Source organism: Lucilia sericata, unplaced genomic scaffold, assembly GCF_015586225.1.
Source record: "Lucilia sericata isolate MDLA Ls3-8-SP2 unplaced genomic scaffold, ASM1558622v1 Contig001568F_arrow, whole genome shotgun sequence".
NCBI classification, from domain to species: domain Eukaryota; kingdom Metazoa; phylum Arthropoda; class Insecta; order Diptera; family Calliphoridae; genus Lucilia; species Lucilia sericata.
The window spans coordinates 55,150-109,712 of record NW_023995490.1 but is presented as its reverse complement, the minus strand read 5'-3'; the positions used below and the strand labels follow the sequence as shown (position 1 = coordinate 109,712).

Genomic DNA, 54,563 nt, shown 5'->3' with positions numbered 1-54,563 from the left:
CAGGATCATGTATTTGTGAGAAAAAAAAACTGACTTCAACTATCAAAGACTTTTAATAAATGACTGTGCAAAAAATTAGTTATAATTGCTATTAAGCTTAAATATTGTTTCGATACATAATTATGCAATGTATTTCCTAAAATTTCGATATTTTTCAAATTTTTGTCCGTGAAAATTTAAATTGTAACAACATTGTCTTAAGCCAGCTGTTAGCCGCCAACGAATTATTTTTGCTCAGTCACCGCCGTCGAGAATTTTGCAACGACTTGGATTTCTGCTGAAAGCTTTCCGGCTTTTTGATATTTATAAATTCACTGCAAATTTACCGAAAAGGTAAATAATTTATTAATTATTGAAACATTCTTAAGATAATTTAAAATTTTTTATTTCCTTATAGATGCGCAAACGTGAATTACAATCGATTCCTTTAAAATTAGCTGAACTCAAGGAATATGACGCTATGAAAGCTGAGCGCGCCTTAAATAAAAGTAAAAATACTTCGGGTGAAGAGAATACCTCAAAAGAACCTTCACCTATAGCTAATGTGGGTCCTAAGACTAAAAAGGAAATACAGGATCGTTTAAATACTACAATGTGAATATAATAATAACAATTGTTTATTGCTGGGATATGTTTTATAAACAAACTCTAAAGTGAGGTTAGTATATGTTTTGTTTTAAATAGACTGAAACAAAATTTTGTTTGATTTTCTGGTTTTAATTACAGTTAAAAAATATATAACTTGGAAAGGATAGATAATAGCTTTTGTGGAATTTTTTTACAATTTATATTTGGAAAATTTAAATATATTGAAGTTAAAAGAATTAAGAGTGTCAAAAGGTATGTTTTGTTAACATTTTTAAAGAAATAACTAATGTTATAACAAGTAAGTTCTATTTTCGGATTCACCATATTGTGTTTAACAGTCAGTACGTATTTTATTACAATAAATTCAAAAAATACCAGTTGAAAGACGATAAAGTACCATAAAGTCCCCTTTTCTAGATTTGGATCAGGATGCTGCGTATTTAGTTCTATGTTTCTACGTTTAATTAATGAAGATTCAAAAGAAAAAGTTGTAAAACGAAAAAGCATTACAAAATGAATTTACTCTATATGTTCAATATTATAATCGATTCAAAAATATCAGTTAAAGAACGATAAAGTACCAACGAGTTCACTCCTATAGTGTTTTTTTAACATTTTAGCCCTTTAAAAATTTTAACTTCCAAAAAGTGTCATATACTTTATTTCTAAAAGTTGTAATTTGCGAAAATTTCTTCTTAGTAGATCTATATAGCCAAAAAAACGTCAAAATGTCATGATTCTAGGTCGTGCCCTTTAGACTGTTCGATGATGAATCGATCTTTAAAGCGACTCTTGTTATAGACAAATGATGCATTTTTCATGAAAAATTAGAAAATCTGAATCAGCATTACATTTTTTGCATATTTTTATTATTTTAATAACAATACTATTACTCGTTTATATTAGTTTATATAATATTATACAATACAACATCTTTTTGCATTAGTTAAACTCGTTGCTCACAAAATTATTTGTATGGGGATTAAATTTATAAGTTTTTCATAATTATTTATTTAAATAAAATAATCTTGCTTTTAGGTACACATTTTTTGTCTTTGATTTCTCTAATATATTATATACAGTATTTGTTCCATTGCCAAGTTGAGTAGAATTTCAATTGTACATATTCCATTTCCTTAAAAACCTATCATATCAACAGCCGCACGTAGTTTTTGGGGTAATTGGTTTCTGCAAAAATAAATGAAATATCAGTAATTGTTAAATAAGCAATTAATTTCATTAAATTGTACTTACTTTAAATTATCTTTGTCATTAAGAGTTTTCATAATTACAAATGCCAAGATCATACCTTGACCCAAGAACAAGTAGCTATTTTTGAGGAAAACAGTTGGTTTCACAGCATAGTCATCTTCGATATAGCGGTAATTACGTTGATTGTTATTATCATTATTTGGTTTGAGTATAAATGTACGCTCGGTATTAGGTTCTAAAACATTGTTTCGTCTATTTTCAAATTCCATTTGGAAAACACTAGAATTTTGTTCTTGCCGTAACACACGTTCTCCTCTATGTTCTTGCTCTTCGTTTTGACGTCCCATTTCTCGTTCTCTTTGGGAAAGTCGTTCCTGTAAACGTAGATTTACTTTTCGTTCAGTTTCATGGTCATCAAATCGTTTCAAAGTTTCATAACTTTCAACTCGTTCTCGTTCGTTTAGAGAAAGACGTTTATCAGTGCGCGGAGAATCACGGGTGTCATCCTCTGAATGCCTAATAACTTCACGTTGAGCTTCTTGTCTAAATTGACGATCTTCGCTGATGTCTTTTGAACGTCTGGTAACTTCACGCTCGGATTGACGATCATCAAATCGGTTTAAGGTTTCGCGGGTTTCTATTTCTTCTCGTTCCTTTTGTGAGACACGTTCAGATTTAAGAATAGCATTTAAACGCATGCTTACAGCTCGTTCGGTTTGACGATCATCAAATCGTGTTAAAGTTTCATGACGTTCTTCACGATTGTCTTTCGAAATTCTGTTGATATCACGTTGATCTTCGCGTTTGTCATCCAAACGTCTACTGCTTTCAGGTCTTCTATCATCCGTACGTTGTTCATCCAATTGTTTTAAAGATTCTCGACGGTCTTCGCGTTTGTCTTCTGATATTCTGCGGAAGTCACGATAAGCTTCACGATCATCAATTCGTCTTAAAGTTTCTCCACGTTCTTGTCGTTCACGTCTAGTTTCAATTAAGCCTTCAAATTCAGGAGTACTATCAGAATGCCTAATATCAACACGTACATCTAATTGTTTTAAATCTTCTTGACGTTCCTTGCGATTATCTACTAAACGTCTGTTTTCTTGTCGTAGTGATTCACGCTTCAAAGATTCGTTTTCATTTTGGCGACGATTCTGTCTTACTTCCCGTTCTTCTCGAGAATCATGGGTATTATCAATATGTCTGCTAATATCACTTTGTTCCCTCTGTTCATGTACCTTACTATTACGTCGAGATTCACGAGAGTCTTCTAAACGTCTGGTGGTACTACGTTCATCTTCACGCTCATCAAGTCGCCTCAAAGTTTCGTAACGTTCTACTCGTTCTCTTTTATTTACATCACGACGTTGGCTTGATTCCCGTTCTCTTTGTGAAGGTTTCTGAATATCTTTACGTCGAGACTGGTGAATATCATCTGAACGTCGGTTAACATCACGTTGTACTTCACGGCTATTTTGTTCTAATTGACGATCATTAAATCTTATAGTTTCTTGCCGTTCATGTCGTTCTACACGTTCATCACGTTCTCGTTTATTTTCATCACGACGTTGTGTTGCTTCACGTTCCCTTTCAGAGAGTCCTTCATCAATTCTAAGAGATTCACGAGTATCATCTGCACGCCTTCTAGCATCACGCTGAGCTTTTCGTTCCTCATTGTTGTCTTCTAAATGTCTGTTAAACTCTCGTTGGATTTCACGCTCACTAAGCCGTCTTGATATTTCATGGCGTTCTTTCCGTTCCAGTTTATTATCATCACGACGTTGTGTTAACTCACGTTTCCTTTGGGAGAGACGTTCATCTATACGTCGAGACTGAAAAGTATTATCTGCTCGTCTTTCAACATTACGATGGGTTTCACGATTGTCAATTTGACGTTGTCCATGGTTCTCTTCTGTACGTCTGCTAATATCAAGCTGAACTTGTCTGCGGTCATCAATTCGTCTTAAAGATTCAACTCGATCTACTCGTTCATGGTTTTCTTCTGAAAGCCTATTACTTTCTCGTTGAGCTTCACGATCATTTAGTCGTCTTAAAAGTTCATGACGTTCTTCACGCTCCCGTTTATTTCATCACGACGTTGTGTGAACTCACGTTCCCTTTTGGAGAGACGCTGATGTATACGCCGAGACTGTCGAGTATCTTCGCGTTTATTATTATCTAAACGTTCTATTGATTTCCATTTTCTTTGGGAAAGACGTTCATCTGAAAAAACGAGTGTCGCCTAAATTGCTGTTAACATCACGTTGAGATTCACGGTCATCAAGTCCGCCTTTGGGAATCTTGACGTTCATTCAACACGGCTTCTAATGTCACGTTCAGCATAAAGTACTTTATGATTGTCCTCTGAATGTCTGCTAATTCTTGAGATATTCATGGCGTTCTATACGTTCTCGTTATTTTCATCACGACGTTGACTTGGTTCATGTTTCCTTTGGGAATCGCGAGAAACTACTGAACGTCTGTTGAGGTCACGTTGATCTTCACGTTCAAGACGCTTTTCACGGTTGTTTTCTGACCGTTTGTTTGCATCATATTGAGCTTCAAGTTCGTTCAAATCGTCGTAATTTGTTTCGATTTTCCATATTATTCTGTTTGCTTTCACGAGTTTCTTCACGGTTATTTTCAGAACGACTTAAATTTTCATAACGTTCTGTTCGTTCACGTTTAGTTTCATCGTGGTTCATTAAATTTTCGTAAAGTCTGAGGACGATCGCGGTTCTCATTTGAGTGTCTGATCAGATCTCGGTCATCTAATCGCCTTAAAGTTTCACGACGTACACCACATTTGCTCTGGCGTTGACGGAGTTCATTTAGAGTTAGATCTTCTCGACGATTATCCACATTTAGACCTTCTTTGCGGCTCTCGACAGAACGTTCAAAACAATAATCACGATCACCAGCACGAAATAGTTCCTGACCTACACACCGAAGCCAAAAATAGAACATAGATAGTTGTTTTCAACTGCCAAGACCAAATAACATTGTGACTCGACTTATTTTTCTTTTCAATTGATTACAGAGTTTTTGTTGGAAATTTAAGATTTATCTTCTGTACAGTAGTCTTGCTTAAAACTCTTTTTTATTTATATTGCGGTTATACCACTTTGGTAATCCTTTCGTTCGAAGTCTTTGTATTGACTGTGGTTCTTAGTCATTTTTCTTGCGGCTTTTATACCCAATTTTTCTCTGCTTTGCAAAAGAAAGTTTTAATATTTCCTTTTCATTGAACTTTAAATTAATAAATGATTGATTTAATTGTCTTATCGCACATGTGCACCACCGCATATGTACTAAAAAGTTGTAGGAGTATTAGAAGCAAATTATTTTCTATTTATCAATGAAATTTTATGAATGAAATTGCAGTATTATAAAACGTTTATGACGTCATTCTGTAAAATTTTATAGTAAAAAGAAAATCTTTGTTCATCTAGCAAAAATAACATAAGTTAAATTCATATTTTATGAAACATTATTAGGCATTACAATAAAGTGAAAATTTTTTCTAAAGTCATCTTAGAGGGATATCTATTTTAATATCCATATTGTAACTATTTCATGTATGTTTATTTTAGAACAATTACATAACAATTTTTAATTCCGAGATCGAACTATGTTATGCTAGAGGTTACCCAAAACACGGATTTCAAATCAGGAAATAGAAATTCTCCATCTCATCAAGTTTTCGAGATATGTATCTTGTCACAAAGCTTGAGAAATTTTCGTTTTTGAGACACATAGTATGTAATAGCGCTACGATAGCTTTATTTATAGATTTTGTTATGCCATATGAAAGTCCAAGATTTAACCTCTACTATATCTTATTCCTTCTTTTAGATATATTATCAAGATATCTTAACGTAAAGCTTGATATCCAGATCTGATGGAGAAATTCTCTCCGAACATTTCAGGAATGTAATGTTTGAACTCTTAAGTATTTGATCGATTTTAGTTGTGAGCCGCTGTTGCGAATTATGGAAAAGAATTAAGCTTAAGAGGCTCATAAGGTTTAACTAAAGCACGAATAAAAGCCACTCGTCATTTGATAACATTTTGTCTTTAATACAATTTTATCAATCTTATAAGATTATATTGCAATTACAATAACAGTAAACGATACTTTAAATTTGCGGCTGAAATTTTATAGAAGTGTCCCACTTTTTATACCCACCATCAAAAAAGATTTGTTTTTGTCACTCCGTTTGTAATAAATTGAAATATTCGTCGAAAACCCATAAAAGTATATATATTCTGGGTCTGTCTGCGTTTGTCGGTCTGTCTGTTGAAAACACGATAGAGTCCGAACGGAAGTAGATAGACAGCTGAAATTTTGCATACTTGATGCAGTTTGTTTGGTATTGAAAATGGGCAATATCGGTCCACGATTTCGCCTAGCCCCCATATAAGGCCCCCTTCAGAAAATGACTTTATCGCTCATAACTGGCTAAAAGAAGCATCTATAGCGGTGAAATTTGGTATAAACATGTTTAAATCTCTTCGTAAAATTTTTTGCAAGGATCGGTCCATAATTGTCCCTACACTCCATATAAGGTTCCCTTCAAAAAAAATTACTTTAACGCTTATAGCTGTCTAAAAGAAACATCTAAAGCGGTGGAAATTCGCCATAAACATGTTTTAGGGGAACCTAAATCTCTTCGTAAAATTTTATAAGGATCGGTCCATAATTGACCCTACCCTCCTTATAAGATCCCCTTCAGAAAATGACTTTAATGTTCATATCTGACCTTAAGTAGCATACATAGCAATGAAATTCGACATAAAAAAGTTTTATATGAACTAAAATTATTTTTTTAAATATAAGGTCCCCTTCAGAAAATTACTTTAACGCTCATTACCGACTCAAAAATGCGAGTACAGCGGTGAAATTTTACATTAACAAGTTTTGTGTGAGTAAAAAGCTCTCTATCAAATTTTACAAGGATCGGTCCTTAATTGACCCTACCCCCCATATGAGGTCCCCTTCAGAAAATGACTTTAACGCTAATTACTAGCATAAAACTGCGAGTACAGCGATAAAACTTCGTATGAGCCAAAACCTCCCTACTAAATTTTATGAGGATCTGTCTATAATTGACCATACCCCCTTATAAGGTCCCCTTCAGAATATGATTTTAACTTTAAGTACTGAGTCAAAAATGCAATTACAGCTGTGAAATTCTACATAAACAAGTTTTGTGCTAGTCAAAAATCCTTTATCAAATTTTATGGGGATCGGTCTAAAATTGACCCAACCCACCTTCAGAAAAATACTGTAACGCTCATTACTGTCTGTAACGCTGAAATACGACTACAACGATAAAATTTCACATAAATAAGTTTTATATGAGCAAAAATGTCCTCTTTATATATATATATGAGTATCGGTCTATAATTGACTCTACCCCCCATTTAAGGTCCTCTTTAGAAACGCTCATTACTGGCTCAAAAATGCGATATAAACAATATTTGTATGAACAAAAATCATTCTAAATTTTAGGAGGATCGGTCCATAATTGACCCCACTCCCGTGCAAGGGCACCTTTAACGCTCATTACTGACATTAAAATACGACTAGATATATGAATTTCAACATAAACCATTTTTATGGGAACTGAAATCTTCCTTATGCAAATTTCTGATTTATAACAAATACTTTTCTAATGTTAACTGACGGTGTGGTCACTGGTAGGTTAGTGTTCTAGTTTGGTAAACCGGATGTCGGATAGAGGATTATGTGTATTCCTGCGGATTTGATATATGTGCAAACTAACTTACTCTCTCTCTCTTATTTCAAAACATTTGTTTTCCACCCAAAAAAATAATTTTTCTCGGTAACTAAAGATTCAAAAGATTGTTCTTTGTGTGAAAACCTATAATTACATTTTTTTCATAAACTGAAGACGCTTTTCCTCAGATCAACTCGATGAGATTTGTTTAAGCATAAGTACATTTAAATTCTTTATATTATTATGTATATTTGATCGGGAAAGTATATTTATTTTCAATCACCCCTAGTTTCCATGGAAATTTTTCCGTTTTGAAGTTATAAAAAATTTAAAAATTACAAAAAAAAGTAACGAATCAAACTCAGCTTTATATTTCTTGCATATTTTTAATTATTTTAATATAACAATATTTTTACATATTTATTAGTATACATTTATATATAAATATTTCGATAATAATATTTTACACTATTTTTGCATTAGTTAAACTCGTTGCTCACAAAATTATTTGTATGTGGATTAAATTTATAAGTTTTTCATAATAAATAAATAAAATAATCTTGCTTTTAGGTACACGTTTTATATCTTTGATTTCTCTAATATATATTATATACAGTATTTGTTCCATTGCCAAGTTGAGTAAAATTTCAATTGTACATTTTCCAATAATTTCCTTAGAAACTTATCATATCAACAGCCGTACGTAGTTTTTGGGGTAATTGGTTTCTGTAAAAATAAATTAAATATTTGTAATTGTTAAATAAGCAATTGATTTCAATAAATTATACTTACTTTAAATCATCTTTGCCATTAAGAGTTTTCATAATTACAAATGCCAAGATCATACCTTGACCCAAGAACAAGTAAACCTTTTTGAGCAAAACAGTTGGTTTCACAGTATAGTCATCTTCGATATAGCGGTAATTACGTAGATTGTTATTATCATTATTTGGTTTGAGTATAAATGTACTCTCGGTATTAGGTTCTACAACATCATTTCGTCTATTTTCAAATTCCATTTGGAAAACACGAAATTTTTGTTCTTGCCGTTCCACACGTTCTCTTCTATGCTCTCGCTCTTCGCTTTGACGTTCAGCTTCTCGTTCTCTTTGGGAAAGTCGTTCCTGTAAGCGTCGATTTACTTCTCGTTGAGCTTCAACTCGTTCTCGATTGTTGTCTTCACGACGAAATACTGAATCACGTTCGTTTAGAGAAAGTCGTTTATCTGTGCGTGGAGAATCACGGGTATCATTATCTGAATGCCTAATATCACGTTGAGCTTCTCGTCTAAATTGACGATCTTCACCGATGTCTTTTGAACGTCTGGTAACTTCACGCTCGGTTTGACGATTATCAAATCTGTTGAAGGTTTCGCGGGTTTCGATTTGTTCTCGTTCCTTTTGTGAGACACGTTCAGATTTACGAATAACATTTAAACGCATGCTTACAGCTCGTTCGGTTGGACGATCATCAAATCGTGATAAAGTTTCATGACGTTCTTCACGATTGTCTTTCGAAATTCTGTTGATATAACGTTGATCTTCGCGGTTGGCTTCCAAGCGTCTACTGCTTTCACGTCTTTTATCATCTATACATTGTTCATCCAATTGTCTTAAAGATTCTTGACGGTCTTCGCGGTTAGCTTCCGAGCTCCTGCTGATGTCACGATAAGCTTGACGCTCATCAAGTCGTCTTAAAGTTTCTTGTTGTTCACGTCTAGTTTGGAGTAGACGTTTAGGAGTATCTGACCTAACACGTTCATTTAATTGTCTTAAAGTTTCTTGACGTTCTGCGCGATTGTCTACAAAATGTCTATTTTCTTTTTGTAATGATTCACTCACCAAAAATTCATGACTTTTTACTAGTTCTTGTTCATTTTGGCGACGATCTTGCCTTGCTTCCCGTTCTTCTCGAGAATATCGTGATTCTATACGTTGATTATCATATGTATCATCAATATGTCTGTTAATATCACTTTGTTCCTTCTGTGAAAGTTCCTCATTATATCGTCGAGATTCACGGGTGTCTTTTAAGCGTCTGGTGGTACCGTGTTTTTCTTCACGGTCATCAAGTTGCCTCAAAGTTTCGTAACGTTCTACATGTTCACTTTTATTTACATCACGACGTTGTGCTGATTGCCGTTCTCTTTGCTTTTCAACCATTCTTCGAGACTGACGAATATCATATGAATGTCGGTTAACATCACGTTGTACATCACGTCTGATAACATTACGCTGTTGCTGACGATCATCAAATCTGCGTTCCATACGTTCCCTTTGAGAATCAATATTTACATCTGAATGTCTGTCAACATCACTATAAGTTCTACGAGATTCGTGAGTAGCATCTCCACGACTTCTAATGTCACGTTGATCTTCCCGTTCTTCATTGTTGTCTTTTAAATATCTGCTAATTTCTCGGTGGGTGTCACGCTCATTTAGTCGTCTTGACAATTCATTGCGTTCTTCACGTTCCAGTTTGTTTTCATCACGACGTTGTGATAACTCAAGTTTCCTTTGGGAGGCACGTTTATCTATGCGTTGAGACTGAAGAGTATTATCTGCTAGCCTAGCAACAGAATGATGGGTTTCACGATTGTCAATTTGACGTTGTTCATGGATCTGTCTGCTAACATCAAGCAAAACCTGTCTGCGGTCATCATGTCGTCTTAAGGATTCATCACGATCTACTCGTTCATGGTTATTTTCTGAAAGCCTATTACTTTCTCGTAGGGCTTCACGCTCATTTAGTCGTCTTAAAAGTTCATGGCGCTCTTCACGCTCCCGTTTACTTCCATCACGTTGTAGTGTTAATTCATGTTCCTTTTGGGATAAACGTTCGTCTATACGCCGAGACTGACGAGTATCATCAACTTGTCTGTCAACATTATGATGGGTTTCACGATTGTCAATTTGACGTTGTTCATCGCTATCTTCCGTACGTCTGGTAACACCAAGTTGGTATTGTCGGATATCGAGTCGTCTTAATGATTCATCACGCTCTACTAGTGCGCGTTTATTATCATCTAGACGTTCGTCGGAAAAACGAGTGTCGTCTAAACGGGTAATATCACGTTGAGATTCATCAAGACGCTTTGGTGAATATTGACGTTCACCAACATACCTTCTAATGTCACCTTCAGCACGATTGTCCCCTGAATGTCTTCTAGTTCTTGAGATTTCATAGCGTTCTAAACGTTCTCGTTTATTTTCATCACAACGTTGAGTTGATTCATGTTTCCTTTGGGTATCGCGCGTAACTTCTGAGCGTCTGTTGATATCACGTTGATCTTCACGTTCATTAAATTTTCTTAGAGTTTCAAGACGTTTTTCACGGTTATTTTCAGAACGTTCGTTTGCATCATATCGAGCTTCAAGTTTGTTCAATCGTCGTAAGTTGTTTCGATTTTCCATATTATCCTGTTTGCTTTCACGATCTTCTTCACGGTTATTTTTAGAACGTCTTAAATTATCAAAACGTTCTGTTCGTTCTTGTTTAGTTTCATCGCGGTTCTCATTTGAGCGCCTGATAAGATCTCGGTCATCTAATCGCCTTAAAGTTTCACGACGTACATAACTTTTGCTCTGGCGTTGACGGAGTTCATTTAGATTTTGATCTATTCGACGATTATCCTCACTACGTTCATCAAGAGCATTAATGTCAATACGATTTGCATCTCTTACGAGTTCTAGAGATCTTTTGCTTTCACCGCTATCACGGTACCACTTTCTTAAATCATTTGGATCTTCTTTGCGGCTCTCGACAGAACGTTCATAACAATAATCACGTTCACAAGCGCGAAATAGTTCCTGACCTACACACGAAGCCAAAAATAGAACATAGACAATTGTTTTCAACTGCCAAGAACCAAATAACATTGTCACACTAATTATTTTCTATTCAATTTAATACAGATTTTTTGTTAGAAATTTAAGGTTTATCGACTGTAAAATATTCTTGTTTTAAACTCTTAATAATTTATATTGCGTTTGTATCACTTTGGTAATCCTTTCGTTCGAAGTCTTTGTATTGACTGTGGTTCTTAGCCGTTTTCTTGCGGTTTTTATACTCAATTTTCCTCTGCTTTGCAAAAGGAAGTTTTAATATTTCCTTTTCATTGAACTTTAAATTAATAAATGATTGATTTAATTGTCTTATCGCACATGTGCACCACCGCATATGTACTAAAAGTTGTAGGAGTATTAGAAGCAAATTATTTTCTATTTATCAATGAAAAGTTTTATGAATGAAATTGCTGTATTATAAAAAGCTTATGACGTCATTATGTAGGGTTTTGTAATAAAAAGGAAATATTTTAAATTTAATAATAGATAAGTAGGGATAACACTAAAATAAAAGGTAAAATATGGTGGTAATATGAAATTAGTTCTTAAGTAAATGAATCCGAATCTAAGAGCAGAATAATCCACCACATCAAGTTTTAGAAATATAGTTTCATATAGTTTGAAAAAATCCCGTTTTGAGACGTTATTACAGCTCGATGACTCCTTTATATATAAATGTCTGAAAGTGCTATCTGCTAACTTTCTACTTCTATATGTACATATTAATGCAAAGCTTAATATCCTGATGTAATGCAGAAAGTTATACATTGATCTCTGAGTTTCGATTTTTCTCAAAATTTGTTGGCCTGTGTAATTAACATTTTCTTTATTTTAAATAGATTGTTTCCCCAATGAAACATTAATCGAGAAAAGAAGTTAGACATACGATTCCAGACTATATACTAGACTATAGTGCAGACTATAGACATGACTAGAGTCCAGACTATAGACAAGACTATAGTCCAGACTATAGACTAGACTATAGTCCAGACTATAGACTAGACTATAGTCCTGACTATAGACTAGACTATAGTCCTGACTGTAGACTAGACTATAGACTATACTATAGACTAGACTATAGACTATACTATAGACTAGACTATAGACTAGACTATAGACTAGACTATAGACTAGACTATAGACTAAACTATATTCCAGACTATAGGCTAGACTATAGTCCAGACTATAGACTAGACTATAGTCCAGACTATAGACTAGACTATAGACTAGACTATAGTCCAGACTATAGACTAGACTATAGTCCAGACTGTAGACTAGACTAGACTAGACTAGACTAGACTATAGTCCAGACTATAGACTAGACTATAGTCCAGACTATAGACTAGACTATAGTCCACACTATAGACTAGACTATAGTCCACACTATAGTCCACACTATAGACTAGACTATAGTCCAGACTATAGACTAGACTATAGTCCATACTATAGCCTAGAATATAGTCCAGACTATAGACTAGACTATAGACTAGAATATAGTCCAGACTATAGACTAGACTATAGTCCAGACTATAGACTAGACTATAGTCCAGACTATAGACTAGACTATAGTCCAGACTATGGACTAGACTATAGTCCAGACTATATACTAGACTATAGTCCAGACTATAGACTAGACTATAGTCCAGACTATAGACTAGACTATAATCCATTTTTCAGTAAGTTTAATAGTGTAGTGCAATCTGTAATCACACGTTGTACTTAACGATCATCAAGCCATCCTTAAGTTTTTTGGCGTTCTCTTCGTTTATAGGTATATTGACGTCACTATCCTAACTGTCTTTCCGTATGTATGTTGAAATCTGTTTTCAGAACACCCCGAATGTTCAATAATTCTATCAGGCATGCTCTCGTTACGTTGTTTTTCTCATTCTTGATTAGTTTTTTATACCCTCCACCACCATCAGTGGTGATAGAGGGTATATATAATTTTGTCAATCCGTGTGTAACACCAAGAAATATTTATCTGAGACCCAACAAAGTATATATATTCTGGGTCCTTATCAAATTCTGAGTCGATTTAGATATGTCCGTCTGTCTGTCTGTTTAAACCACGCTCACGTAAAAATGATACTAAATAAATTAATGAAATTCCATGAAAATCATCATATATTCGTTTCTACATAAGAGCTTGACTCCTGCTGAAAATTGCCAGAATCGTTCCACAATTTCATATACCTCCCATACAAAAGTACATATTCACGGAAAATGAGTTTTTTGTTAATAACTTCCGCCGGAATGTTGATATCTTCACAACATTTTACAAATTAATATCTTATGTCAATGGAATTCATTTAGAGAAAAAATTTTCTGCATCGGTCCATAATTGGCCATAGCTCCCATACAAGGTTCCCTCCCGAAAATCACTTAAACGCGCATAACTCATTACTAAATATTACTGTGAAATTTTTTCCCATCGGTCCATAACTGGTCATAGCTCCCATACAAGGTCTCCTACAGAAAATCACTTAAACGCACATATAAAGTTTGGCACAAGTATTGCTCATATACACGGAAATATTACTGTATAATTCTTTTCCTATCCGTCCATAATTGATCATAGCTCCCATACAAGGCACCTTTCAGAAAAACACTTAAAGGCACATAACTCATTAGCAAATAGTGGTACATAAAAAAATTGGCACAAATATTAATTTTGTATACAAAAATTCTATTTCAAGATTTTTTCACCATCGGTTCATAACTTACTTAGAAGCTATAGCAGCATTTTCAAAAAATGTTCTCACAAATTATTTGCGGATTTAACTTGATCGAAAAGTATTACAATCGTGTTTAAATTGCATATAATTAGCATCCATATAAATTGCACAAAATTTACTCAATGGAGGTACTGTAAAAGACATAGGTTTGTCGTAGGAGGGAGGACCTTTTTATTTGATTCCAAATTCACTACTTCTAAAATCTTTCTCAAGTAATAATTTTTAAGTTCTTTTTTGGAAGTTGTTATAAATATTCAGTTTTGAAAAAAATATAATTATTTTCGCTTGCAAATCATTGCACATTACACTTGAAGTAGTGATAAAAGTAATTTTTTTGGAAGTATTTCGATATTTTTGCAGGGTATTTGCTAAGTAGTTTATGAACGAACTAGTTCATTTCGCGTTTCATTTCAATTCAAATATTTATAAGTTTTCCAACAGTAGTAAAAACAAATTTAAAAATATTTTGCTCGGGAAAGTATTGAAAACATGAAAATACATTTTTCCTAGAAACTGCAGACAAGTATAGAATATTATAATTTTCCATTAACTTTAATGTTTATAACAAAGTTATACTTTGGTTTATAATGTTAACAGTGAAATTCTCTAAATTTTAAATTTTATGTGCTTAAATCAAAATATTTGTTTTACAAAAAAAAAAAAAAAAAGAATATTTCTCGAAAACTGAAGACCCAAGAAAAAACACAAAAATTTGTCAAGTCCTACAATGTAGGTCATACATATTTAAAAATTCATTCTTTGAGTGAAAAACTAAAAATCCATTTTCTCATAAACGAAATTTGTTGGCATCATAAGGATTAAAAAATTTGATTCTTGAGTGGAATCATAAAATAAGTGTTAATGACCACTGGACACAGGGTATATTTATCACTAAAACTCTATTCTTTATAGTCTTATATTCGACAGGGAAAGGATATATATTTCAATCACATTTAGTTTCCATTTAGTTTCCTTTTAGAAGGATTTTACAAATTTCGAAATTAAATTAAACTCAACTTTATATTTCTTGCATATTTTTAATTATTTTAATAACAATATTTTTACATATTTAGTATACATTTATATAAATATTTATAGTATGTATTTCGATAATAGTATTTTACAATACAACATATTTTAGCATTAGTTAAACTCGTTGCTCACAAAATTATTTGTATGGGGATTAAATTAATATAAGTTTTTCATAATATATTTATTTAAATAAAATAATCTTGCTTTTAGGTACACATTTTTTTGTCTTTGATTTCTCTAATATATTATATACAGTATTTGTTCCATTGCCAAGTTGAGTAGAATTTCAATTGTACATATTCCATTTCCTTAAAAACCTATCATATCAACAGCCGTACGTAGTTTTTGGGGTAATTGGCTTCTGTAAAAATAAATTAAATATTAATAATTGTTAAATAGAAAAATTAATTTCAATAAATTGTACTTACTTTAAATTATCTTTGTCATTAAGAGTTTTCATAATTACAAATGCCAAGATCACACCTTGACCCAAGAACAAGTAGCTATTTTTGAGGAAAACAGTTGATTTCACAGCATAGTCATCTTTGATATAGCGGTAATTACGTTGATTGTTATTATCATTATTTGGTTTGAGTATAAATGTACGCTCGGTATTAGGTTCTACAACATCGTTTCGTCTATTTTCAAATTCCATTTGGAAAACACGAGATTTTTGCTCCTGCCGTTCCACACGTTCTCTTCTATGTTCTTGCTCTTCGTTTTGACGTTCAGCTTCTCGTACTCTTTGGGAAAGTCGTTCCTGTAAACGTAGATTTACTTTTCGTTCAGCTTCACCGTCATCAAATCGTCTCAAAGTTTCATAACGTTCAAATCGTTCTCGACGATCACGGGCATCATCATCTGAATGCCTAATAACTTCACGTTGAGCTTCTCGTCTAAATTGATGATCTTTACTGATGTGTTCTGAACGTCTTGTAACATCACGCTCGGTTTGACGATCATCGAAACGGTTTAAGGTTTCGCGGGTTTCTAATTGTTCTTTTTCGCTTTGAGAGACACGTTCAGATTTACGAATAACATTTAAACGCATGCTTACAGCTCTTTCGGTTTGGCGATCTTCACGATTGTCTTTCGAAATTCTGTTGATATCACGTTGATCTTCGCGGTTTTCTTCCAAGCGTCTACTGGTTCCACTCTTGGATTGACGGCCATCTAGTCTTCTGTCGTATATACGTTCATCCAATTGTCTTAAAGATTCTCGACGGTCTTCGCGGATATCTTCCGAGCTCCTACCGATGTCACGATAAGCTTGACGATCATCAAGACGTTTTAAAGTTTCTCCACGTTCTTGTCGTTCACGTCTAGTTTCAATTAAACGTTCAAAGTCAGGAGTATTATCAGAATGCCTAATATCAACACGTTCATCTAATTGTTTTAAATCTTCTTGACGTTCCTCGCGATTATCTACTGAACGTCTGTTTTCTTGTCGTAGTGATTCACGCCTCAAAGATTCATGTTCATTCTGTCTTACTTCCCGTTCTTCTCGATAATCACGGGTATTATCAATATGTCTGCTAATATCACTTTGTTCCCTATGTTCACGTACCTCACTATTACGTCGAGATTCACGGGAGACTTCTAAACGTCTGGTGGTACTACGTTCATCTTCACGGTCATCAAGTCGCATCAAAGTTTCTCTTTCCTTTTTATTTACATCACGACGTTGTACTGATTCCCGTTCTCTTTGTGAAGGTTTCTGAATATCTACACGTCGAGACTGGCGAATATCATCTGAGCGGCGGTTAACATCACGTCGTACTTCACGGCTGTGTTCCGAACGTGAGATAGCGTTTTGTTGTACTTGGCGATCATCGAATCTTATAGTTTCTTGCTGTTCAAGTCGTTCTACACGTTCTCTTTGAGAATCAATATTAACATCTGAACGTCTGTCAACATCACGATAAGTTCTGCGATTGTCAATTCGACGTTCTTCACGATTGTCTACTAAACTTGTGCTAACATCTCTTTGGACATGACGGTCATCCGGTAGTCTTATTGTTTCAACTCGTTCACGTTTATTTACATCACGACGTAGACGTCTTAAAGTTTCATCTCGTTCATTTTCATCACGACGTGGTGTTGCTTCATGTTCCCTTTCAGATAGTCGTTCATTAATTCTAAGAGATTCACGAGTAGCATCTGCACGCGTTCTAGCGTCACGTTGAGCTTTTCGTTCCTCATTGTTGTTTTCTAAATGCTTATTAAACTCTTGTTGATTTTCACGCTCTGTAAGTCGTCTTGAAATTTCGTGGCGTTCACGTTCCTGTTTATTTTCATCATGACGTTGTGTTAACTCACGTTTCTTTTGGGAGAGACGTTCATCCATACGTCGAGACTGGAGAGTATTATCTGCTCGTCTTTCAACATTACGATGGATTTCACGATTGTCAATTTGACGTTGTTCATGGTTCTCTTCTGTACGTCTGCTAATATCAAGCTGAACTTGTCTGCGGTCATCAAGTCGTCTTACAGATTCTTCACGATCAACTCGTTCATGGTTGTCTTCTGAAAGTCTATCACTATCTCGTTGGTCTTCACGCTCATTTATTCGTCTTGAAAATTCATTGCGTTCTTCATGTTCCCGTTTATTTTCATCACGACGTTGCGTGAACTCACGTTCCCTTTTGGAGAGACGCTCGTCTGAACGTTGAGACTGTCGAGTATCTTCTGCTTGTTTCTCAACTTTATGGTGGGTTTCACGGTTGTCAATTTGGCGTTGTTCATCTTCCGTATGTCTGCTAACATCAAGCTGGAATTGTCGGTTATCGAGCCGTCTAAATGTTTCATCACGCTCTACTCGTTCGCGTTTGTTATCATCTAGACGTCCTGTTGATTCCCGCTTTCTTTGGGAAAGACGTTCATCGTATAAGCGAGTGTCGTCTAAACGACTGTTAATAGCACGTTGAGATTCACGGTCATCAAGTCGCCTTAGGGAATCTTGACGTTCATCAACACGGCTTCTAATGTCTCGTTCAGTATCTCGTACTTCATGATTGTCTACTGAATTTCTACTAATTTCCCGTTGTACTTCGCGTTCATTAGAACGTCTTGAGATTTCATGGTGTTCTATACGTTCTCGTTTATTTTCATCACGACGTTCAACTGATTCACGTGCCCTTTGGGAATCGAGTGCAACTTCTGAACGTCTGTTGAGGTCACGATCATTAAGTTTTCTTACAGTTTTAAGACCCTGTTCACGGTTGTTTTCTGAACGTTTGTTCTCATCATATCGAGCTTCAAGTTCGTTGAATCTTCGTAAGTTGTTTCGATTTTCCATATTATCCCGTTTGATCTCGCGACTCTCTTCACGCCTTATATGACGTTCTATTCGCTCTCGATTAGTTTCATCATTTAATTGTCGTAAAGTCTGGCGTTGATCTCGGTTCTCATTTGAGCGTCGGATTAGATCTCGGTCATCTAATCTTCTTAAAGTTTCACGACGTTCCTCATCACGTATGCTCTGGTGTTGACGAAGTTCGTTTAGAATTGTATCTTCTCGACGACTATTTTCGCTACGTTCATCAAGAGCATTGATGCGACTACTACCAATGTCAATACGATTTGGATCTCTTACAAGTTCTAGGGATCTTTTCCTTTCAAAATTTTCACCGCGTATGCGATACCTCACTCTTAACTCATTTGGATCTTCTCTGCGGCTCTCGACAGAACGTTCATAACAGTAATCACGATTACAAGCACGAAATAGTTCTTGGCCTACACACGATGCCAAAAATAGAACATAGACAGTTGTTTTCAACTGCCAAAAACCAAATAACATTGTCACTCGAGTGATTGCTTTGATTTAAGTGATTAGAGATTTTTTAAATTAGAATTTAAGTAGTTTTTATATGTATTTTCCAGAAGATATTCTTGGTTGCGGATTTTTAACTTTTTACAGTTTATGTTACGTTACTTTTACTTTCGTAATGTTTTCGTTCGAAGTCTTTGTATCGACTGTGGTTCTTAGCGATTTTCTTGCGGTTTTTATATCCAATTTTCCTCTACTTGCAGAAAGATGTTTTAATATTTCCTTTTCATTGAACTTTAAATTAATAAATGATTGATTTAATTTTCTTATCGCACATGTGCACCAGTGCACAGAAAGGCATTTTTAAATGTGGTAAACTTAAAAAGGAGAAGGATTAGAAATAATCGGTATGAATGAGAATTTTCATGAATGAAACTTCTTTCTGTTAAGGAAGTCAATGACGTCATTGTAATATAGTAGTTGCTTATAAAGTGTTAATACACTAGACTAGTTATAATCAGAACTATATACTAGACTACATACTACTTAGCACATAGATTAGACTATATACTAGACTATAGGTTAAATTTGAGACTATGTATACTGCAGACTAAACTATAGACAAGACTAGATTATAGACTTGACTAGACTATACTTAGACTAGATTATAGACTTGACTAGACTATACTTAGACTAGATTATAGACTTGACTAGACTATACTTAGACTAGATTTGACTAGACTATAGACTAGACTAGACTAGAGTATAGACTAGACTTGAGTATAGACTAGACTAGAGTATAGACTAGACTATTGTATAGACTAGAGTATAGACTAGACTAGAGTATAGACTAGACTGGAGTATAGACTAGACTATTGACTGTACTAGACTATAGACTAGACTCTTTACTAGACTATAGACTATACTAGACTATAGACTATACTAGACTATAGACTATACTAGACTATAGACTATACTAGACTATAGACTATACTAGACTATAGACTATACTAGACTATAGACTATACTAGACTATAGACTATACTAGACTATAGACTATACTAGACTATAGACTATACTAGACTATAGACTATACTAGACTATAGACTATACTAGACTATAGACTAGTCTATAGCAGACTATAGACTAGACTATAGACTAGGACTAGACTATGACTAGACTAGACTAGACTATAGACTAGACTATAGACTAGACTATAGACTAGACTATAGACTAGACTATAGACTAGACTATAGACTAGACTATAGACTAGACTATAGACTAGACTATAGACTAGACTATAGACTAGACTAGACTATAGACTATAGACTATAGACTAGACTATAGACTAGACTATAGACTAGACTATAGACTAGACTATAGACTAGACTATAGACTAGACTATAGACTAGACTATAGACTAGACTATAGACTAGACTATAGACTAGACTATAGACTAGACTATAGACTAGACTATAGACTAGACTATAGACTAGACTATAGATAGACTATAGACGACTATAGACTAGACTATAGACTAGACTATAGACTAGACTATAGACTAGACTATAGACTAGACTATAGACTAGACTATAGACTAGACTATAGACTAGACTATAGACTAGACTATAGACTAGACTATAGACTAGACTATAGACTAGACTATAGACTAGACTATAGACTAGACTATAGACTAGACTATAGACTAGACTATAGACTAGACTATAGACTAGACTATAGACTAGACTATAGACTAGACTATAGACTAGACTATAGACTAGACTATAGACTAGACTATAGACTAGACTATAGACTAGACTATAGACTAGACTATAGACTAGACTATAGACTAGACTATAGACTAGACTATAGACTAGACTATAGACTAGACTATAGACTAGACTATAGACTAGACTATAGACTAGACTATAGACTAGACTATAGACTAGACTATAGACTAGACTATAGACTAGACTATAGACTAGACTATAGACTAGACTATAGACTAGACTATAGACTAGACTATAGACTAGACTATAGACTAGACTATAGACTAGACTATAGACTAGACTATAGACTAGACTATAGACTAGACTATAGACTAGACTATAGACTAGACTATAGACTAGACTATAGACTAGACTATAGGCTAGACTATAGACTAGACTATAGACTAGACTATAGACTAGACTATAGACTAGACTATAGACTATAGACTAGACTATAGACTAGACTATGGCTAGACTATAGACTAGACTATAGACTAGACTATAGACTAGACTATAGACTAGACTATAGACTAGACTATAGACTAGACTATAGACTAGACTATAGACTAGACTATAGACTAGACTATAGACTAGACTATAGACTAGACTATAGACTAGACTATAGACTAGACTATAGACTAGACTATAGACTAGACTATAGACTAGACTATAGACTAGACTATAGACTAGATAGACTATAGACTAGACTATAGACTAGACTATAGACTAGACTATAGACTAGACTATAGACTAGACTATAGACTAGACTAGACTATAGACTAGACTAGACTATAGACTAGACTATAGACTAGACTATAGACTAGACTATAGACTAGACTAGACTATAGACTAGACTATAGACTAGACTATAGACTAGACTATAGACTAGACTATAGACTAGACTATAGACTAGACTATAGACTAGACTATAGACTAGACATAGACTAGACTAGACTAGACTAGACTAGACTATAGACTAGACTATAGACTAGACTAGACTATAGACTAGACTATAGACTAGACTATAGACTAGGACTATAGACTAGGACTATAGACTAGACTATAGACTAGACTATAGACTAGACTATAGACTAGACTATAGACTAGACTATAGACTAGACTATAGACTAGACTATAGACTAGACTATAGACTAGACTATAGACTAGACTATAGACTAGACTATACTAGTAGACTAGACTATAGACTAGACTATAGACTAGACTATAGACTAGACTATAGACTAGACTATAGACTAGACTATAGACTAGACTATAGACTAGACTATAGACTAGAACTATAGACTAGACTATAGACTAGATATAGACTAGACTATAGACTAGACTATAGACTAGACTATAGACTAGACATCGATAGACTATAGACAGACTATAGACTAGACTATAGACTAGACTATAGACTAGACTATAGACTAGACTATAGACTAGACTATAGACTAGACTATAGACTAGACTATAGACTAGACTATAGACTAGACTATAGACTAGACTATAGACTAGACTCTAGACTAGACTATAGACTAGACTATAGACTAGACTATAGACTAGACTATAGACTAGACTATAGACTAGACTATAGACTAGACTATAGACTAGACTATAGACTAGACTATAGACTAGACTATAGACTAGACTATATAGACTAGAATGTAGAATAGTCTATAATAGTGCTGTTAAAGTATTGAGTAGTGGGTATCGAGTATCGAGTATTTGCCCTATTTTTTGGGTACTCAATACTGAAAAGTAGTTACTCAATACTTTCAGACTTGTATTTGGATTTAACTTATTTAAATTTAACGGCTATGATGTGAAAAAATACAGCTCTAAAATCTAATATAGACCATATCATTATTAGAAATGCAACTCTTAGCAATATCAAATCAATGTAAAAATAATTTAAACACTGCAATAATAGTTAAAAAGTTACAAATATTTATCGACGCTATCTAAAAAAATAAAATGTCTCAAAAGAGGTGTGATGTCTGGTCTAACTTTACTTAAAAAAAGGAAAAATTCCTCGTTTTTAATTTAAAATAAAACCGTTAAAAGTATCGAGTAGTATTGAGTACCCAAACGAAAAGTATTGAGTAGTATTGAGTAATCAAAAGTAGTAGAATATTACAGCACTAGTCTATAAAATTAATCATGGAATAGGATAATTATATTTATTATTTCTGATTTATCAGTTGAGAAGTTTGAGTAATAAATTGATAAACCAGATGAAGGGAAATTTACTATTGTACATTATTTATTACGGAATATACGCCGTAAATTATAACTATGACGTCAATTGTACCATGTCTGCAACAATCTTTGAGAAACTCCAAACTCCTCCACTTGTATTTAACCAAGCGGAAAATTCTTTCCAACTAATCAAATAGAAAAGTATTTAAAATTACTTTTGTGACACAGTTGCATTTGGTAATCGAAAAATAATTGAAAATAATAGAATGTGAAGTAATAGGAACATAAGTGTACCGTTTAGATAAGACTAACTTAACAATAGTTAAAATTAAATCAAATTGATGGAGTGTTTGTTTTTTTTTTTCTTCAACAACATTTTAAACTGTATAGTCTTCACATATTAAAATGGAAAAGGATACAAAGGAAACGCATTTAGGCGTAAAATACAAATTGGTTATTGAGTAACACCACACCAAGTTAATAAACACCATAGTGGTAATAAATATAACAATATATTAAAAAAAGGATATATAAATGATCGGTTAGATTGATAAGAATTAAGTATAAATAGCAATGATTTGTTGAACAATGTGAACAGTATAAAAGTTGTATAATAACTGTGAAGTTCTAAAAGATTTGCAGAAATACTTTGAGACGCCAGAGTTTTCAAATCTTTTTAAATTTAAACAAAATACTTATTAAAAAAGGGCAAGATGTAGTCCTACAAGGTAAGAATAAGTTCTTAAAGAACTTATAAATTGATTTACTATTATATAGTCTAGTCTAAAGACTAAACTGTAGACACGACTGTAGACTAAAATATAGACTAGTCTATAGACTATAATAATCTATAGACTACATTATATACTAAACGGTAGAAGAGACTAAACTTAAGACTAAGCTATAGGTTAAAAAATAGACTACACTACAGTCTAAACTATAGACTAGACTATAGATTAGACTATATATAAGACTAAAGAATAGACTATAGACTAGGCTTTTAAAATTATTTGTCTCACATTTTTCTCTTTTCTTTTTTCAGATATCAATCTCCTTTGGGAGTTTTATTTTAAGTTCTTAAGTTTAAAACTAAATATTTTTGCTATAATTAAAGCCTATTATCAGAATAAAACCATCCATTAAATAGTTTTATATTTCAACACTTTATATATCAACACCTTATGTTCTCGTATGTAATGAAATTGATTTTAATTTAATAAATTTTTGACTACCCTACTAGATGAAAATGTGAATCACAATAACGTTAACCAGAAATAATTAAAATAATATGGTTTAATATAAACAATATAATCATAATATGTATTATTATATGTATGTTTAAAATAAAAAAATAATATAAAATTCAGTACAATTTATAAAAATATTTCTATACCTAAAATATACTACTTGTTGCTAATTTAATACAAACATATTAAACATATTAATATACTAAAAAATAATCCTCTATGAAAATTAATTAAAACTAAAATTTATTGTTCTCTATTTGTTTATTATAAAAAAAAGAATATGTAATTAATTATCAAAACTACTGCATGAATATTAGAAAAAAACCAAAAAAAACTAAGTGAAATTAAGCAAAATTTATATGTGTCATGTTGCTGTTGTTTGGGATTCGAATTGTTTTTTTTTTTCCTTTAACAAAATTATAAAATCTCTTAAAAAAATCTTTAAAGGTTTTAATGAATTATATTACAAAATTATTAAAAGAAAAGCACATACATATTGTTGATTAAACGTTTGAAATAAAGAAATATTGAAAATAATTTAAAATATGTTTTTATATTAGATGGAAATCTATAGTCTAGTCTAAAGCCTAATCTATAATCTAGTATATAGTCTAGTGTATAGTATAGTCGATAGTCTAGTTCATATGTTAGTCCATAGTATAGTTTATAGTCCAGTATATACATAGTCTAGTCTAGAATCTAGTCTATAGTCTAGTCTAGAATCTAGTTTAGTCTATAGTTTAGTTTATAGTCTTGTCTATTGTTTAGGTCTATAGTCTAGCCATAGTCTAGTTCATACACTAGTCTATAGTTTGGTCTAGATAATGGTCTAGTCTAGTCTAGTCTAGTCTAATAGTCTAGTCTATAGTCTAGTCTATAGTCTAGTCTATAGTCTAGTCTATAGTCTAGTCTATAGTCTAGTCATATAGTATAGTCTATAGTATAGTCTATAGTCTGTCTAAGTCTATTTCTTATAGTCTAGTCTATAGTCTAGTCTATAGTCTAGTCTATAGTAGTCTAAGTCTAGTCTATAGTCTAGTCTATAGTCTAGTCTAGTCTATAGTCTAGTCTATAGTCTAGTCTATAGTCTAGTCTATAGTCTAGTCTATAGTCTAGTCTATAGTCTAGTCTATAGTCTAGTCTATAGTCTAGTCTAGTCTAGTCTATAGTCTAGTCTATAGTCTAGTCTATAGTCTAGTCTATAGTATAGTCTAGTCTATAGTCTAGTCTATAGTCTAGTCTATAGTCTAGTCTATAGTCTAGTCTATAGTCTAGTCTATAGTCTAGTCTATAGTCTAGTCTATAGTCTAGTCTATAGTCTAGTCTATAGTCTCGTCTACAGTCTAGTCTACAGTCTAGTCTATAGTCTAGTCTGTAGTCCAGTATATAGTATAATCTATAATCCAATCCATAGTCTAGTCTATAGTCTAGTTTTTAGTTTAGTCTATAGTCTAGTCTGTAATCCAGTCTATAGTCTAGTTAATAGTCCAATCCATAGTCTAGTCTATAGTCTATTCTACAGTCTAGTCTATAGTGTAGTTCATAGTCTACTCTATAATCGTTTTGATTTGATTGATTTTTTTTACAAATTTTTCACTTCGTTTCGATTTGATTGAATATTCTTTGAAAGATTTTTAATTCATTATGAACTGTTTAGATTTTCTTTCGTTTTGGAAGATTACTCTATTAACTCCCATTGCCACAATGTATTTTATATTTTATCGTAAGGTTTTCATACAAAAATGATTTTAACCGGAAGACTATCTACCGGTTAAACGATAACCGGAGGTGGAGTTAACGGGGTTTAATGAAACAGAATTTGTTATTTTTAACTTTTAAAAAGTTTTTGTTTTTTTATTTTTATTTAAAATTGTTTTTATGTTTTTGGTTTAATTAATACAGAAAACATATTAAGTCTTAACGCTAAAGTATCTATAAATACGAGAGTTTTTGTTTGTTAATAATTAGAAAATAAAAACTAAAAGTTTTTAAAAAATATATCGCAAATTATTTTGAGCTTTTGCTGTAAAATGTCTTTTGCTCTTGTAGGGTTAAAATACAATAGAAGTTAGTTGGTTTACAATAACAGAGTTTAGATGGGAGGGGACACTTAAATAATTACTTTTCTAATAAAACTTAAATAATAGATTAAATTATATATTAGTATTTAAAGGGTTTGTCTAAACAATTTTAAATTTAAAGTATTTTTTTGCTATAATCCAATAAATTTTGAGTAATAGTTGTATAATTAAATTGACACTATATAGAAATATGTTATTTATTAGAAAAAGGATAATACATATTCAAACACTACTTGAGTAAGATTTGTTTAATACCAATTTAGGAAAACAGCTAATAGTATATTTAAATATTTCTATTATTTATTAAGTAAATTCTAAAACGAACACAAACTTTTTTTGAAATTTTAAATATTTAACTTATTGTTAGCACAAGTATTACTAGAGATTAAGTTTACTTTTTACTCCATATTCAATTAATTTTGTTTCCAAATGGAAAGAAAATTAATTCCTTTTAGAGCAAAGAATTCTAAATATTGTAAAGGGATCTTGATTTTGGTTTTTTTTTCTGAAACACTTGTTGAAGTAGAGATATATTTTTAATTTCTAAACGCTAAACTACTGTTTATTATTATGTATTAAACCTGAACTCAATAATAATTCTAATTTTTGTAAATATTTTTTTTTAATTCGGTTTTTCTTAAAAATTCTTATTTGTTTATTGTATTATTTAAATTTTTGAGTTTTACTGTAATTTTGTTTTAAAACCTTTGGAAGGAAACTGAACGGTTGCGTTTCTATTTTATTATTACTTTTAAATATTTCATTTATTAAATTTGTCTTTTAATTTATAGCCAATAGTTTAAATAGCCTTTTATTTAAATTTAAATTCTTTTTTTTCCCAAATTTTCTCTTTTCTTTAAATAATACTGTTAAAATTTTTCTTAAACAAGGTTTAAAGTATAATTTATGTTTAAATTTTCAGTCCATAATTTTTATTATTTGTTAATTTATGTTCTATTTTTACTTATTTTAATACAAAATATTTGTGTTTGTAACAATTTTATTTTATTTTTGGTTAAAACTTAATCTTTTTTCAGCTTTAATTGGTCAGCATTTTCCAATTCTTTTATCTAACACTGCTAGCAAAAACCCAGCTTAATAATGTTTATTTTATCCCCATAAATCATAGAAATACAATTTTGGTTTTAAATCATATGCAAAAATATTTTAAATTATTTCTATTAATCAACGCTGTGTTAATTGTTGATTTTCCAATGAATCTCATTGATTATTATTATCGCCCAGTAGATCATCTAAAGCGCCATTAAGACGCCCTTTACTGAGGGCCTCGACCAGCATGTGCAAACGTTCTTCACGTTCAGTGTGTCGCCTTTCTAGCGAAGAAACCTGTAAAAGGAAACATTTAATTATTATTAAAAGAAAAAAGTAAAACATTGTTATCTTTAATAATCGTTTTTACATAAAGCAGCTAACATTTAAATTTTTAGTTGTTTGATAAAACATGACCCGAACTGACTTTTAACATTTTAAAAGATTTAGGTCCAATCGTCTGATTGCCATTATTTATTTAATGTAAAAAAAGTTAGGAAGAAAGTGGGACATTATGTCGGGCTGTGTTAGAATTTACTACAAAATATAACTAAAGTATCCGTTGCTTACAAAGCAAATAAAAATATTCGAAACCGGTTTTTATTAAGCAAAAAATTAGATATTCGAAAAATCAACATTTATAAAAAACAAACAGTCCAAACTAAAAATCTATTTTAAAACCAGTTGAAGAACCGGGTCCATCACCTAAGTGTTAACAGAACCAGTTGTACATCCTTTTCAAGTCCTAAGAAACACTTAATGCTTTAACAGAACTAGATCTGAATATAATAATTTCAAGTTGTTGATAAAACTATAATATAAAATAGTCATGGGGGTTCTGCAATGAATTTCAGACCTAAAAATTGTGTTTTGAACTTTAACATGATCCGTCCACAAATACATTGGATAGAGGACCACAAGCTGATAGATAGATAGATAGATAGATAGATAGATAGATAGATAGATAGATAGATAGATAGATAGATAGATAGATAGATAGATAGATAGATAGATAGATAGATAGATAGATAGATAGATAGATAGATAGATAGATAGATAGATAGATCGATAGATAGATAGATAGATAGATAGATAGATAGATAGATAGATAGATAGATAGATAGATAGATAGATAGATAGATAGATAGATAGATAGATAGATAGATAGATAGATAGATAGATAGATAGATAGATAGATAGATAGATAGATAGATAGATAGATAGATAGATAGATAGATAGATAGATAGATAGATAGATAGATAGATAGATAGATAGATAGATAGATAGATAGATAGATAGATGATAGATAGATAGATAGATAGATAGATAGATAGATAGATAGATAGATAGATAGATAAGATAGATAGATAGATAGATAGATAGATAGATAGATAGATAGATAGATAGATAGATAGATAGATAGATAGATAGATAGATAGATAGATGATAGATAGATAGATAGATAGATAGATAGATAGATAGATAGATAGATAGATAGATAGATAGATAGATAGATAGATAGATAGATAGATAGATAGATAGATAGATAGATAGATAGATAGATAGATAGATAGATAGATAGATAGATAGATAGATAGATAGATAGATAGATAGATAGATAGATAGATAGATAGATAGATAGATAGATAGATAGATAGATAGATAGATAGATAGATAGATAAGATAGATAGATAGATAGATAGATAGATAGATAGATAGATAGATAGATAGATAGATAGATAGATAGATAGATAGATAGATAGATAGATAGATAGATAGATAGATAGATAGATAGATAGATAGATAGATAGATAGATAGATAGATAGATAGATGGATAGATAGATAGATAGATAGATAGATAGATAGATAAATAAATAGATAGATAGATAAATAGATAGATGTATAGATAGATAGATAGATAGATAGATAGATAGATAGATAGTTACTTAGTTAGTTAGTTAGTTAGTTAGTTAGTTAGTTAGTTAGTTAGTTAGTTTGTTAGTTAGTTAGTTAGTTAGTTAGTGAGTTAGTTAGTTAGTTAGTTAGTTAGTTAGTTAGTTAGTTAGTTAGTTAGTTAGTTAGTTAGTTAGTTAGTTAGTTAGTTAGTTAGTTAGTTAGTTAGTTAGTTAGTTAGTTAGTTAGTTAGTTAGTTAGTTAGTTAGTTAGTTAGTTAGTTAGTTAGTTAGTTAGTTAGTTAGTTAGTTAGTTAGTTAGTTAGTTAGTTAGATATCCTCACTTCGATTCTTCAAATCTATTTAGACTGAAAAAATACTGAAATGTCGATTAGGTCTCCTTTTTAATCGATATCCAATTCAGAACTTGTGGTATAATTTGTCTTCGGATTATCAGTTGTTATAGGAACCTATAGACTCTATTCTTTAGTGTCATCAGTGTAGTATTAAACAGCCGTTTAACAATGTCGATCTGGTTTTAGTGTTACGATATAATCATATCATTAGGTCCACGATTAAAATCGGGGACCTCTTTCTGACACGATATCTCGAAAAGCTGATGTGGTGCAGAAATTTTAAAACTAGATTAGGATTAAGCGGGCGGGATTATAAAAATTATTGATCTGGGTTATACATGTTCATTTCTTTTATTTCAGCTCATAAACAGCCCAGTAGCGATCATACACCGAATAGCACTTCGTTAGGAGAATCCCAGGATTTAAACAACTTTTTTTTACAACTACACTTATTAAACAAACTGTAACGGTCATTAACGTCAATTCGGTATTCAAAACAAATTAGTATTAAAATTTACGGTTTTAAACAAATTTTAAATAAAAATATTTTCAATGACCAACAATTGGTCATAAACAATTTATAATATAAACAAATTAAAAATGTAATGGAATTTGTTAATAGTTAAACTACATACATATTAGCGGTTAAATAATAAAACTATTAAAAATAATAAAACACAAAACAAAAAGAAAGAAAAGGTTTAACGGTCATTTATTACATAATTTAGAAGATAATTAAATTTATAACTTTATTTATGTGAACACGTACATATGTGTGATGAAAATAATAAACATTTTTATTTAACACCATTTCATCGTTACATTTTTTATACATTCACTCACTCACTCATCATTTATTCATTCATTAAATTTCTTTCTCATTACTTTTTCTTTAAAATGAAAAAAATAAAAATATTTTGTATACAAATCATTAAAAAATAAAAAGTGTAACATTCAGATAATGATTGAAATAATAATGATGATGGCGATAATGATACATTATGCAATGCGTACATTAATTTGTAAATTAAAATCATAAAAATTGTTACAATTATATTGCATAAAAGAAGACTAGCTAGCTGGACTTGCGGTAGCTAGCCACACACTTGCTGCACGCTCATTAAAAAAACCCACAAAAAAAAAAAAAAACGAAAAGAAATGTACAAAATTATACAATAAAATAATATTTAATACTAAGTAATAGTATGTCCAATGGACATGACTCTGTATGTTGTTAGCATATCAAAATTGTGTTCAATGGTTATTATCAGATATCAATGTTTTGTCTTGTGTTCATTTATGCGTCTGTTTTACTACTAATACCGTTAGTTTTGCTATCACTTTATGAATCCCTCGATTTTTGAGTCTTTTTATTTGATTTTATACATACCTTGGCTTTTAAGGCGTAATAGTCAACGGGTACTTTACGACGTTTTTGCAAAGCAAACTGTTCATCACGTTCGTTGAGACGCTGTTGTAAAATGCGTACGGTTTCGTGACATGTTGCGAGTTCACGTTCATGGGCAGTCTGTAGGGTTTTTAACTATAAAGAGAAAATTTAATTTAAAAAGTGTATATCGATTTAAGAGAAATTAATTTATAATTGATCATCAAAAAGAAAAGAGTATTTGTTACTATGTACAACGAAAAAGGGAATTGAAATTAATTTAGTGTTAAAAAACAATTTATTGTATAATTGAGGCAAATAGTAGTTTGAAAATTTATTTAACCAAATATTTCTTACTCATCATCTATAGACCAGAATATAGACTAGCCTATAGACTAGACTATGGACTAGACTATAAACTAGACCATAGACTAGACTATAGACTAGACTATAGAGTAGACTATAGACTAGACTATAGACTAGACTATAGACTAGACTATAGACTAGACTATATACTAGACTATAGAGTAGACTATAGACTAGACTATAGACTAGACTATAGACTAGGCTATAGACTAGACTATAGACTAGACTATCGACTAGACTATAGATTAGTCTAGTCTGTAGTCTAGTCTATAGTCTAGTCTATGGTCTAGTCTATGGTCTAATAGTCTAGTCGATAGTCAGTCCATAGTCTAGTATATAGTCTAGTCTGTAGTTCAGTCTATAGTCGAGTCATTAGTCTAGTCTATAACCTAGTCTATAACCTAGTCTATAGTCTAGTCTATAGTCTAGTATATAGTCTAGTCAATAGTCTAGTCTATAGTCTAGTCTATAGTCTAGTCTATAGTCTAGTCTATAGTCTAGTCTATAGTCTAGTCTATAGTCTAGTCTATAGTCTAGTCTATAGTCTAGTCTATAGTCTAGTCTATAGTCTATTGTCTAGTCTATAGTCTAGTCTATAGTCTAGTCTATAGTCTAGTCTATAGTCTAGTCTATAGTCTAGTCTATAGACTAGTCTATAGTCTAGTCTATAGTCTAGTCTATAGTCTAGTCTATAGTCTAGTCTATAGTCTAGTCTATAGTCTAGTCTATAGTCTAGTCTATAGTCTAGTCTATAGTCTAGTCTATAGTCTAGTCTATAGTCTAGTCTATAGTCTAGTCTATAGTCTAGTCTATAGTCTAGTCTATAGTCTAGTCTATAGTCTAGTCTATAGTCTAGTCTATAGTCTATTGTCTAGTCTATAGTCTAGTCTATAGTCTAGTCTATAGTCTAGTCTATAGTCTAGTCTATAGTCTAGTCTATAGTCTAGTCTATAGTCTAGTCTATAGTCTAGTCTATAGTCTAGTCTATAGTCTAGTCTATGGTCTAGTCTATAGTCCAGTCTATAGTCTAGTCTATAGTCCAGTCTAGTTTAGTATATAGTCTAGTCCATAGTCTAGTATATAGTCTAGGCTGTAGTTAAGTCTATAGTCGAGTCTATAGTCTACTCTATAGTCTAGTCTATAGTCTAGTCTATAGTCTATTCTATAGTCTAGCCTATAGTCTAGTCTATAGTCTAGTCTATAATCTAGTCTATAGTCTAGTCTATAGTCTAGTCTATAGTCTAGTCTATAGTCTAGTCTATAGTCTAGTCTATAGTCTAGTCTATAGTCTAGTCTATAGTCTAGTCTATAGTCTAGTCTATAGTCTAGTCTATAGTCCAGTCTATAGTCTAGTCTATAGTCCAGTCTATAGTCTAGTCTATAGTCTAGTCTATAGTCCAGTCTATATTATAGTCGATAGTCAGTCCATACTCTAGTATATAGTCTAGTCTGTAGTTAAGTCTATAGTCTATTCTATAGTCTACTCTATAGACTAGTCTATAGTCTAGTCTATAGTCTAGTCTATAGTTTTGTCTATAGTCTAGTCTATAGTCTAGTCTATAGTCTAGTCTATAGTCTAGTCTATAGTCTAGTCTATAGTCTAGTCTATAGTCTAGTCTATAGTCTAGTCTATAGTCTAGTCTATAGTCTAGTCTATAGCCTAGTCTATAGTCTAGTCTATAGTCTAGTCTATAGTCTAGTCTATAGTCTAGTCTATAGTGTAGTCTATAGTCTAGTCTATAGTCTAGTCTATAGTCTAGTCTATAGTCTAGTCTATAGTCTAGTCTATTATAGTCTAGTCTATAGTCTAGTCTATAGTCTAGTCTATAGTCTAGTCTATAGTCTAGTCTATAGTCTAGTCTATAGTCTAGTCTATAGTCTAGTCTATAGTCTAGTCTATAGTCTAGTCTATAGTCTAGTCTATAGTCTAGTCTATAGTCTAGTCTATATCTAGTCTATTAGTCTAGTCTATAGTCTAGTCTATAGTCTAGTCTAGTCTAGTCTAGTCTATAGTCTAGTCTATAGTCTAGTCTATAGTCTAGTCTATAGTCTAGTCTATAGTCTAGTCTATAGTCTAGTCTATAGTTCTAGTCTATAGTCTAGCTATAGTCTAGTCTATAAGTCCTAGTCTATAGTCTAGTCTATAGTCTAGTCTATAGTCTAGTCTATAGTCTAGTCTATAGTCTAGTCATAGTCTAGTCTATAGTCTAGTCTATAGTCTAGTCTATAGTCTAGTCTATAGTCTAGTCTATAGTCTAGTCTATAGTCTAGTCTATAGTCTAGTCTATTAGTCTAGTCTATAGTCTAGTCTATAGTCTAGTCTATAGTCTAGTCTATAGTCTAGTCTATAGTCTAGTCTATAGTCTAGTCTATAGTCTAGTCTATAGTCTAGTCTATAGTCTAGTCTATAGTCTAGTTTCGTGATAGTCTAGTCTATAGTCTAGTCTATAGTTAGTCTATAGTTCTAGTCTATAGTCTAGTCTATAGTCTCGTCTAAGTCTTGTCTATAGTCTAGTCATAGTTAGTCTATGTAGTTAGTCTATAGTCTAGTCTATAGTCTAGTCTATAGTCTAGTCTATAGTCTAGTCTATGTTAGTCTATAGCTAGTCTATAGTCTAGGTCTATAGTGCTAGTCTATCGTCTAGTCTCTAGTCTAGTCTATAGTCTAGTCTATAGTCTAGTCTATAGTCTAGTCTTAAGTTCTAGTTCTATAGTCTAGTCTATAGTCTATTCTATAGTCTAGTTCTATATCTAGTCTCTAGTTCTAGTCTATAGTCTAGTCTATAGTCTGGTCCTATAGTCTAGTCTATAGTCTAGTCTATAGATTAGTCTATAGTCTAGTCTGTAGTCTAGTCTATAGTCTAGTCTCATGTCTAGTCTATAGTCTAGTCTATAGTCTAGTCTATAGTCTAGTCTATAGTCCTAGTCTATAGTCTAGTCTATAGTCTAGTCTATAGTCTAGTATAGTCTAGTATAGTCTAGTATAGTCTAGTATAGTCTAGTCTATAGTCTAGTCTATAGTCTAGTCTATAGTCTAGTCTATAGTCTAGTCTATAGTCCAGTCTAGAGTCCAGTCTATAGTCCAGTCTATAGTCCAGTCTATAGTATAGTCGATAGTCAGTCCATAGTCTAGTCTGTAGTTAAGTCAATAGTCTAGTCTTTAGTCTAGGCTATAGTCTAGTCTATAATCTAGTCTATGGTCTAGTCTATAGTCAAGTCTATAGTCTAGTCTATGGTCTAGTCTATAGTCTAGTCTATAGTCTAGTCTATAGTCTAGTCTATAGTCTAGTCTATAGTCTAGTCTATAGTCTAGTCTATATTCTAGACTATAGACTAGTCTATAGTTTAGTCTATAGTCTAGTCTATAGTGTAGTCTATAGTCTAGTCTATATTCTAGTCTATAGACTAGTCTATAGTTTAGTCTATAGTCTAGTCTATAGTGTAGTCTATAGTCTAGTCTATAGTCTAGTCTATAGTCTAGTCTATAGTCTTGGGTATAGTCTAGTCTATAGTCTTGTCTATAATCTTGTCTATAGTCTAGTCTATAGTCTAGTCTAGACTACAGTCTAGTTCCGATAGTTAAGACACAGTAAACACATTTTATAGGTACATTTTTGGAAGAAGATATAAAGAGATTAGAATACTAATAAAATGTCACAACAGACCCCAGATCAGTATGACTCACTTGTTTTGGATTTTATATCGAGAGTTACTTTACTCTGACTTGAACTCTCTGAAATTGGAAAGAATACTAAAAATAAATACTTACATCTTGTAAACGTTTCTCATGCAGTGACTTGTAATCGGCTTCTAATAGTTTGTATTTATTCTGAGCCTCCTTTAATGCTTGGGATTCTGTGCTAGCCGGCATATGTTCTACATTATATTTAGAAGAGCTGCTAGAAGCGGCAGTGCTGTGACTTCTTTCATATTTAAAAGCTTAAGAAAGAGAAAAAAAAGATTATTCAAAAACACAACAGAAAGAACCTATCTTTTAATAATATTTTTTACACCTCACAATTAACGGAAAACAATTAATCATTTAACAATTAATTTAAAACAAAAGAAATCTTATAGCAACAAGTTCGTTGAACGTAACAACAAATGTTAATTTTTGAACACCGCCAGTTTTAAGGCCCCCTTTTGAGAGTTTGATTGATTTTTATAAAATTGAAAAATTAGAAAAGTTTACATAATTTCCAATAAGATTCACTTTAAAAAAACTTATTAAAATTTTAACATTTATGGTTATTTATTATTAATTTTTATAGTTTTTTTTTACTTTACCAAATCAAAAACATATGATTTGGTAAAGTAATTAATTAAAATCCCAATTTGTTATGAAAAAAACAAAACACACATTTTACATTATGTTTTTAATTTCTTTGAAATCTTGTGTAAAACTTTCGCTTTCAGTTTTTATCTTTTTTTAATTTAATCCGAGAAAGAAAGAAGAAATGGTTACAAAAAGAAATGTATGTTACTTATTAGCTTTTTGAGTGTTATGGAGGTTCGGATTAAAATGTTATGTCATTTTCCATCAGAAGTTGTTAAACATGGTTTAGTTGTAGTGTTTTTTACGCCCGGAGCGTATTAAATTAAGAGATTTTCGGTTTTTTTTTGTTTTATTTTGTATGATGTATGAGACTTTAAAACAAAAATCTATTTTGATGATCTAGGCTATTATATGAGTAAGGATTATAGTGAATGAAATAGTTATAGGGCTGATTGAGAAATTTAATAAAGTATTGTTAAAAAATTCCTTATTCTTATTATTTTAATAAATATATTGTTATAACAATTGATTTTTTTAAAATAAAATTGATCGAAAATTTCTAAAAAAAATATCTAAGTAACTAACTAACTAACTAACTAACTAACTAACTACTAACTAACTAACTAACTAACTAACTACTAACTAACTAACTAACTACTAACTAACTAACCAACCAACTAACTAAACTAACTAACTAACTAACTAACTACTAACTAACTAACTAACTAACTAACTAACTACTAACTAACTAACTACTAACTAACTAACTACTAACTACTACTAACTAACTAACTAACTAACTAACTAACTAACTAACTAACTAACTAACTACTAACTAACTAACTAACTAACTAACTAACTAACTAACTAACTAACTAACTAACTAACTAACTAACTAACTAACTACTACTAACTAACTAACTAACTAACTAACTAACTAACTAACTAACTAACTAACTAACTAACTAACTAACTAACTAACTAACTAACTAACTAACTAACTAACTAACTAACTAACTACTAACTAACTAACTAACTAACTAACTAACTAACTAACTAACTAACTAACTAACTAACTAACTAACTAACTAACTAACTAACTAACTAACTAACTACTAACTAACTAACTAACTAACTAACTAACTAACTAACTAACTAACTAACTAACTAACTAACTAACTAACTACTAACTACTAACTACTACTAACTAACTAACTAATAACTAAACTACTACTAACTAACTAACTAACTAACTAACTAACTAACTAACTAACTACTAACTAACTAACTAACTAACTAACTAACTAATAACTACTACTAACTATACTAACTAACTAACTAACTAACTACAACTAACTAACTAACTAACTACTACTAACTAACTAAACTAGCTAACTAACTAACTACTAACTAACTACTAACTACTACTAAATACTAACTACTAACTAACTAACTAACTAACTACTAACTAACTAACTAACTAACTAACTAACTAACTAACTAACTACTAACTAACTAACTAACTAACTAACTAACTAACTAACTAACTAACTAACTAACTAACTACTAACTAAGTAACTAAACTAACTAACTAACTAACTAACTAACTAACTAACTAACTAACTAACTAACTAACTAACTAACTAACTAACTACTAACTAACTAAACTAACTAACTAACTACTACTAACTACTAACTAACTAACTAACTACTAACTAACTACTACTACTACTACACTAACTAACTAACTAACTAACTAACTAACTAACTAACTACTAACTAACTAACTAACTACTAACTAACTAACTAACTAACTAACTACTACTAACTAACTACTACTAACTAACTAACTAACTAACTAACTAACTAACTAACTACTAACTAACTAACTAACTAACTAACTACTAACTAACTAACTAACTAACTAACTAACTAACTAACTAACTAACTAACTAACTAACTAACTAACTAGCTAGCTAACTAACTAACTAACTAACTAACTAACTAACTAACTAACTAACTAACTAACTAACTAACTAACTAACTACTAACTAACTAACTAACTAACTAACTAACTACTAACTAACTAACTAACTAACTAACTAACTAACTAACTAATACTAACTAACTAACTACACTAACTAACTAACTAATAACTAACTAACTAACTACTAACTAACTACTAACTAACTAACTAACTAACTAACTAACTAACTAACTAACTAACTAAACTAACTAACTAACTAACTAACTAACTAACTAACTAACTAACTAACTAACTAACTAACTAACTAACTAACTAACTACTAACTAACTACTAACTACTAACTAACTAACTACTAACTAACTAACTAACTAACTAACTAACTAACTAACTAACTAACTAACTAACTAACTAACTAACTAACTAACTAACTAACTAACTAACTAACTAACTAGCTAACTACTAACTAACTAACTAACTAACTAACTAACTAACTAACTAACTAACTACTAACTAACTAACTAACTAACTAGCTAACTAACTAACTACTAACTAACTAAACTAACTAACTAACTACTAACTAACTAACTAACTAACTAACTAACTACTAACTAACTAACTAACTAACTAACTAACTAACTAACTAACTAACTAACTAACTAACAACTAACTAACTAACTAACTAACTAACTAACTAACTAACTAACTAACTAACTAACTAACTAACTAACTAACTACTAACTAACTAACTAACTAACTAACTAACTAACTAACTAACTAACTAACTAACTAACTACTACTAACTAACTAACTAACTAACTAACTAACTAACTAACTAACTAACTAACTAACTAACTAACTAACTAACTAACTACTGACTAACTAATCTAACTAACTACTACTAACTAACTAACTAACTAACTAACTAACTAACTAACTAACTAACTACTACTACTAACTAACTAACTACTAACTAACTACTAACTAACTACTAACTAACTACTAACTAACTACTAACTAACTAACTAACTAACTAACTACTACTAACTAACTAACTACTAACTAACTAACTAACTAACTACTAACTAACTAACTAACTACTAACTAACTAACTAACTACTAACTAACTAACTAACTAACTAACTACTAACTAACTAACTAACTAACTAACTAACTAACTAACTTAACTACTAACTAACTACTAACTAACTAACTAACTAACTAACTAACTAACTAACTAACTAACTACCTAACTAACTAACTAACTACTAACTAACTAACTAACTAACTAACTAACTAACTAACTAACTAACTAACTAACTAACTAACTACTAACTAACTAACTACTAACTACTAACTAACTAACTAACTAACTAAACTAACTAACTAACTAACTAACTAACTAACTAACTAACTAACTAACTAACTAACTAACTAACTGAACTAGAACTAACTGAACTAGAACTAAAACTGAACTGAACTGAACTAGAACTGAACTATAACTGACCTAGAACTCAACTAGAACTGAACTAGAACTGAACTAGAACGGAACTAGAACTGAACTAGAACTGAACTAAACTGAACTAGAACTGAACTAGAACTGAACTAGAACTAAACTAGAACTAAACTAGAACTGAACTAGAACTGAACTAGAACTGAACTAGAACTGAACTAGAACTGAACTAAAACTGAACTAGAACTGAACTAGAACTGAACTAGAACTGAACTAGAACTGAACTAGAACTGAACTAGAACTGAACTAGAACTGAACTACGAACTAGAATGGAACTAGAACTGAACTAGAACTGATCTAGAACTGAACTAGAACTGAACTAGAACTGAACTAGAACTGAACTAGAACTGAACTAGAACTGAACTAGAACTGAACTGAACTGAACTGAACTAGAACTGAACTAGAACTGAACTAGAACTAAACGAACTGAACTAGAACTGAACTAGAACTGAACTAGAACTGAACTAGAACTGAACTAGAACTAGAACTGACTAGAACTGAACTAGAACTGAGCTAGAACTGAACTAGACTAGAACTGAACTAGAACTGAACTAGAACTGAACTAGAACTGTACTAGAACTAGAACTGAACTAGAACTATCTATCTATCTATCTATCTATCTATCTATCTATCTATCTATCTATCTATCTATCTATCTATCTATCTATCTATCTATCTATCTATCTATCTATCTATCTATCTATCTATCTATCTATCTATCTATCTATCTATCTATCTATCTATCTATCTATCTCTATCTATCTATCTATCTATCTATCTATCTATCTATCTATCTATCTATCTATCTATCTATCTATCTATCTATCTATCTATCTATCTATCTATCTATCTATCTATCTATCTATCTATCTATCTATCTATCTATCTATCTATCTATCTCTCTATCTATCTATTTATCTATCTATCTATCTATCTATCTATCTCTCTATCTATCTATCTATCTATCTATCTATCTATCTATCTATCTATCTATCTACTATCTATCTATCTATCTATCTATCTATCTATCTTCTATCTATCTATCTATCTATCTATCTATCTATCATCTATCTATCTATCTATCTATCTATCTATCTACTATCTATCTCTATCTATCTATCTATCTATCTATCTATCTAGATATATATCTATTTTTCAGCTATAGACTTAGACAATATTAACGACAGTAAAGATGCTCTTAAAAAATGTCTCTCTACATTAGATAAACACATCACGGAACTATTTAACCTAATCTAATTAAACGATTTTTACATAATTTTTAATATATTTTGAAATATTACAAAATAAGTCTTAAACTCGTACGCGAAAATAAGTAAAAGGTTTTTATAGAAAAAAAGTAAATTGTTAAATACATATAAAAATTAATATGCAATCAACATATTGAAATATAGTGTGAACGCATATTTAAACGTGAGTTTGAATCATTTTGTTTAATGCTCGCATTAAATCCATTAGAGTACATTTTAATAGTAATTTATGATGATGACCAAAAAACTTAAAAAAACATAATAAAGGAAGGTTTTTTGAAACTGTTTACACCTTCTATTTATTACAAATTTGTTTTGATTTGTTTTTGTTAAAATAAATAAAATAATATTATTTGAAACTAACATTAACTTTTGTCAATGATTTATTTCCGCATTAACGTTATTTTTTGTTATTTTATGTAAAATGTATTTATTTACTTTAGTTTTTTTTTTCAAATATGTACGTGTCTTTACTTAATTCAGAGAAAGTCAATAAATCAGTTAAGAAAGAAACCTGATACTAGGTAGAGACACTGCGCCTCACTTAAGTTCGCTCGCTCGATCAGTCATGGGGATCGTAGCTCTAGACGCAAAATTTAAAAAAAAATAACAAAACGTTGTTTATTTTTTTGCTTTGTCTTATTTTTTACAAAATCATAAAAAAAATCAGCGTCAACATTTTATGCATTTTAAATTTTAATCTTTAAATAAAAACAATTTAAAAACTTTATCAGAAATTGCAAATTAAATTAAAAGAGAAATGGTGAAAGATTGAAACAAATTAAAACAAATTTTTAAAACACTTTTAGCTACTAGTTTTTAAAATGTGTAGATTTGAATATGCAAACCTTGAATTTTTATAATCTTATATAATATTAAATTTCTTTTAAATCCACATATAAATATAGTTTATTTACTTTTTATGCTAAACATTTTTTAAGCACGACTTTAACATGTGTGCCCTAGTATTGAATGATTGTAGAAATTTAAAATGACTTTGCAATTTTTATATTTTATAAAATTTTGTTCATCTAGGGATTAGTATACAAAATACAACATTTTGTTCGCTTATTTACACGTCTTTAAGGTTCTGTTTCCATGCTTTAAAGTAAAATATTTATACTAAATAATGTGGCTTAATGTATAATAAAACTCTTTGAAAAGCGAAAGATCAGTTCTACTTAGTTTTATGGAACCTCAAGGATGTTAATTGTTGTTCCACCTCTACCACAAGTCGATAACGAGACAAAATCTATATCGAAAATCGGTTCCTGAACTAAAACTGAACTAGAACTGAACAAGAACTGAAGAACTGAACTAGAACTGAACTAGAACTGAACTAGAACTGAACTAGAACTGAACTAGAACTGAACTAGAACTGAACTAGAACTGAACTAGAACTGAACTAGAACTGAACTAGAACTGAACTAGAACTGAACTAGAACTGAACTAAAACTGAGCTAGAACTGAACTAGAACTGAATTAGAACTGAACTAGAACTGAACTAGAACTGAACTAGAACTGAACTAGAACTGAACTAGAACTGAACTAGAACTGAACTAGAACTGAACTAGAACTGAACTAGAACTGAACTAGAACTGAACTAGAACTGAACTAGAACTGAACTAGAACTGAACTAGAACTGAACTAGAACTGAACTAGAACTGAACTAGAACTGAACTAGAACTAGAACTAGAACTGAACTAGAACTGAACTAGAACTGAACTAGAATTGAACTAGAACTGAACTAGAGCTGAACTAGAACTGAACTAGAACTGAACTAGAACTGAACTAGAGCTGAACTAGAACTGAACTAGAACTGAACTAGAAACTGAACTAGAACTGAACTAGAACTGAACTAGAGCTGAACTAGAGCTGAACTAGAACTGAACTAGAACTGAACTAGAACTGAACTAGAACTGAACTAGAACTGAACTAGAACTGAACTAGAACTGAACTAGAACTGAACTAGAGCTGAACTAGAACTGAACTAGAACTGACTAGAACGACTAGAACTGAACTAGAACTGAACTAGAACTGAACTAGAACTGAACTAGAACTGAACTAGAACTGAACTAGAACTGAACTAGAGCTGAACTAGAGCTGAACTAGAACTGAACTAGAACTGAACTAGAACTGAACTAGAACTGAACTAGAACTGAACTAGAACTGAACTAGAACTGAACTAGAGCTGAACTAGAACTGAACTAGAACTGAACTAGAACTGAACTAGAACTGAACTAGAACTGAACTAGAACTGAACTAGAACTGAACTAGAACTGAACTAGAACTGAACTAGAACTGAACTAGAACTAGAACTGAACTAGAGCTGAACTAGAACTGAACTAGAACTGAACTAGAGCTGAACTAGAACTGAACTAGAACTGAAACTAGAACTGAACTAGAACTGAACTAGAACTGAACTAGAACTGAACTAGAACTGAACTAGAACTGAACTAGAACTGAACTAGAACTGAACTAGAACTGAACTTGAACTGAACTAGAACTGAACTAGAACTGAACTAGAATTGAACTAGAACTGGACTAGAACTGAACTAGAACTAAACTAGAGCTATACGAGAATTGAACTAGAACTGAACCAAAACCGAACTAGAACTGACATATAGGTGACGCGATTCTTAAGGAAATTTAAAGATTTTTAATTTGGGATTAGTGCTGTTTGGACTAATTACTCTTTAACTAAATTATATTAATTGAAAATCTTTTGATTTCATACTCACCTTCTTTTTCCTTCTGTATCTTTCTTATTGTCTTTTTACACTCATCCAGCTCGCGTGTCAAACGCTGTAAAGCCTTATTTTTAATAGCCAAATCTACACGCATACCACGTATAGTAGCCAAAAGATGAGCATCCTCTTTAGCGCTGGCAGCAGCCTGTGCTGCCGATAGGGAAATAGTAGAATCTGATTGTGAAATTGGCAATTTAGAAGCTACAGCAGAGGTCAAAGAACTGGCTGTAGCCATGGGTTTACGTATACCACTCTGTTTTGAATTGGGTCGTGAATTGTTCGGTGTCGAGTTGGCAGTACTACTAGTACTGGAACTGGCCGAATGTTGACTAGAAGTTCCAATAGTATTGGTACCACTTTCTCGAGTTGCCGATATAGTTTGGGTACTAATCGTTTTACGATTGTGGGTGCGTGAAAGTTTCGGTTCTGCGGGTAGAACTAGGGGGGCGGGAGCAGGAACTGGTATAGGGATTATAAAGGGTTCTTCGGTTTGTGTGCAATTGTTGTAGTAACGTTCAGCTTTCTTGGAAACGAAATAGTCCAAAGTGCGTACTTGTGACTCAATTTTTTCATTAAGTTTGGTGTTGATTTCCTGCAGACTGTCGGCAGAGGTTAAGTTAGTTTAGTTATTATAGAGGTGAGCAGAGTTATACAATTACCTTAACACTTGTGTTTCCAAATCGGCTATATGTGTCTCATATTTAGCTTGTACCGAATTAAAACGTGCTTGTACATTGGCAAGTATTTGTTGGGCTTTTAAGTCTTGTTCTTTGGCATCTGATTCTAATTGGGCAATGCGCTGCTCTAGTAACTTGCGACTGCTATGATTCTCTTGGTCATTGTGAGAACCACCACCGGATTTAGAAGCCACTAGGTAATGAAATATACCTCGTTAAAAAAGAATAATGATGTGATAAGGTTTTCCACAAACTTACCTATTAAAGCTGACACCGAATCTGGATGTTTGCGCATTAATATCCTTTCCATTTCCCTACATTGTCTCTGCAAGTCTTGTATGGTTTTAGCATCACGCTCTTTTTGCTCTTGAGCACGTTTCTTTTCAGCTCTTGTTTCTTCCAATTCATTTTGCAAAACCTTTTGCAAATCCAAAGCCTCATCACGATCATGACGCGCCGCCTGCAGTTCGGTTCTCAAAACATTTGCACACTCATTGAGATGTTGAACATCCAGCTTCAATATCTCCGATTCCTCCTGTAGCTGAGTATTACTCTCTCTTAGTTTACGATGCAATTGCGAGACCGTATCATGTTGTATACGAAACGATTCTAAACGTTCTTCTGTATCTTTGAGACGCTCTTGCAATTGTTCGATTTCCTGCTTAAGAGCATGTTCGCGTGTTACGGATATCATGGAATTGTGTGTATCAATGGGGGAGGTGAGTGTGGAGACAACATGTATAGGCGATGAATTGACTGATTTGTCACAGTACGTACGTGTTGTCGTACCAATGCCAATTGATTTAACTTTACGAGGTGAGGTTGGTTGTGGTGTTGCAGCGCTATGAGTGGGGGTTATGGTGCTGGCGGTATTAGTGATCATATAGGTTTGGCTGCTAACACCACTATCGGGTGTAGTCATCGATGATCGGCGCCCAAGATAACTACCGGAATTACAGCGTTCGGGTGGTGCATTGTTTGCCAAACGTAAAAGTGGACTTGCCAAAAGATTGGGTGATGAGACAGTTTGATTTTGTGCGATTTGTTGTGACTGCTGTTGTTGTTTCAATGTTGAGGTATTATTGCTGTTATTTGTCGTAGCAACATCACAACTGGGACGTCTACCAAGTCCATAATCATGTTGTTGATGTTGCACCAAATTCGTACGTGTTGAGATTATTGATGACAACGAAGAGTATGTGGAATTTGACATATTAATTGAATCATTAGTAGCTAATGCCAATGTTAAGATTTCATTCCTCGCTACTTTATTATAAGCATCATCATCATGCACACCATCAACCACATCGTCATCACCATCTTCATCATTATCGTGTACTATTAACTCTATAGTTTCCATTGCCTCGGTAATCTCTTCAATCTGTATAATGAAAAGAAATTATACAAATCATACATTAGCAGAATAATACATATTTTCTGAAAAATATATATACAGAGAAAAAAAGGGCTCCCTGTAAATTATCGAACAAATTGGAATGTATTTTTTTTCTGTATTTGTTCAATATTTTCACGCCTTTAAAGTCTATTTATTCTATTGTTTGTTTCATCATTTACTTTATTATTGAATTCTATTCAATTCGTATAATAATCAATACAATTCATATGTGTTTCATTGTTTAGACAATTGTCTATAGATTGTTGTTCGAACCATTTGTTTGGGTACTTCCACAGCTTCTTTATGCTCTTTATTGGTTATTTGTACAATATTCAATATGTTTCTTTACTTAGTTTCGAATTTCGTTTCATTTTTACATCAATTGTTATTTTTTCAATATATCGACATTCTATATTCAAAAAGTGCTAACTCAATATTGGACCAAAGAGAGTTTTTTATGTATATTATATGGAATACATATTCAACATGTTCAACATTATGCAATTAAAATTTTTTTTTTTCTTTCTTGAAAATTCGCTTTTCTGAGTTAGCATTTTTTGAATATAGCGACTCGATATATGTAGATATTTATTCGTTTATAAAATGTATATTGTAATACTTTCGCTTTCATTTTGCATTATATTTATTTAAGACATATTTCTACAGATACGTGAGTATATTTGGGGGTTTCATGAAATTATCTAGAACTCATATGCAAGTTTTAATTTAAGCCTGCAGGCAATTTTGTTATTGCATATACTCATGACAATTTTAAAATAAGTAACGAAAATATGACTCAGAATTTTAACAGAATTTAATCACGATTTTCTAGATAAGATATTTCGAAAATCTGATTTAGAGCAGCTTAATCCTTTAGAAAATTATACTCTGGTCCCTTGGTTAAAATTAAGTTTAGTCAGTGAAAACTATTGTAATCTACCCAGCTTATCCAATAAGCAGTCATATACGATTGTGGCAGAGTGGAAGTACTTACTTTGTGGGTAAATGCCTATTTATTTTTGTTCGACGAGATCCAAAAAATATCCAGTTACAAATGTGCTTACCAAACTTTCCCGGATTTAAACCCCACCTTAATATTTTTTTTTCATTTTGACTAGTCTATTCACTACTTCAATGCTCCAGTAACCAGCTATTTTAACGTGCTATTTGGAATGGTTTTTATATAAAATTATAAATAAAAAACTACTGATATTGTTTGTTTATTACTAAGTAATGTATGAAATAACTCATTACCAACATGTAATCTCTGACCATAATAGTCATCAAACTCAACCATACTGCTGGAATGGCATTTGTTGTTTCGGCAACAGTACATTGTGACGCATTTGCTTGATCGAAGTTCGATCTCATTCAATAAGTCAAGACATCGTTATGTTATTTATAGAGACACATTTAGGTAGGTCAGGTACGAACATAGTAAATCCCAAAATATTTAACTCATAACGTAGACCTTTCATATGACATATTTATGAAAACATTTATCCGACACCTTGCTATGGATATGTGGATGGAGTGCTGACTCACATACCTATCACTCATTCTGCATTAAGTTTTGTGACGTCAACTCTTTCCCTGCACTCTGTGTGGTCCTGTTAAGTTGGCAACCAGAATAGGAATCTTATCCGCAAATATTAATACCACCACCATTCCTTTAAAGAACGATATATGTTCCCGATATTTGAGTTTAAACAAAAACACTATGTCTACCCCAAACCTCACAAATAGTCAGTACGAGATGAATCCTGCGGGCCACTGGCTCCGTAGTACTAAAAAAGATAGGGATACTGGTTAAACTGCGTGTCAAATTACTCCGAGGAGTCATATCAATCCTCTAGTCTGATAGATTAGAAGTAGTCACCAAGGTGAGGGCAATTTGCCATGGGAACATGACCTAGGGGTAGGGCAGAGGAATGATAACAATGATCTGGAATGGAATTTAGAGCCCAAACATTAAAGAAGCGAAATATCTACCTTACTAGTGAAAGGATATAAGGAAATGCTATAGACTTCAAGACGAATGTTGTGTCTTTCAAGCGGAGATCTTAGCAATATATAAAGCGACGGAACTAACACTGGATCATGTCGTATTGTGGTTTGTAGTGTCAAGACTTTTAAGTATCAGTCGGTGCATTCTTGCGAAGTTGTAGAAGTACTCAGAGTTGATAAGACAGTTTACAATAAGGTTGCTTTGGCTACCAGCACACCAGAAAAAAAGGTTTGTATCTAGACGTAATTAGAAGAGACATTACAGGATAATCTTAAATGTAATCGGTTCCATTGCGCTCTTTAAGAAATCCATCTATAGTATGTTGAAAGCAAGATCCGCATATAAGGCTTTATGGAAAGTACTCGGTGTAAAAGCAACCGGAATACTTATTAAATGAAAGGGAATTGGTATATGAATTCTGATAGTATTAACATTTCATTGTCTAAAAATAGCTTTTACCAAACCATACTTTTGCAGGTAAGGAACGATATCTGCAAGGCTCATGAACGGTATCTGCAAGGCTTTATAAGCCAATCTATGGTAGATTTTGTAAGAATTTTTATTTCGTCTATCTCTTTTTCCTTCACATTTGGATTTTCCTTTATCTAGAATTATTTTTGGTCTTTTGGTTCACTGTATTGTTTAATTCCTTTAATTTATTTTCCTATCCCTTCTCTACATTTTTTACTAAAGAGGATCGTAATGGAACTGATCTCCAAGTAGAGTTCATGTTCATTTGTGCGGCCCTTCTAAACTAAGGGTTATGTCCTTTATACCAAATATTATTCCTTTCCATCCCCAAAGGTGCCAAAGGTTTTCGTTGTCGAGTATCTATCTTCTATTCCTCCCTTTTTGGAATGTTTCTCTTATCATCCATCATTTTCATCAGTGAATGGAAGATTATACTAATCTCTTCTACTGCTATATAAACCCTACGCCACAAAGACCACCAAATTCCCTAAGGAAGCTCAGTTTCATAGTATTTCTTAATGTTTAAGTGTTTCTAAAGTCTTGGATTAGGGTTCGTTGGGGTAATATTGCATTTAATGCCGGAGGAATTTCCCATAGTTTTTGATTTCAGATGGGCCATTTTGGATCAAAGTTTACTTCCACATTATTTACTTCCTCCTCAAAAGTCATTATAATTTAAACTAAACTTTTTACATTGCTAATTTTTAGTTGAAATTTTGCTGCGACCATTTTCAACGCATTCTTCTTCTTCCATTCAAAACTTTAGTCTTACCAAAGCTAAAAATTAATGTTTTAAATTCTACCAACTTAAACTTATAACTTTTACAAAACAATCTCTTAAGCAGCACTTAAAGCTAGTTCATTTATAAAATTGCATTTAAATAAATGCTTCTATCCTCTTAGACCAATATTATTTTCTTTTGAAAAAAAGGCCATAAAAAAATTTAAAAGTAGAAAGTATCCGTACATTTCATTCCTCTAGTATTAATTGTTTATATTTAAGTTTTTTAGAAGGAGACTTAAAATTAATTAATTTCAATTTTAGTGTTTTCTTTTATTATTATTTATTTTGAAATTATATTCAAAATAGAAACAATCACTTTCTTAAGACTTAGAAAACTTTCCATAAGAGTGAGTGTGTGTATGTGTGTGTGCAGTGAGTGAAATTGTCCTTAACACAATTTAAATGTGAAATTTTTTGTTATTTTTTATATTTAACCAATAAAGACTTTCAATTATTTTCGCTATAAAAATAATAAAAAAAAAATAAACTGCAAAACAATAAGATGAAGTTCAATTAGTTGTATTTTGTTTTTATAGATGTCAATAAAAAAAGTTATTTGAATATACTTGTAGCAACAATAACAACAGCAACAACTATAAATAAAAAACCACAAAATACACTTGTATTTATTTAAACAATTCTTTAACAAAAATTTCAATATCGAAAAAAACAAAAAAAAGTTGCTTAGGAGAATTTAAGAATGATCAGGAACGACTGGGAAATACCCTAAAGAATTTTTTTAAAACTAATGTTTAAATAGGTATTCGAAATTCAATATTTTAATACTGCTGTAGACTTTAATCTGGGCTATAGTGTAGAGTCTACCAAGACAAGGCTATAGCGAAGACTAAAGACTAGAATATAGAGTACAGATAATCTGCATAATGCTGTGGAATAGATTAAACTTTAAACTATAATAAAGACTATAGTATAGACCATAGCCTGGACTATTGTATAGACCATAGTCTGGACTATAGTATAGACCATAGTCTGGCATATAGTATAGACCATAGTCTGGACTATAGTATATACTATAGTCTGGACTATAATATAGACTATAATCTGGACTATAGTATAGATTATAGTCTGGACTATAGTATAGACTATAGTCTGGAGTATAGTATAGACTATAGTCTGCAGTATAGTATAGACTATAGTCTGGAGTATAGTATAGTATAGACCATAGTCTGGACTACAGTATAGACTATAGTCTAGACTATAGTATAGACTATAGTCTGGACTATAGTATAGACTATAGTCTGGAGTATAGTATAGACTATAGTCTGGAGTATAGTATAGACTATAGTCTGGACTATAGTATAGACTATATTCTGGACTATAGTATAGACTATATTCTGGACTATAGTATAGACTATAGTCTGGGCTATAGTATAGACTATATTCTGGACTATAGTATAGACTATATTCTGGACTATAGTATAGACTATAGTCTGGACTATAGTATAGACTATATTCTGGACTATAGTATAGACTATAGTCTGGGCTATAGTATAGACTATATTCTGGACTATAGTATAGACTATATTCTGGACTATAGTATAGACTATATTCTGGAATATAGTATAGACTATAACATAGACTATAGTCTGGAGTATAGTATAGACTATAGTCTGGAGTATAGTATAGACTATAGTCTGGACTATATTATAGACTATATTCTGGACTATAGTATAGACTATATTCTGGACTATAGTATACACTATAGTCTGGAGTATAGTATAGACTATAGTCTGGACTATAGTATAGACTATATTCTGGACTATAGTATAGACTATATTCTGGACTATAGTATAGACTATAGTCTGGGCTATAGTATAGACTACATTCTGGACTATAGTATAGACTATATTCTGGACTATAGTATAGACTATAGTCTGGACTATAGTATAGACTATAGTCTGGACTATAGTATAGACTATAGTCTAGTATAGACTATAGTCTGGACTATAGTATAGACTATAGACTGGACTATAGTCTGGACTATAGTATAGACTGTAGTCTGGACTATAATATAGACTATAGTCTGGACTATAATATAGACTATAGTCTGGACAATAGTATAGACTAAAATCTGGACTATGGTACACATTATAGTCTGGATTATAGTATAGCCTATAGTGTGGACTATAGTATAGACTATAGTCTGGGCTATAGTATAGACTATAGTCTGGACTATAGTATAGACTATAATATGGACTATAGTATAGACTATAATCTGGACTATAGTATAGACTATAATCTGGACTATAGTATAGACTATAATCTGGTCTATAGTATAGACTATAATCTGGACTATAGCATAGACTATATATACACTATAGTCTGGACTTTAGTCTGGACTATAGTATAGACAATAGTCTGGACTATAGTGAAGACAATATTCTGGACTACAGTGAAGACTATAGTCTGGACTACAATGTAGAGGAATATAGTATAAAATTTAGTCTGGATTCTTTTTTTAAAACAGTTGTACATACAACTATTTTTGTACAAATAAATAGTCTAACCAACAGTATCCAATTTTATTTTTGGACCACAAAGTCACTTGCAATTTCTATTTATTACTTGTTTATTATTGGCAAGAGGTATCTTTATCTTTTTTTCTTACTTTTCATATTACTCATACTGTGTGTTTAGTGTGGTATAGCCTCTGGCTGGGTGCTGTGTAGTGTTTGGGCTTACACACGCTTAAATTTGTATAGATTTAGCTGTTGTTGTTTTTTTTTATTGCCATAGCTTTCCTGCTACATTAAACAATTGTCGATGTAAAAATCTAGCAATTACCCCATACAGACAGAAGAATATCTGTGTTTTAAGCTGATTTTTATTTTTGTAGCCATTGAATGTATTTACTATTAATATGAGTACTATACACGTACAATAACAAATAAGGCGACAGCATAAGATAATAATATACATATAACAATAGCAACTACTGCTGCTATTTTATTACTATATTTATCTCTATAGACTACACTTGATCATTCTCAGACAGCTATTTGTGTGTGGGGGTTATTAGAAACGGTACTCATCGTATAATCATGATCAGAGGGGTCGTTAGAAAGTAATTAATGATACTTGTAAGCCTGCTAGGGAAACTTAATGTTGGGTATTTTTATGACCGAAAAGTGTAGTTAAACAATTATCGATTTGGATGTCCACGATTTGAGTACCAGCCTAAGAATAGTTTAGAACCAAAATTATGGTTATTTTTTTCATACTAAACTTCGTTAGACTATAGCCTAGACTATAGACTAGACTGACTATAGACTAGACTATAGACTAGACTGACTATAGACTAGACTGACTATAGACTAGACTATAGACTAGACTATTGACTAGACTGACTATAGACTAGACTATAGACTGGACTGACTATAGACTAGACTATTGACTAGACTATAGACTAGACTGACTATAGACTAGACTATAGACTAGACTATAGACTAGAATATAGACTAGACTAGTATAGACTAGACTATAGACTAGACTATAGACTAGACTATAGACTAGACTATAGACTAGACTAAGACTAGACTATAGACTAGACTATAGACTAGACTATAGACTAGACTATAGACTAGACTATATGCTAGACTGTAGACTAGACTAGACTATAGACTAGACTATAGACTAGACTATAGACTAGACTATAGACTAGACTATAGACTAGACTATAGACTAGACTATAGACTAGACTATAGACTAGACTATAGACTAGACTATAGACTAGACTATAGACTAGACTATAGACTAGACTATAGACTAGACTATAGACTAGACTATAGACTAGACTATAGACTAGACTATAGACTAGACTATAGACTAGACTAGACTATGGACTAGACTATAGACTAGACTATGGACTAGACTATAGACTAGACTATAGACTAGACTATAGACTAGACTATAGACTAGACTATAGACTAGACCATAGACTAGACTATAGACTAGATATAGACTAGACTATAGACTAGGCTATAGACTAGACTATAGACTAGACTATAGACTAGACTATAGACTAGACTATAGACTAGACTATAGACTAGACTATGGACTAGACTATAGACTAGACTATAGACTAGACTATAGACTAGACTATAGACTAGACTATAGACTAGACTATAGACTAGACTATAGACTAGACTATAGACTAGACTATAGACTAGACTATAGACTAGACTATAGACTAGACTATAGACTAGACTATAGACTAGACTATAGACTAGACTATAGACTAGACTATAGACTAGACTATAGACTAGACTAGACTAGACTATAGACTAGACTATAGACTAGACTAGACTATAGACTAGACTATAGACTAGACTATAGACTAGACTATAGACTAGACTATAGACTAGACTATAGACTAGACTATAGACTAGACTATAGACTAGACTATAGACTAGACTATAGACTAGACTAGACTATAGACTAGACTAGACTATAGACTAGACTATAGACTAGACTATAGACTAGACTATAGACTAGACTATAGACTAGACTATAGACTAGACTATAGACTAGACTATAGACTAGACTATAGACTAGACTATAGACTATACTATAGACTATACTATAGACTAGACTATAGACTAGACTATAGACTAGACTATAGACTAGACTATAGACTAGACTATAGACTAGACTATAGACTAGACTAGACTATGGACTAGACTATAGACTAGACTATGGACTAGACTATAGACTAGACTATAGACTAGACTATAGACTAGACTATAGACTAGACTATAGACTAGACCATAGACTAGACTATAGACTAGATTATAGACTAGACTATAGACTAGGCTATAGACTAGACTATAGACTAGACTATAGACTAGACTATAGACTAGACTAGATGGACTATAGACTAGACTATAGACTAGACTATAGACTAGACTATAGACTAGACTATAGACTAGACTATAGACTAGACTATAGACTAGACTATAGACTAGACTATAGACTAGACTATAGACTAGACTATAGACTAGACTAGACTATAGACTAGACTATAGACTAGACTATAGACTAGACTATAGACTAGACTATAGACTAGACTATAGACTAGACTAGATAGACTATAGACTAGACTATAGACTAGACTATAGACTAGACTATAGACTAGACTATAGACTAGACTATAGACTAGACTATAGACTAGACTATAGACTAGACTAGACTATAGACTAGACTATAGACTAGACTAGACTATAGACTAGACTATAGACTAGACTATAGACTAGACTATAGACTAGACTATAGACTAGACTATAGACTAGACTATAGACTAGACTATAGACTAGACTATAGACTAGACTATAGACTAGACTATAGACTAGACTATAGACTAGACTATAGACTAGACTATAGACTAGACTATAGACTAGACTATAGACTAGACTATAGACTAGACTATAGACTAGACTATAGACTAATGCAAAATTTACAAAAATTCTTAAAAAGTTTATGTATTTACCTTTTCCCACCCACTACTCTGGTTAATCACTTGTCTTTTAATAAACAAAATGACCACAATCGATATGAATGGGGATGAACAGTTTTAAAAACAACAAGATTTTCTTCATTAGATTCAAATAATTATAATGCCCAAAGGTAAGGAAACAATTTAATGGCCACAATTTTACATGTGCATGAGTAACAAGTAATTTCTTTCTTTTAATTTCAATTCAAATAATAGAAATGAAAATAAATAACAAACAATTTTATAGTTTTAAAACTTTAATGATGCATCTAGGCAAAAGAAATGCAACAAAAAAGCAGCAGGCAAGATCATGGTAAAATGCGGCAAAAAAAGCTGTAAACCAACTAACCCACAGACCAACTAAAATAACAACTAACGATCATTGAAGCCGGCTTTAAAAAGAGTATACAGAGTGACAAAGAGAGGAAGTGGTAGAGAAGGATTCCAAACAAGTTGAAGGCTAATAAAGTGTTACTAACTTTAGTTTAAAACTTATTTAAATACTTCCACAGTTGCTTTAAAATACAGGTTAAAGCAAAAGGAAGTGTTAGTACAAGAGGCAAAGCGATCGTACCAGATCTTATTAAGAGTTATAGCAGTCAACAGCCTAACTAGCATTTGTTGCTGAAAAACTCTTTACTTTT

The 54,563-nt window shown here is 31.8% G+C and overlaps 3 protein-coding genes across 3 annotated transcripts; all 3 read right to left on the bottom strand.

Moving 5' to 3' along the window:
* Positions 1-1,724: 1,724 nt before the first annotated feature.
* Positions 1,725-11,565, bottom strand: LOC119611968 (trichohyalin-like). The gene is made up of 6 exons (XM_037967675.1): positions 8,337-11,565; positions 8,248-8,270; positions 4,580-4,739; positions 4,208-4,409; positions 1,843-3,875; positions 1,725-1,776 (listed from the first exon to the last, which is right to left on the bottom strand). The coding sequence occupies exons 1-6, from the start codon at positions 11,420-11,422 to the stop codon at positions 1,725-1,727; spliced, it is 5,556 nt and encodes a 1,851-aa protein (XP_037823603.1). The 5' UTR covers positions 11,423-11,565.
* Positions 11,566-15,153: 3,588 nt separating this feature from the next.
* On the bottom strand, positions 15,154-19,138 carry LOC119611966 (trichohyalin-like). Its single transcript, XM_037967673.1, has 2 exons — positions 15,588-19,138; positions 15,154-15,520 (listed from the first exon to the last, which is right to left on the bottom strand). The coding sequence occupies exons 1-2, from the start codon at positions 18,956-18,958 to the stop codon at positions 15,469-15,471; spliced, it is 3,423 nt and encodes a 1,140-aa protein (XP_037823601.1). The 5' UTR covers positions 18,959-19,138; the 3' UTR covers positions 15,154-15,468.
* A 6,885-nt stretch (positions 19,139-26,023) lies between these two features.
* Positions 26,024-46,515, bottom strand: LOC119611967 (centrosomal protein of 162 kDa-like). The gene is made up of 7 exons (XM_037967674.1): positions 46,399-46,515; positions 44,007-45,129; positions 43,731-43,941; positions 43,063-43,670; positions 35,050-35,219; positions 30,918-31,070; positions 26,024-27,574 (listed from the first exon to the last, which is right to left on the bottom strand). The coding sequence occupies exons 1-7, from the start codon at positions 46,513-46,515 to the stop codon at positions 27,449-27,451; spliced, it is 2,508 nt and encodes an 835-aa protein (XP_037823602.1). The 3' UTR covers positions 26,024-27,448.
* Positions 46,516-54,563: the final 8,048 nt, after the last annotated feature.

Bases quoted from the DNA above. Each gene is read 5' to 3' on its own strand.
- LOC119611968 (XM_037967675.1), bottom strand. From the start codon at position 11,422: ATGTTATTTGGTTCTTGGCAGTTGAAAACAATTGTCTATGTTCTATTT. The intron at 4,740-8,247 runs GTACGGCTGTTG...TTCGGTGTGTAG, and splicing joins CCAATTACCCCAAAAACTAC to GTCAGGAACTATTTCGTGCT. The intron at 1,777-1,842 runs GTAAGTACAATT...TTATTTTTGCAG, and splicing joins AATGACAAAGATAATTTAAA to AAACCAATTACCCCAAAAAC.
- LOC119611966 (XM_037967673.1), bottom strand. From the start codon at position 18,958: ATGTTATTTGGTTTTTGGCAGTTGAAAACAACTGTCTATGTTCTATTT. The intron at 15,521-15,587 runs GTAAGTACAATT...TTATTTTTACAG, and splicing joins AATGACAAAGATAATTTAAA to AAGCCAATTACCCCAAAAAC.
- LOC119611967 (XM_037967674.1), bottom strand. From the start codon at position 46,515: ATGAGATCGAACTTCGATCAAGCAAATGCGTCACAATGTACTGTTGCC. The intron at 35,220-43,062 runs GTGAGTATGAAA...CTCTTTCTTAAG, and splicing joins GATACAGAAGGAAAAAGAAG to CTTTTAAATATGAAAGAAGT. The intron at 31,071-35,049 runs GTAAGTATTTAT...TTCTCTTTATAG, and splicing joins ATGAGAAACGTTTACAAGAT to TTAAAAACCCTACAGACTGC.